Raw genomic sequence first — 72,089 nt, 5'->3', positions numbered from 1 at the left:
GTCAACTTCCTCCTCAGCGACAGGTACACCAATATCCTCCTCATCCTGGTGTACTTCTACAGTAACATCCTCTTTCTCAATATCAGCAACTGGTCTGGTGGTGCTCCTCCCAGCACTTGCAGAGGGCATGAAAATGGTGGTAGGAGCATCCTCTTCCCATACAGTCTTGGGAAGGTCAGGCCTAGACATCGCAACCGCGGACACACTTGGACTCTCCTTGGGGATTTGTGATATCTCTGAATGCACAGTTGGTTTTTTTCCTGTGCTTTAACAAGCTTTATTTTTTTTATTTTTCAAGAGGGAGAAGGGCTTCTATTTTTATGAAAAGCTGAACCACCAGTCATGAACATAGGCCAAGGCCTTAACCTCTCCTTGCCACTTTGTGTCATGAATGGCATATTGTCAATTTTATGTTTCTTATCAGAATTTTTTTTTTTTTGGTTCTTAATTTTTGCGTCTTGGATTTTACCTGCCCTCTATGACATTGGGCGTTGTCCATAGAAGACGATGTTGATGGAATTGCATTGTCAATGTTATGACTGGTGGAAGCTGCAGCTTCAGCACTAGTACTAGGAACTGGAAGTGGTTCCTGATTTTTCACTATTTTTTCCCTCCAAATGTTTGTTCTCCATTTCATAGGATAGCACTCCTTTATTATTACAGCATACAGAACAGTGCTTCTTTATTTTTACAGCACCCCTGAATTTTTACAGCATACAATACAGGGCCAGTGTACATTTATTTTCGCATCACCTCTGTAATTGTACAGCATACAAGACAGGGCCAGCATCCCTTTATATTCACAGCACCCCTATATTTTTACAGCATACAGGACAGGGCCAGTGTACATCTATTTTCACAGCACCCCTGTTTTTTACAGCATACAGGACAGGGCCAGTGTACATTTATTTTCACAGCACCCTTGTATTTTTACAGCATACAAGACAGTGACAGCACCCCTGTAGTTTCACATTACTCCTGTAATTTTACAGCATACAAGACAGGGCAGCACCCTATATTCACAGAAACCTTATTTTTTTGACAGCATACAGGACAGAGCCATTGTACATTTATTTTCACAGTACCCTTGTATTTTAACAGCATACAGGACAGGGCCAGTGTACATTTATTTTCACAGCACCCCTGTATTTTTACAGCATACAGGACAGAGGCAGCACCCCTGTATTTTTACAGCATAGAGGAAAGGGATAGTGTACATTTATTTTCACTGCACCCCTGAATTTTTACAGCATACAAGACAGGGCCAGTGTACATTTTATTTTCACATCACCCCTGAATTTTTACAGCTTACAAGACAGGGCCAGTGTTCATTTTTTTTCACTGTAATCCTGAATTTTTACAGCTTACAAGACAGGGCCAGTGTTCATTTTTTTTCACTGTAATCCTGAATTTTTACAGCATACAAGACAAGGCCAGTGTACAATTATTTTCACTGCACACCTGAATTTTTACAGCATACAAGACAGGGCCAGTGTACAATTATTTTCACTGCACACCTGAATTTTTACAGCATACAAGACAGGGCCAGTGTACATTTATTTTGACGGCAACCCTGAATTTTGACAGCATACTAGACAGGGCCAGTGTACTTTTATTTTCCCTGTACTACTGCAATTTTACAGCATACAAGACAGAGCCAATGTATATTTAATTTAACTGCACCACTGAATTTTTACAGCATACAAGACAGAGCCAGTGTACATTTATTTTTACTGCACCCCTGAATTTTTACAGCATACAAGACAGGGCCAGTGTACATTTATTTTTACTGCACCCCTGAATTTTTACAGCATACAAGACAGGGCCAGTGTACATTTATTTGCAATGCACCCCTGAATTTTTAAAGCATACAAGACTGGCCATCATCCCTGTATTTTCACAGCTTACAGGAGGGCAGTGCCCCTGTATAGCACAGCAGCCAGGAGACCAACACCCATGTACAGCTGCAGCACCACTAACAGCACATTTTGTCCTTGTAGAGTAACTCACAGCCAGCGCAGCTCCTGCAGCTGGCCGGGAGCTACTTGTCGCTGCCCAGCTCGCAGCGGCTGCGTGTGACATCACACAGCCGCTGCGGCCCACCCCCACATGGTCTGACCACGCCTGCGCTGGCCCGACTGCACCCACAAAACGGTGGCCAAATGCCACCGTGCCGCCCCTTCTGCCCAGCGACTGCCTCTGCCTGTCAATCAGGCCGAGGCAATCGCTAGGCAACGACAGCCATCGGCTGTCAGCCATGTGTTGGCGCATTGCAGCGCCGGCACATGTGCAGTTCTGACCTGAACACTGTGCTGCGAAGAACTGCAGCGAGCATTCAGGTCAGAATTACCCCCTCTGTTCCCAGCTCGGATTGTGAAGTTCAGGGGGAGAACCAAACCCTCTCCTCTCTATTGATAACAAAGGTGTTCATTGTATCCCTCCTGGAAAGGGTCATGTTGGGAGGTATGGAACTACGACATACACTGCACTTTGCATGATGCATATTATAGCTGGTTAAGCGATACTGTAATTACAGTATTCATGGACTGGCCACGCTAGCTCTACAATCAAGCATTTAGAACCCCCTTTTTCCACTGTAAATCCTGCCTTTGCCCCTGATAAAGGTATAGTTAATCATCATTCTCCTGAACTTTGCAAGATAGAAGTCCCGATGGATATCTATACCATACCCTTCAGGTAATGGCCAATATTTTAAGTTTGGGAAACATGGGTTCAAAGCTTGGAACATTTTGCAGTGCAAACAGCAGTAAAAAAAAGTCCTAAATAAATAATCTCAAATATAATTACTTAGGACCCTATTCAATGTCAGTTGCAGATTCTGCTAAAAAGCAGAATCTGCTACTGATTAAATTGCATGCTGAGGGCCTTCCCGGTGCGGGACAAGGCAGCCAAGCATACTAATCGGCGGCCAGCATTGCAATCACAAAACAATTGCAAATGCATCGCTGAGTCGTGAAGTAGAGTTGACCGCCTGCATACGCAGCTAGGCTGCATATGCATGTGGCCTACCACCATTTTTCCCAATGGAATCCACCATTACTGAAATCTCTGCACATTGGGGGTAATTCAGACCTGATCGCGTGTTTTTTGCAGCCCTGCGATCAGATAGTCGCCACCTACAGGGGGAGGGTATTTGCAGTGTGCTGATGTGTGATCGCATTTGTAGCAGAACTGCACAAACATCAGTTTATGCAGTTTCCTCTCAGCCCAGGACTTACTCAGCCACTGCGATGATCAGGGCCAGAGCTGACATCAGAATACCTCCCTCCAAATGCTTCGTCCCTCCTGCGTTTTCCCGGACACTCTTACAAAACGGTCAATTGCCACCCACAAATGGCCTCTTACTGTCAGTCACCTTGCGATCGCCCGAAGCGATCACTTTCTTCGCACCATCCTGTCGCTATGCACTGATGCCCGGTGCAGTCGTACGAAGCACTGGCGCATTGCAGTGCATACACATGCGCAGTACAGACCTGATCGCCTGCTGTGCAAAAATACACAGAAGCTATCAGGTCTGAATTACCCCCTCTGTTGTGTTTGGTGGCAAAGGTCTTTCTCATAGAATTTGTAGTTCATTTTAATGAACATAAGTTTTTCCACATTTTGAGGAAGTAGCTTCCTATGCTGATTGTTCACAAAGTTCCCAGCTATGCTACTCTTTATTTTCTGAGTACATATTGGAGGATGGGCAGCTTAAGTACAACAAAACGAGTTTATACAAGAGGCTCCTAATTGCCTTTTTTCCTCCCAGTATTCAAAGGGGACTGTGTGATATGCTAATTTATACATTGTCATTAAAATAGTCTGCTACCATTCTGTGTATGCTTAAGGGCCCCATACACTACAACGATATGTCTGAGGCTGAAGTCGGATGTAATTTCCCTTGAACTCCCCCGGGACCTTCCCGGGAGTAATTTCATACGATTTGGTACTTTTGTGCTATTTTTGCATAAGATATATCGCATGCAATTGATGAAGCTGCTATACATCGCATGCAATACAGTATATCGTACGGAATACAATTGTACCATGAGATATATCTAAAGGGCTGGATAGAGGGCTACGGTGGCTGGGAGTGTCCTGAGAATGCCAGTCAAACTTCCCTGTGATACATCACATGCAATATATCGCATGCACAAAAAACACTTTTTTCATCCGATTCCATCCAATTCTGATATATCATTAGTGCAGCACCAACAACCTAGGGGATCCTATCCGACAACCACGGGGACGCGCATCAGGTTGGACACGATCTAAAACTCATACGACTGTACACAATTTCATACAATATACCAGACGGATATATCGGAATTGTATGAAATAGTGTAAAATCGTCCTAGTGTGTGGGGCCCTTTAGTGTATTAGATTGAGTCATGCTGTCAATAATTGTAGTCAATTCTTTTAAACTTACCAGAAGACATAATGTTGTTTCACTGTGGTGCACTGAGTTGACTTGTCCTAATCATCAGTGGGTCTTCTGAAAAAGGTCAGTTGTTTTCATGACAGCAGCATTTACTGGAGAAACTGAAGAGGGAGATGTCATTGTGTCATGTGCCACTTAAGCTGACAAATTGCTTGCAAGGAGCTTTTGCATCTCTTAAGGTCCATGTCAGTTGGAAAGAAAGACATTATTCATGACTTAACCTATGCAAATTTTTTGGAAATAATGTTTTTGTTTTTTTTAAACACAGACAACACTGGCAATTGAATGCACTTGGAGGAACAGGTCTCCCTAAGAAGTGTTTTAGCAAGAAATGAAATGTACAATTGCACAAATACTGTTTGCCTGGTTACATAAATAACATTACTTCCCTTTTTCAGACAGAGATGAATTCCTCAAATACCATCCAGCAATGAGATAAATGAACTGAAAAAGATAATGGACGCAATAGTGCATACATCCAATTGAATAAAATAGAGTTTTATTTAAATTTTGCACTCACAATTGGTCATTCAAAGAGGGCATGTAATAGATTGCTGCTTTGAATGGATACGTCAATTCAGATGGATCTTTTGACATCTTTCTGAGCTTTACTAGAAATGTAAAGCAAAGCAATAGTGCAGACTCCCACTTATAGGGAAATTAATTTAATAAAAATACACTCACAAACAATGAAGTATTAAGGGCATATAAAAAATCTCTGGTGGTAGAGGAAAACGTATACTCATCAGGTGATCAGCTTCCAAGAGTCCCACAGAGTTCCGGATACTCCAAGGATTTTCCTCAAGGTAAGTCCCAGTACCGTTCCTCTATTTCTGTAACAAACTGTAACAGTTTCTGATGAAGAATCCAGAAGGGTTCGAAATGCATTAAGCGGTGTGGCTACTGTAACCTGGGAACCAGGGGAACACTTCTTCACATACAAGGTATTATGAGCAGAAGAGAGTAGCAAAAATGTTTCTAGTGTCAGTGAAACATGCCGGAACTAGACATTTTAGCACTGTGTGCAAGAAACAGCATCGGTACGCCCCCATATTTAAAATAGGGCCAGTGCGTGCAGTATGCGCGTGTAAAAAATATAGGGGTGTGGCCACAAAATAATACCAATTCATATTATGCTGCACAGTAGCACCACTTATACACATTCCACTAGGTAGAGTCCCATTTTACAAATTACATCAGGTAGAGTCTCCTTTTACACATTATGCAGGCAGAGCTTCCTTTTACATATTACGGCAGGTAGAGTCCCTTTTTACACATTACGGCAGGTAGAGCCCCTTTTACACATTACGGCAGGTAAAGACCCCTTTTACACATTACAGAACTCACCGATAACTGACATCCCATAGACGGACGCTGGCTCAGCCACTGCAGACACTTTTCTTCCCCGACCAGATGTGAAGCATCATGCACTGGAAAGACAAGCCAAGCAATTAGACAGTGGCACAGCAGCTCAGCGCTGATAGCATTTCAAATTTGGAGCCAGACTGGCAGCCAATCAGGAGTTGCCGCTGCGGCCGCACATGATTGGCTGCCGGTCTGCAAGGTCTAATTGGATGGTGGCCGGCTCCAAATTCGAAATACCATCAGAGCTGTTTCTGCATGGTTGCTTGCTGCATCAATCTACACTGTTGCCCCCCAGCCCCTCTGATGGAGGCAGGGCAGCGGTGGGAGACGGTGAGCAAGCAGCCGGCCATAATGGTGGTGCTGTCAGATGGTGTGCCTACAGTGCATATGCGCTGTGGGCAAGGCACCGCTGGCACAAACTTAGTTACAATCCGGTAGTGGAACCAATTATTGTATTTAATACATTTCGAATATGGCCACACAAGAAAATGAATAGCTGTCATTTTCTAGCTGCACTTACCATCAAGAGCAAAGGAAACAATAATGGGGGAATTCAATTGGCTGTGGGACTTACCGTAGACTTTTAGCTCTTGGGGTAGGAGCCAGGAGTTATAGAATTACTGTCCGCGGTAAGTCATGTGGGTGCACTTAACTGTCGTTCATTATTGATCTTGTCTGTATTGTATATATGTTGCCATGCCTTCTCCTGCCTATTACTACATATAAAATCATCTGTACATACCCATAATAGCCTATTTCAACTGCTCTGTATTCCTCTGGGTCTCATTCCGTCTTCCCCTCCTTCCCTGCATGCATTTTTTCTCCTTGCTGCAAGCTTTTTACACTATGTTCCTTGTAATGTAATGTATCGTGAGTCACCAGTCTCTCCACCTCACACCTAGCTCACCTTGTTTCCATATGTCTTCCTCAGTCGCACCCCTACACATGTCTCCCCTACTCCACAATCTGCTTTCCCTAGCAACCTTATCCACACCTCCCTGTTCTTCTCACTACCCTGATCTGTGCTTTTGGGAATACCAGATCCATATGCAATGAAATAGCAACCATACACAACCCCTTTTATCTCTAACCAATTTTACCTCTCTACCCACACTGAAACATTATTTCCTCCATCTGCACCTTCTGAGTCATACCATCTGAATCCTCCCTCTATTTCTACTTTCAGAAACCATTCTGTATGTCAATTCTTCCTATGTCCCCTACAGTCATCCAGCACTCCTCAAGCCCATTTATCCACTTCTTCAAAAACTTAACTGCCTTGCTTCAAACCTTCCTTTCCTCTATATGACTTTTCCTCCCTCAATCTTTGTGACTTCATCATTCCCATTAACAGATAAATTTCTGCCTAAAAAAACTACTCTCTCTAACATCCTCCTTTAGCTTGTCCCAATCATCATATTCCCACCTCATGGCCTCAATCACTCCCTTGATCCCAAATGACTGAACATAGATAGATTGTTTCTTTGTTGATATTGATGAGGTTTTTTTATGATACATTGTTTCTATGCTGACATTAAGGGAAGTTCTTTTGTAATAGGTCTGAGATTTTTAGTAGGCTATGCAATATATAGTAGATGGAACTGATACTAATATGATATGTGCAATATGTTTAATAGATGTTATGATTGACTAGTGTCCAAAATATTTATTGAACTTGAATATAAAGTTTTTATTTATTATGTTTTATTTATTGTTTTATTTATTAGAATTTCTACAAACAAATTGCTCTATACAATTATGCTGGCCTGATGGAAGTTTTTTTTTCAATAGGATATATCAGCACAATTATCATCACCTTTTTTACTGTTGCAACAAACAATAAAAGCAGAATATAAATTTACATGAGACAGCTTGATTGGTTACATATGTTCAGGCAGCTTACTGTAAAATCTCTTTTTACTTTGCTTTTATTTTAATGGGTTTCCAACTGTAGAATAAATCAAGTGCAAAACCTTGTTTTCATTTAAAATATACAAACACCTACAGTATGTTTCACCTATTATTTATGATGACAGAGCTTTCTACTTCACTTTAACTCTAAGACAAGAATACAAAACTACAAAATAACCAAAAGTACAAAATCTTGTACTGCATCACCTATTTTTATTATGGTATGACACTCATAGCCAGATTAAGGGGGGTTGCAGGGCATACTGTACACCGGGCCCCCATTGTCAGGGGCCCCCCAGCCAAAGCACACTGATATCACTAGCTTTCCCTCTTAATGTGAGAGCCAGAATGAGAGCAGGACAGTATGCTGTGCAGACAGAGACACAGGAATATCATGTTTCATGAGCTACCGACAGCTTTCTGACCAGAGGAGAGATAGGAGGTTGAAGAGAGCTGTAAGTAACACAGGGATCCCAGCTTCTCCTCCTCACTAGCTGGGTGTCTTGAGTCCTGTGTAAACTTTTATGCAACTAAACCATTTGGGTCTAGAGATAGACACACACACACACAGAGTCCTCCTGAGTCCTGTCCCAGTGTGTAAGTAGTACAGAGGCTATTCTTGCATGTGAAAATATATAGACTTGACTATACAAGAGAGCGCAAATAATAAAATATAAAAAAAACTATTTATTATCATAAAAAGACCAATTATTAATAAAACATTACTAATGTAATAATGAAACCACATCAAATGATTTAAACCATTTTATATACCAGTGCACTTATTTATAGTTCTTTTAGATGGTTATATGTACAATTTTATATATGCAATGTGCATTGGTTGGAAATATTTGTACTGTTGAACCATGGATATAATGAAAACCACACGTTTAAATTAAAATCCTTCATGCACACCTGCATATGATTTGATATGCAGGAAAATGGAGCACCTGACGATAATTAACATGCAGGAAGAATCAGCACCTATTGGTGGATAATTTCCTTAAATACTTGGGACTCCCAAGCATCAGGAATACCTTCTGAGGAAACCGACAGCTGTTTACGTCGGAGAAATGCGTAAAGGTGATAGCCACATCACCCATTGTTTGGCCAGCTCGATTTATCCTGGTACAGCCGCCATGCAGACTACCCATGCCGCAGATAGCCGCTCCGTTCCAGTTTTGGATTAATCATCTTGCAGATCACCTGTGCTGCTTCCAGGTGCTTTGTCCCAGCTAGGGACTTATAACAAGTTGCATCATCTACATAAATATCCTTTAACGTGGCTAATTCAGTGAGACACTAAATGGGTCCAGGACATTTATGCACACCCTTTTCATTTAGTAATTCTTGGACATTAGCCCATATGTTTAAACTGGGACTGTTTATGGATATCAGTGCACTGGTGTATACAATGGTTTAAGTCATTTGATGTGGTTTCATTATTACATTAGTAATGTTTTATTAATATACCAATCGGTCTTTTTATGTTAATAAATTGTTTTTTTATATTTTATTATTTACGCTCTCTTTTATAGTCAGGTCTATATATTTTCACAATATTTATCCTCTCAGTTATTTCAGAATACTGTGTGAGAGCTGCATAAAAGTTAAATTCATTAGTGTGGTTAATTTTATCAATATCGCCTGTATTGAATTTTCCGATCAGGATTATTTGATATATTTTTATTATTCTTGCATGTGACAAGATAAATTATTTAATTTTTCTATGTGTATTTTAAGGTTGTTTAAGTTGTCTTTGTTCCACTACAATACATTTTTATAAAATAGTTGTCTTTCAATTAGGAGGAGCTATAAACAGTACCCAGGCATTAAACTATTAGTTTAAAACTAATATACACCATTGGTTTAAATTTAATATACACAATCTATATCTTCCACCATGACCCATTCCTAGAGGGACAAAATGCTTTCTACCTGGACTTCCTTCTTAATTTATGATTGCAATAACCTGCAATTAAATAGTTCAACACAGGTGACATCAATCATATATTAAGAGGAAAGTCCAGGTAGATAGCATATTGTCCCTCCTGAAATGGAACATGTTGGGAGGTATGCACAATCTAATATACATCCCCCACCTTCCACCGGGGCCCCCCTGTCTTAAGTGCCTCGGGCGCCCCCCGAGGCTTAATCCGGCCCTGATGACACTGTTGCTGCAGAACACCTCTTAAGAGGATATTTACTAAGAATCCAACTGGCAAATAAAGTGATTTTCACCGCCAAAGAAATAGATATACTATTCAGACGTTGATTATATTTTAAACTGTGATGTGTGGTAGTTTTCAAATGACAAATCCACCAATAGGTTAGTCAAACTCAGAACAGCCACCTCACTAACTTCAGCATGCACTCACCACCACCAATCTGTCCTAGGAACACCAATCACCCCTCACCTTTACAGTGACAGTCTCAGACATCCTATACCTTCAACCTGCCTTCCGTAGGTAACACCATCTCTTTTCTTGTAGCCCAAGGCACCCCAACCTCCATCTTGACTAACCTATGCACACCTGACATCTGTTCTGACTGCCCATGCACCTTCCACTTCATGGGCATATCTATAATATGGGTCCATGGGGCCCACACCACACAACCTGCACCTATTCAAAATGCTTACCTCTCTATTAGTGCCACAGACATCACAAGGAACTCAGTGCAAGCGTTTCCTAAAGGTCTGCACTGCAGATATGACTGGATACATGACACAGGTGACTACAGATACAGATATACAGATTACTGTATATACACTACAGAAATCACTGGGGAAATGGCACCTGCAGCATTTACTGGAGACTGATGCATGCCTAGTAGACTCCTGGTGCTTGTCAGGAGTCTACTGTAGGAAATGCAATTGAGAGAGTTATGGTCCCAAATGGAATCTGCACACAGGCCCACCTCTTTCTTGGGTAGTGCTATGCTCAGTCTCTTGTGTGGTTTGTAGGGTTGATCAATACTTAGTGGTATATTGTGTAATCAACTCCTTGTAATCTGAGGTTACAAAAGTTGTTAATGTACTGTATAGGATATATGTTGCAAAATACAAAACAAACACAATATAGTAAACAACAAAACTGGAGTTATTAGTGAAAAAAGAAAGGCTTTTACTGTATTTTTAAAAGATGCCAGTAACAAGGTAAAATACTTTATGTACTAAACATCTCTTATACCCCACTGCTAGTGCGATCCTAAATAGCAGTCTGATGTTTATAAGGTCATCACATCAATAATAAAATGCTCAGAACTAAATTCTTCAATGCATCTACTTGTAAGCTGTGGAAAGGAGAACTCAAAACTTACAGACTGCGGTGTCCCACTAGTCTGTGTATGAGTTTCCATGGACTGGGTTACTGCTGGTAACAAATTGAAATACCTTCACAGTGTTCCTTTGGGGGTAGAGGTGCGAATCGGGTTAGCAGTCAGGGGGTGAGGTCTCCAGACTGATCACTTGGCCTTCACTTGCGTCAGGCCTCTCATACTTTGTGAAGTATTGAGGCTAGATATATGAGGACACATCTGTATAAATGCTAAACCACCTCAACTTTTCTATTAAATAAGAAAAAAATTTTTTTTTAAATACATCTACACACCCTTATTTGATGATGCCTTGAAAAATTCAGGTTCCATATCCACTAGCAAATGGTTTTCATTACCAATTTTGTGCATAATGCAACATAATGTTATTACAAGTTGTCAGTTTTAGGGATGAGTTTGGGGCGTGGAACCCGCCTTAGTTTACTTAGCACTTTGTAGCACTTTCAAATATTATTTTTACTAATACAATACTCTTTTGGCATTTTAATTAATACTTCTCACCTATGTAACACTATATAACACATAGCTTTTGCTTCTTTCTTATTAACACATACTAAAAATCACTTTGCTGCCCTGGGGTGGCTGGCCATTACTGGCTTGGTGTGGTCCCACACCCTGGACTTACACCTAGTGTTAGGGACAGACCATAGATGAGGTCATTATGATGCTGGTTGACAAACAGTGCATGGTACAGGCTGAGAGGACTTGTGAGACGGGCTTAGAGTACTGGTGAGATGAGCTGAGAGGACTGGTGACATGTTGAAGTGAACCGTAAGCGGAAGTGACACGTGCATGCATGTGTACGCACATACAGACCAGGAGCAAGGTGCCAGAGGAAAAGCCAATGAGAGCGGGGAGCCGGAGTGGGATGAAACTCATGATTGGACAGTTAATCTGGAGGGTTATATGCTGTTCAGGAGAGACAGATTAAATAAATGGGGTTGAGGGGTATGTCTTTATGTAAAGCCTTTTTTAAAACCTGATATAAAGGAGAACATTTACGATGGGAATGTAAATACTGTGAAGACTTTATGGGTAGAAATTGCATGCAGGGGAAAGGGAACTAAAAAGCTACTAATAGGGACATGCTACAAGCCACCAAAGATTAATTGGACAAAATATTCATGTGATACTGCTAGGAATAATAGGTTTTTAAACACACTAAATGATCACTACTTACTTCAACTAATCGAGGAACCAACAACAGTAGGTACAATTTAATCTTAGACCTGGTATTAACAAACAATGGGGAATTGATATAAAATATATAGTAGGGGAGCCCATGGGAAACAGCAACCACAATATGGTCACATTTAACATTAGTTTTCACAAGCAGCCCTATATAGGCTCAACTAAGACTCTAAACTTTAGTAAAGCCAACTTTGAAATGATGAAGCTTTAAGGTACATTGACTGGGAAATTTTGTTTCAAGGCAAAAATACTATAGAGAAATGGGATGTATTAAACACATTGCTTACTAGTTATACTTGTAAATTCATTCCCATGGGCAGCAAATGAAGGAGTAACAATTCCAAATCAATGTGGCTTAACAAAAATATTAAGGAACTAATGGGCAAAAAGAGGAGAGCATTCAAAAAGTATAAATTTGGATGGGAAGGCAGAGTCATTCCAGTACTACAAGGATTGTAACAAAATAAGCAAAAAGAAATCAGAGCATCTAAAATAGAAACAGAAAAGCTAATAGCAAAGGAAAGTAAATCAAACCCCAAAAAGTTTTTTTTTAATTACATCAGCAGCAAAATATTAAAGAAATAGAGTATAGGCCCTTTAAAAGACAAGTTGGGCATCCAAATCAAAGATGACAATGACATAGCGGAAAAATTAAACAAGTTTTTTTCATCTGTATTCACAAAAGAGGACCAGATGGCGGGATTGACACATAACCTCAGCAATGATAATGTCCCACTGCTAAATGCTTATTTAAGTGAGGAAGTAGTCTGAAACCAATGGAAAAAAAAATTAAGACGAATAAGTCACCTGGTCCCGACAGAATTCACCCAAGGGTTCTCATTGATCTAAACTCTGAATTAGCAAGACCCCTATATTTGAATTTCAAGGACTCACTTACATCAGACATGGTTCCCAAAGACTGGTGTATAGCGGAAGTAGTGCTGATATTTAAAAAGGGAAGTAAATCTGAACCGGGTAATTATAGCCCAGTAAGTCTTACATCTATAGTGGGGAAAGTACTGGAAAGTATTTTAAGGGAAAGAATACAGGAGTTCCTTGAAATCAGTAAGGTTATTAAAAGGAACCAACATGGATTTGTGAAGGAGAGATCATGTCAAACTAACTTAATAGGCTTTTATGAGACAGTGTGAACCTAGATCATGGTAAAGTGGTAAGGATGTAATCTTTTTAGAATTTGCTAAAGCTTTCTATACAGTACCTCACGTGAGACTTATCTACAAATGAAGAGAACTTGGCCTAGGGAGAACAAAATGCATTTGGGTTAGAAATTGATTGAATAAGAGGGAGCAGCGAGTGGTGGTAAATGGGCCACAATGGTCCGTACTTGGACAACTATTGTTCAGCATTTTCTTAAATGATCTAGAAGTTGGTTTAGAGTGTCAATTTTTACAGATGATATCAAACTGTGCAATGTTATAAATTCGGAGGGGGATGCTGATTCTCTTCAGAATGACTTATTTAAACTGGAAACATGGGCAACAAAATGGAGAATGAGGTTCAATATAGACAAATGTAAGGTAATGCACTTTGATAGCAAGAACAAAAATACTACCTACACACTAAATGGTGAAAAACTAGAGGAATCTGTACTGGAAAAAGATTTAGGTGTTCACATAGATAACAAACTTATCAGTATTAACTAAAATAGTAATTCAGCAAAAAAGGCAAACAAGGTATAAGCATGCATAAAGCGGGGAATTGATGCAAGGGATGAATGTGTTATAATCCCATTATATAAATCACTAGTGAGGCCACATCTCAAATACTGTGCACAATTATGGGCACTATACTACAAAAAGGGTATCTTGAAACTAGAAAAGGTTCAACAGAGATGGGTGACCAAAATGATTAAAGGGATGGAGACGCTAGAATATGAGGAAAGGCTTGCTAGGCTAGGCATGTTTACACTGGAATAAAAAGAGATTAAAAGGGGACATGACTTACTTTTATAACTACATAAGGGGTCAATACACAGAGCTAGCGGGGGATTTGTTTTTGGTAAGATCATCACAAAGGACACGTGAGCACCTATTTAGGTTAGAGGAGAAGTGATTTAGCACACAGAGACGGAAAGGTTTCTTTACAGTAAGGACAATACGTATTTGTAATTCCCTGACTGAGAGAGTAGTAATGGCGGATTTGGTCATTACTTTTAAGAAGGGTTAGATAAATTCCTAATGGATAAGGAGATTCAGGGTTATGGTGGGTAAATCATGCACTTTAATACAAAAAAAATTACATAACGTCTGAACATTCACCATATTTAAAATTAGTCTTACAAATATTACAGTTTAAGAGACCACTAACAGGTTGAACTCAAAGGACAAATTGTATTTTTCAACCTCAGAAATTATATTACTAATAAGTTACTATGTTATGTACTATAAAGTGTGCATCAGCATTATATTTTCTCTTTATTTGTGTCTCTGCATATACTCGGTGGTACACATGTGCTGTAGGGGTTTTCTGTAGTTTCCATGCATGCACAGTAGCAAAAAATAGCTCAAGTGCACAGTCATTTGCATTGGGTCCACCTTTGAATCAGGACCAGTAACTCTAAGGGCTTCAACAGCAACCAGCAGAGGTTTTAGCTATATACAGTACTTTATCACTACTGGGACCATTGTGATAACAGCATAAAAAGTACTGCTACTGTCAGTGCAAGTTATTTAGTCATATTGATATTTAAGCTTAAAGTTCCAGGTATGAATACAAATTTCTGTTTGTTATTGTGCATTTTTAGAAATGTTAAGGCCAATTAAAACCCTTTACAGTAGCTTTAGTGTTAGACACTAGTTGTTTCTCGGAAAAGAATTACTGTACACAATACATCTTTTATTGTTCTATTTATATTTGCAGTGTAAATAGAGCATCTACTGGTAATAAACACTGATGCTTGCTACTGATATTCCACCAAATAAAGTTGAAAGAATAATAATAATAATAATAATAATAATCTGTATGTTGTAAAATGGCTGATTTATTTATTTATTTGACGTGGGTTGGTGATAACAGTAGTGGTTACTCACAAAATAATATAGAAAGAGGAGAAACCCAGTGGCACAGAGAAAGGTAAAAATAAACAATGCAATATCACAATACGTCTTTCCTCTTATTGGAGATTCTTTTCCATATATGTAATTCTCTTTCGAGATTTTCCTCCAGAAGATGCACCTCAAACAGGAAAAGAAGGTAATCCTTAGTGCAACACCGTTTGGTAACTGAATATATCACACACCAATATAGCAGTAGCACACTCACATTTTGTGAATATTAATTTTGCTCATCATCCTCCACATAAGAGACTACCTCGTCCTCCACCAGGGAATATGTAACTCAAAGAGAGACAAATATAGTGCAACACTGTTTAAGACTTAAATATCACACCCTGGTGTATCAATGGCACACTCACATTTAATGAATAATAATTTTGCTCATCATCCACCGCATGTGAAATTTCCTCTTCCTCACTTGGAGAGCATGTAACTCAAAAAGAAACAGATATAGTGCAACACTGTTTCTTAAAATGACATAAATTTATTCACAGAAGTACACTCACATTTTATAAAACATATAAAGCACATAGAACCTCCCATGGGAATTGATGACTCTCGGGAAGAGGTAGAATGGAAACCAGCCGGTCCACAAATCATAAAATTCAAAGTCCCTGTGATGTTACCAGGAGGAGAAAAACGTCCAATATCAGCAAAGGATCCACCAGCTTTACTTATATGAAAGGTCAAGGCAATGTTAAACTCACCCGCACTGCAGTTGAGAATAGGGTTATAACACAAAAGGAATACAAATTCATTAACATTCAGAATCCGACTACTCCCACCATATAATTGCGTCCAGGGGGGTGCAACCAGTAATCTCTCAGCTGTTATAGACGGCTATTTACAACCTCTAGTCAAACAAACCAGAGCTTATCTCAGAGACACAAAGGAGGTTCTTAATAAGTTCAGAGATATAAATTGGGGAGATGATTATATTCTGTGTAGTGCTGATGTAAGCACATTATACACAATCATAGACTGTAACAAAGGATTGGAATCATTTGTTTTTTTTCTTAATCAAAGTAATATTGATGAGAATACAAAGAATTTTATATTGGGAAGTATAGAATTTATACTAAAGAATAATTACTTCTTCTTCGATGGATCCTACTATGTACAGTCTATTGGAACTGCTATGGGTACCAGGTTTGCCCCCAGTTATGCCAATCTCTTCATGTCCTACTGGGAGGAGCATGCCATATGGCATGATGGCTCTCTGGGGGCAGGCCTGGTATCCTGGCAAAGGTTCATAGACGATATACTCTTCGTCTGGAATGGAACAGATGAAGAGCTTCAAGTTTTTTGTAATTCTCTGAATATTAATGAGTTTAACATTGCCTTGACCTTTCATATAAGTAAAGCTGGTGGATCCTTTGCTGATATTGGACGTTTTTCTCCTCCTGGTAACATCACAGGGACTTTGACTTTTATGATTTGTGGACCGGCTGGTTTCCGTTCTTCATCTTCACGAGAGTCATCAATTCCCACGGGAGGTTCTATGTGCTTTATATGTTTTATAAAATGTGAGTGTACTTCTGTGAATAAATTTATGTCATTTTAAGAAACAGTGTTGCACTATATCTGTTTCTTTTTGAGTTACATGCTCTCCAAGTGAGGAAGAGGAAATTTCACATGCGGAGGATGATGAGCAAAATTATTATTCATTAAATGTGAGTGTGCCATTGCTACACCAGGGTGTGATATTTAAGTTATCAAACAGTGTTGCACTATATTTGTCTCTCTTTGAGTTACATATTCCCTGGTGGAGGACGAGACAGTCTCTTATGTGGAAGATGATGAGCAAAATTAATATTCACAAAATGTGAGTGTGCTATTGCTATATTGGTGTGTGATATATTCAGTTACCAAATGGTGTTGCACTAAGGATTACCTTCTTTTCCTGTTTGAGGTGCATCTTCTGGAGGAAAATCTCGAAAGAGAATTACATATATGGAAAAGAATCTCCAATAAGAGGAAAGACTTATTGTGATATTGCCTTGTTTATTTTTACCTTTCTCTGCACCACTGGGTTTCTCCTCTTTCTATATTGTAACTGTTTTCTATGGTTGGTGAACCATCGTGAATTGACTCGGGCTGCATGTTTAAGGCATATGCGCAACTGTTCTCTGGTGCTTTTCTTTCTACTCACAAAATAAAGAAGATCTTTATATTATGTAAGTAATGTTATTATACAGTATTTTTAACTACTGAAATAATAAAGAGTGAGTCATGCTACCTGCATAACACTTGTGGTGGTATAAATGTTTATAATGGGTGAGGTCTGATGCCCTCATTAAAGCATTTATTAGGAAAACATTTGTGTACTACAGGAAATATGCATTCCCTGCTGTAAATAATGATTGCTGTGCTGGGCGTACACGTACAGATAAAATGCCTGTCTGGCAGCCTCAGTCACTGCAGATATTGTGGCCATACACTAGGAGATCTGTGACAGTTTATTGGCCACAATATCTGTGCTCTGCCCCCCAGGGAGCAGACATTTCCCCTTTCCTTCCCATGAGAAGGAACAGGGGAAATGTCAGTCGGTCAGCCACGGTAGGGCTTACACTGCCTGAAGCAGCTGGTCATCCACGGTAGTGCTTACACTGCCTGAAGCAGCCGGTCAGCCACGGTAGGGCTTACACTGCCTGAAGCAGCCGGTCAGCCACGGTAGGGCTTACACTGCGTGAAGCAGCCGACTATCAGTTTAGAAAATAATGAGTCATACAGACTGATCAACATTTTAGGATTGGTCGCCAGTATATATGCTACAATTATTTGGGCCATCTGCCGATATCGTAGTGTGTGAAAAACCAATAGAAATTATCTCCAATTTCTGTGATTTATGAAGGCACTTGTCCTATACTGTAGTTCTCTGCTTTTGCCTTTGTCCACAGAACTCATCTGTGTATAAAGGTCCTGGTACATAACATGAGGTTCAATTTGATTAATGCTACTGTATGGCCTCAAGCCCACAGTCTCATAATAATGCTAATGTTGCCACTTAGGGGGACATGTTTGATCAGTGCTGTAAACTACTGTTATATGCACTAGATGCAGCACAATTTGACATTTATATTGGTCATCAACATCTATTAAAGCAGTAAACATAGAAAAAAGAGCATACTGAACATGTACCAATATTGCCATCACTTTACAGCTGTATGGCAATTGTATTGCAGCAGTTTTTATTTGAAGGTTTGCATCATTTCATTCACAGAACATGCCTACAACTTTGAATATTTTTTTTTATTGTGAAGCAAACCACAAATAGGACAAAATAACAGAAAACATCAGCGTGCATAACTATTCACCCCCCTAAAATCAGTACTTTGTAGAGCCACCTTTTGCAGTAATTACAGTTGTAAGTCACTTTGGATAAGTCTCTAGGAGCTTGCCACATCTTGCCACTGGGATTTGTGCACATTCCTCAAGGCAAATCTGCTCCTGCTCCTTCATGTTGGATGGTTTCCGCTTGTGAACAGCAATCTTCAAGTTGGACCACAGATTATCGAATGGATTGAGATCTTGGCTTTGACTAGGCCATTCCAACACATTTAAATGTTTCCCCTTAAACCACTCGAGTGTTGCTTTAGCGGTATGTTTCGGGTCATTGTCCTGCTGAAAGGTGAACCTCCATCTCAGTCTCATATCACAGGCAGACTGAAACAGGTTTTGCTTAAGAATATCCCTGTATTTAGCACCATCCATCTTTCACTCGACTCAAAACAGTTTACCAGTCCCTGCTGCTATAAAACATCCCCACAGCACAATGCTGCCACTACCATGTTTCACTGTGGGGATGGTGTTCTTGGGGTGATGGTATGTGTTGGGTTTGCACCAGACATAGCGTTTTCCTTGGTGGTCGAAAAGATCAATTTTAGTTTCATCTGATCAGAGCACGATCCTCCATACATTTGGGAAGTCATCCACATGCCTTTTTGCAAAATCAAATCGTGCCTTTTTACTTTTAACATTAAGTGATGGCTTTTTTCAGGCCACTCTTCCATAAAGTCCAGCTCTATGGAATGTACGGCTTATTGTGGTCACATACGCAGATACACCAGTCTCTGATGTGGAACTCTGCAGCTCTTTCAGGGTTACCTTTGGTCTCTGAGCTGCTTCTCTGATTAATGCCCTCCTTGCCCAGTCTATGAGTTTTGGTGGCCAGCCCTCTCTTGGCAGGTTTGTTGTGGTACCATGTTCTTTCCATTTGAAGATGATGGATTTGATTGTGCTCCGGGGGATCATCAAAGATTTGGATGTTTTTTTTATAACCCAACCCTGACTTGTACTTCTCATCAACTTTGTCCCTGACTTGTTTGGAGAGCTCCTTGGTCTTCATGGTGTGATGTCTCCTGCTTAGTGGTGTTGCAGCCTCTGGGGCTTTTCAGAAAAAGTGTGTTTATACTGACAGATTAAGTGACACTTAGATTGCACTTAGGTGGACTTCATTTCACTAATTATGTGACTTCTGAAGGTAATTGATTGCAACAGAACTTTTAAAGGGGCTTCATAGCAAAGGGGGTGAATATATATGCACATGCCAATTTTCATATTTTTATTTATAAAAATTATTTTTTATATACATTTTTCTCATTTCACTTCACCAACTGAGACTATTTTGTGCAGATCCATCACATAAATTCAGATTACAAAAATTATATTACAGGTTGTAATTTTAAAAAATAGGTAAAAAGCCTAGGGGGGTTAATACTTTAGCAAGGCACTGTGGGCAGGCATTTCATGGAATTAGGCCCTGCCCCCTATATACCTGTGAATTGCAGAATTAGTGACTGCTCTGCAGCCGGGACTCAGAGCTGGCCAGGTAGACAGGTAGCCTTCTACATCCTCTGTGTGGCTGCAGCCTGCAGGGGAGGGGGGGTACTATCAGTGGTGGTCATTCTCACATTGGGTGGGGGTTAAGGGGACGCGATGGACCTTAGAGGCACCCATGATTGGGTGCTCGGGCCCCATAGCAGTTGCACCCCTGCACCCACAGTAGTTACGCCACTGGTAGAAACACTGTCACTTTATTTATAAATGTCAATGCCATTATGATGATTATAGTCTTCTAAATATTGGTCATTTGGATAATCCTGAGAAAAGTTTCAGTAAACCAGATTGTAATTGGTACTTTATGCACATCCCTATTTATTAATTATTCATATCATTTAAGATTAATTTCTACAATAAACATTTTTTTTGTACTTAGCTAAATAATATAATGTACGCCATTGTTTCTAAAATGCATCCAGAATCCCATGTAATTGATTAGAATATTTTGAAAACATAATCACTTCATCAATCTCAACACAACCCATCAATTATTGGACAAAATGCAATAATAACTAATTTATAGTAGCATACATAAAAAAATATAACAAAAGCCATGTACCCTAAAAAAATCTCGAAAGTGTACAGTGCAACACAAAGGTTCCTAACCTGTGATACATCTGGGGACATACTGTAGGTGACTTGAGTCATTTTTTCACAACACACTAGTCTTGAAAATTCTAACAAATGAAAGTAGATGCATGATTAAATGTTATTATGCTTGAATTCTACAAGTGCTTAGAACTACTTTGTTTCATTTTCAATTATAACTGTTCCAATGCAAACCCTTTTGCATAACTTCAATTTGTTTTAATAGCTTTCGCATCACCCATAAATTCCTGTGACACATCCAGCCTGGTATAAATGTGCCCTGTCACACTGGTTGGGAATCACTGCTGTATGCAGCTATTTTTGTAATAATGAAAATTGAGATGCACTTTGAATGCATTTCAGCTTATATCACTCAGCTTTGCCTACAATATATACTCAATGATAATGATAATGTGCCCTTGAAGTCCTTCATGTTGTGCTTTTTTTTATTACCTCATTTTTATACAGTACTTGCAGAGGCAAGACACAAGCCATCCAAAATGGGATATATAAAAAGAAAGAAAGAAACATTCTTGGATAATCTAAACCAAATGTGCTTTTAATGTGAACCAAAATTCCCTAAGATTGCTATAATAGAAAGAAGAAAAAAAAAAATAACACTGAAAAAGTACTATCTGAGGAACAGATCTAATGTACTGTACAACATTTTTTAAATCCTAAATAATGGTAAAAATTGGTGTCCTGATGGGTGTACAAGTTCTCTCTTACATTATAATTGCTTTGATATCCTATTGCCCAACTGGTTTTTGTGTTATATCAAATTACTAGGTACAAATACGGTAATAATTTAAGGAAATATATTAATAATAAATGCAATGATTAAACTTAATGCAAAATTGCAGATAAACTTTGGCATAGGTCATGTAATTGGCCTCTATAAAAGAACTGTTGATCTGCAACTGTTAATAATAATAATAATAATAATAATAATAATAATAAAGAAAGATACTTCTGTTATAATAAATAACAAATATTTCAGTCTCATCCATGATAGAAAATACATAAAGAATGAGTTTTGGTTAATGATCTAAACAAGACTTAAGAGTTGTACTGATAAATTTACAACAACCCACTTTCTAAGTTTCTGAAGACACTAGGCTTAATTCAGGTTTGTTAGCAAACCAAAATACTGTAGTTAGCAACTCGGCTAAAAAATTGTGCACTGCAGGTGGGGCAGATATACTGTAACAAGTGCAGAGAGAGTTAGATTTGGGTGGGGTGAATTCAAACTGAAATTTAAATAGCAGTGAAAAAATATGCAGACAGTATTTGCCCTGCACAGAAACAATGTAACCCACCCAAATCTAACTCTCTCTGCACATGTTACATATGCCCCACCTGATGTGCAACATGGTTTTGCCCAGTTGCTAACTTTTTTGGTTTGCTAACCAATCTGAATAACCCCCAATCTCCAAGAATATGCTAAATTTCTTCCCATGAATTAAGCAGTTTATTCAGAGTTGTAAAGAGGTGAATGCGTAATAAATCCAAATGTAATTGTAATCTGCAAATATCTTCTGTGATATATTTATTTTAAAAATGATAATTTTTCCACTTCTAGTGTAGAAAAAACTTGTAGCCCATTTGGTTTACACAAATTACACTTTACCATCTGCTATGCATATCTGCTATGGCTCCCAGTATCTGCATTTCAGCTCGTACCTCTCGACAGTGGCAAGCTGAAATGTGCAAAAACTGACCCATTTGGGCACCCAAACAACACTTTTCACGATCCTGCCTTAGCTGCTTTCTGCAATGAAGCCTGACCTCTATGGGTGCAATCAGCGTGAAAACTACATGCAACTGAATATAGGTCCTCATTCTGAGTCGATCGCTTGCTAGCTACTTTAAGCAGCCATGCAAACGCATAGACGTCGCCCACGGGGGAGTGTATTTTCACTTTGCAAGTGTGCGAACGCGTGTGCAGCCGAGTGGTATGAAAACGTTTTTTGCAGTTTCAGAGTAGCTCTGGACTTACTCAGCCCTTGTGATCACTTCAGCCTATCCGGTCCCGAAATTGACGTCAGACACCCGCCCTGAAACCGTTTGGACATGCTTGCGTTTTTCCAAACACTCCCAGAAAACGGTCAGTTGACACACATAAAAGCCTTCTTCCTGTCATTCTCCTTGTGATCGGCTGCGTGAATTGAATTTTTGCTAAATCCATCGCCCAGCACCGATCCTCTCTCTGCACATGTTACATCTTCCCCACCTGAAGTGCCGCATGGTTTTGCCAAATTAAAAACTTTTTTGGTTTGCTAACAACCCTGAATAACCCCCATTATCCTGAACACCTTTCTCTATGTCTGGGAGGGTGGCTCTACTACACAGTATAATATATCTAACACTTCTTTTTTAATAGAGCTGAGGATGCGATAGAGTACATACATATGTCCATCGACACATAGTAATCTTCTGGGCAACAGCGACAATATTTAACATTATTAGCCAAATGGTCTAGTGAGGAGACAAGGAATTTAAGGGGGACATTTACTAAGCAGTGATAAGAGCAGAGAAGTGAGCCAATGGAGAAGTTGCCCCATCAACCAATCAGCAGCTCTGTAACATTTTATAGTATGCAAATTCTAGATGGTCCTTAAGTGCTGACTGGTTGCCATGGGCAACTTCTCCACTGGCTCACTTCCCTGCTCTTATCACTGCTTAGTAAATATCCCCCATTTGTGCAAAGAATAGTGCTGCGGGATCTAGGTACTGTATCAGGAATCTGACTTTCATGCTCATTTCATGAACTGATTCATCACATACCTGTCCCACTGGTCAGGTTTGTTTAGAAAGTGGTGGGTTGTAAAACCTGATACTTCTGGATGTGTTCATGCCTGAAATTTATAAGGACAATGATTTTATTAGTAAAACACGGCTAGTAAAAGTATTACCCTTTTTAATTTTGGGCATAAACATGATCAGAAGTATTGTATTTAACAACCCAACGCTTCTTAAACAAACCCTATAGGATCTATGAAGAAATGTAATATAAATTTATGGAGCCTGGCAGAACCAAGTGCCTTCATAATATGTTTGGTAGAGCTAAGAATAATATTAGTTTACAATAGGGAGAGAATGTTCTAGTGCCAAGTGGATCACAAAACAGAGGAATCCAAAATTAGGTGGGAGAAGATTAGAGTATACAGTAGATAATTAATTATGTACATACTCAAGCTACAAAAAGACCAGAATTATTCCAAGCCATCAGCCTGTGTTTTCTAGAATGTGGGGATGGCGATTTACTGAAGACATTGGGGGGTATTCAATTAGCCACAGGGTTTATCCCACGACTAATTGGCAGCAAAAATTCCCATGGTGCTGGGAAAAGCTATTCAATTGAGTAGCTTTTTTCACCTGCTGAAAATCAGGATTCAGGCGTGGAAACCCATTGATTCTGCAGAAACTGTGGAATCAATGTTTTTGTTTTTTCCCTGCGTGCGACCCAATTTTCTTTTTTTTTTCTGTGAACTTTTTGGAGCTGCAAGGTTCAGTCTGACTGTGGGGACTCGCATGCAGGTTAATCCTCACTAATTGAATACCTCCGGTGTGGTAATCTGTGTCTAATTGAATACCCTCTATAATTATGTACCTGCAAGTACGTATTGAAAAGGTATTTATAAAATGGGTATCTTTCATGTAGCTGTTGGAATGTATAAACAGTATCTCCAGGGTCAAATATATCCCATATAACTATAATACCTTTAGTTATCCAGATCAGGAAGATAGCATTGTCAACAGTTAGGCTGAAGTCAGAGTTACCCCATATACAGTAGGTAGAAATCTAGTATACTATCCATCCCTATTCATTTTTTACAAATCCCCCACAATGCTAAATAAGTAGGTTTTAAAGGTGCACCTCTGAATCAGGCCCTGTTTGAGGCAGAAAGAAACTTAGGGGCAGATTTATTAAGCCTGGTGAAGTGATAAAGTGCAAGGTGATAACGCACCAGCCAGTCAGCTCCTAACTGTCATTTTTCAAACCCAGCCTGCAGTTAGGTGCTGATTGGCTGGAGCATTATCACCTTCCACTTTATCACTTCACCAGGCTTAATAAATATGACCCATAGTGGCCATGCCCATCAGACCATCAATCAGATACCCCACACAATTACAGTGTGTGCCTTCACAGGGAGCCAACAGACCAGTTACCCTATCTTTCAGTACAGCCTTTCAGGCTAGTTCACCAATTACAACCGCTATCTGGAGCTTGTTCTGGTATGCGGGTGGTCTTCTGTATGCTGGCGGTCGGGTTCCCGGCGCTCAGTATACCGGCGCCGGGAGCCCGACAGCCGGCATACCGACACTTATTTTCCCTCGTGGGGGTCCACGACCCCCATAGAGGGAGAATAAAACAGTGTGGCGCGCGTAGCGCGCCACCATGCCCGTAGCGTGGCGAGCGCAGCGAGCCCGCAAGGGGCTCATTTGCGCTCGCCACGCTGTCGGTAAGCCGGCGGTCGGGCTCCCGGCGCCGGGATGCTAGTCGCCGGGAGCCCGACCGCCAGCCAGCCGTAGTGAACCCCTGGTATGCTGTATATGTAGACACCAATTTTAGCCCCATAGTTGCACACTTCATGCATAAAGCCATGATGTGCATAATGTGATTTTGTCCCCCTGCATCCATGCAGTGAACTTCTTATAAAAAGTCACCTTAGCCTTGACAGCACCTGACACCATCTATTTGTTTGTAAGAAAACATTGGAGTCTTCCTTTAAAGTGATTAATTTTGCTACCTAAAAAAGCTTAATATCAAAAAGTTTCTCCCTATCAGCTTTCCAGCACTTTCTTCACCAATGCTGAGACAGGGATCTTCTCTTTCAACACACACAAAAAAACACACACACACACACACACACACACACACACACACACACACACACACACACACACGCATACTGTACCTCCTAAAATTGTGGTGGGATGATACAGGGGTCTCATGCGCATGCCAAAGGAGTATACACCAAAAATTGGCATGACCTCATTATTCATGAGGCCATGCCCACTGTTGCACACATGTTTGGGGGGAAATGCACATTATGCCCCTGTTCTGATCACACTGGTAGCTTGCCCAGCACTTCACCTCTCCCCGCAAAGTGCAGATGACACCAGTGGCGGCTCTAGAGGTGGGACTGCAGCACACACAGTCCAACGTTCAAATAAGGGAGCCACACCAACTGCCAGTGAATCAATTTGGGAGGATAGTTGGTGGCTCTCCTATTTGAACTTTGGACTGCACTGCAGCTCCACCTCTGGAGCTGCCACTAGATGACACATACATGTACATATAATTTATTCACCGCTGCTCTAGACACACATACTATATGGCACTCCAAACTTAAAACAGAAGAAATACAGTACATGTACAAAAGAGCATTAATGTAAATGTACTAACAGAAGCCTCCAGAATAATGTAATATAAGGTGCTGGCTTGTCACTTACTGTAAATTCTGGACCCGGGTGCCATTAACCTGTATGCCTATTTATCATTAATAGGACAACAGCTGTTGGAAAATCCAGCTGTTTGCTGCATGCTGCACTGTCTTGTATAAAAGCTGGCTGCATAGTGTGCACATTCAGACCCCTACAAACTGTTAACTACAGTAGCACAGTATTGTAGAGGAACAGGGGACTTCTGGACATTAATGATCGATTGATATGTTGTGGCAGCCACTGACCTTATGCCTCTCACCGCTGCCACACAGAGCACTAGCAGTAAGGACCACTTCAGAGAACAGGAGCTAGGGGTGAAAAGACAGAATGGGCCTCCTCCTCTCCTCCAGGCGGACCTCTTTCTGCTCCTTCTTCATTATGGCCTGTGGCTAGATGACTACTAGTGTACATTAATGAGTTAGTTAGTTTATTAGTACCTGGCTGGCCTGCGAGTCCATTTATTGCAGCAGGCCACAGTGCAATGCACCGGCTGCGCCACCACTAGTTCTGCCCATGCCCGCATCCACGCCTGCTATGCCTGTACCTTGTAGTTCTATCACTCCTGCTGATCTAGGTCTGGATTTGGTTACTAGTGACCTCTTAACTAATCAGTTAATGTCCCAGATGTATACAGAATTTTTTCTGGGTTGTTGGTGGGAGTGGAAGTGCAATTATTGCTTAAAGAGATTATGGGTCTGGGCAGCTGCATAAACAACTTAGAAAGCAAGTGCAAGAATGTACAATATATCATCTCACAATGTTCTCCTCACAGCCTCCATGTAGATTTATTAATGCTGAAGGATAAACTGGCTCAATTGAAGGATAAATCACAATGGAATAATATTAAAGTCCCTGGCATACTCTGTCTCCAAGGAGCAGACTACCCCCTGGCCGAGTTTGCTTACAATAACGCCTGTCATTCATCCACCAAGGTGTCTCCGTTCTTCTTGGTCCTGGGCTTTCATCTTAGAGCCAGTTCCTTTCCTCCTAATTGTACATCTTCTTCCTTGGCCTTAACTTCCTGCCTTGGAGCTATTTGGAAGAAGGCACACCTTGCTCTTAAGAAAGCTGCCTTCCGGGAGAATTTTTTTTTCAGATAGGTTCCGTCGTCCATGCACCTTTAAGGTGGGAGACAAGGTGTGGTTGTCAACCTGTAATATCGAACTCCGACAACCTTCGGCTAAATTGGGACCTAGATTCATCGGGCCATTTCTTATTATCAAAATGGTCAATCCGGTTGCTTTTCGGCTTCAATTGACGAAATCACTTAAAATTTCCAACATCTTTCATTGTTCTCTGCTCAAGCCGTGTGTCCTTTCCAGGAAATTTCCTCAGAAAATTATCCAGGGAAGACCTCTTGTGGATGTTCAGGGGCAACAGGAATTCATGGTAGAGAAGGTTTTGGATTCTAAAATTTCCCATGGTCTGCTGTATTTTCTGGTCCATTGGAAGGGGTACAACCCAGAGGAGAGATCTTGGGTCCAGGACAAGGATTTGCATTCCCCTAAACTAAAAAAGATGTTTTTTCAGGTATTTCCTCATAAACCTGGGTTTAGGGGTTCCTTAACCCCTCCTCAAGGGGGGGTACTGTCAGCGGCGGCAGGACGCGCCAGATCCATGCAATTGCTAGGCAACGGGGCCAGTGCATCACTTCCGCCGCTGACTCCCTGTCCCTGGCCGGTTGTCTAGTACCTGGAGACGCCAGGCGGCCGCCCTGCACTGCCGTTCCGGCTGTTACTAAGCAGCTGGGATGCTGCACTCTGCGCACCAGCGGGCAGCTGCTTTAATCAGGATTCGGGTGACTGGGCTGCCTGCTGATTGGTCTGCAGGGGTTCTTAATGGAGCCAGAATAGGACAGCCACACTGGTGATAGCTTCCTGTGGAGCTTGTACCCTGCCTCTGGAGTGTTCCTGCTTTCAGCCAGTTCGTTCCTGCATCCCGTGTTTCGGTTACCGGAGCCTGGTCCCGGGAATCTGTTTCAGCCTTCCAGTCTAGTGATCCTGAATCTTCAGCCTTTGGGTCCTGTTGCTTCTACGTGCACCTTCTCCAGTGTCGTGAGTAGCGGCTCTGCCGCACCTTACGGCTGAAGCCGTATTATTCTAATCATCTTGCAGTTGTGTTTTCTGCGGAGGTTCTGCCACTGTTGTCCTTGCTGAACTATGACAGATATGTATTTGGCATTTGGGCAGTATTACTTTGGTTACGGTTTTTCTTGGCGGCCGCGCCACACATAAATTAGTTTAGTATTTTCTGTGGTTTCCCCTTTCGCTTTTGTGTCTGTCTTAGTTAGTTTTCCCCTTGTTCTCTCTCAGTCTCGGTTAATGCCTTGTCACCTACTAAGACCGGGGGGCATCGGAGTTCGGACAGACCTAATCCACTCGTTGAAACATGGCTGCCATGGGTCCAAGAAACCATAGTCTTGCAGGCGTTATCTGACCACTAGGGAAGGACAATGGAGACAGGGTTTTCCGTTAGGGGTTACTGCAAATCTCAGTTTGTACTGCAGCATCACATTTCTGTATTCGGCTTTTATTGAGTAACGCCATCCAAACATGGAGTTACTGTACCTACCAGAATACATCACATTCTGGAGCTTGGAACATATAGAAATGTAGTCAAATGCCATTTTTGGAGTTTTACCCACATTTTCAAGGTTAATACATCCCACTTTTAATGAGAGATAGAGATGACCAAATATGCATGTGATAATCCTTCTTTTACAGCCCTGCTTTCCTGTTGCAGTCTTCAGATGACAGTAAATAAAATGTCTGCTAAAAAAATTTTTAAGGCACCAGATAGTTAAAGAACCCAAAAGTAACCATCAGCTATCCACATTGCAGCAATTCTGCATTATTTGTTAATGACCACATACCACCACAGCTGGTAGTTATTAAGTAATTGTGTGCAGGATGTTTTAGGACCAGAATATCACTCAGCTTTGCTAACTGTAGTTCACTCTGTGGGGGTCATTCCGAGTGGATTGCTCGCTAGCAACTTTTTGCAGCACTGTGATCAGATAGTCGCCGCCTATGGGGGAGTGTATTTTCGCTCTGCAAGTGTGCGAATGCTTTTGCAGCCATCTGCACAAAAAAGTTTTTGCAGTTTCTGAGTAGCTCTGGACTTACTCAGCCACTGCGATCACTTCAGTCTTTTTGGTGCCAGAATTGACATCAGACACCCGCCCTGCAAACGCTTGGACACGCCTGCATTTTTCCAAACACTCCCAGAAAACGGTCAGTTGACACCCACAAATGCTCTCTTTCTGTCAATCACCTTGCGATCGGCTGTGCAAATGAATTCTTCGTTAAATCCACCGCTCAGCACCAATCCTCTTTGTACCCGTACGACGTGCCTGTGCATTGCGGTGCATGCGCCGTTTTGCAGAGATTTAACCTGATCGCAGCACTGCAAAAAGTTGCTAGAGAGCGATCAACACGGAATGACCCCCTGTATTTCTAGCTGGCAATTGCAAACCTTGACGGCCCCCAATAATTAAGTATCTGACTTGCTGTGAGTGCCAGAGCAATTCAATATTGCTACGGTGTGGAGACAACGGATGCAAAGATCAGCTGTCCCCGCCAATCATTTACTTTAGTAGTGGTGAAACTTACCGCTGCCATGTCTGTCTCAGCAGTGGTACTGTGAATGTGTACGGGATAATGCATATGCGACTTCTGGCAGAAGCAGCCAAGCAGTGGAGGAGCTTTGCAACTGGAACGCCTTTCGTTAGGAAAGGAGCAGGGTGCAAGAACAAATGATATCTGAAGATGGCAAAGGTTCACACAGTCAAGCTATAAAAATTTGTATTTTCAGAGCTTGATGAGTTTAGGTCCCCATACTAGTGTTTGGTAACAGTGGGGCCAGATGGGTGTGACAGGTAAGCAGGAGATATGTGTGCTATCTCCTGCATCATCTTTCTAATGAATGGCCCTGACACTTAATTTATACTGTCCAAAAATGGTCAAAATGTTAATTTTCACCTATTTTTGTATAAATTAAGTGACGATGAATAGAATGCCTAGTGTGGTAAAAAGCAACCATAAACTGTTAGTAACTCCTTAATCACAAGTACAGTTAAGTGTATTTGAGATATCTGGTCCCCACTGAAGAGACCTACAACAGGTATAAGTAAACTTAATTTCAACAGCTCATAAAGATCATTTATCTTCTTACAGTATGTATGTCCACCTTCCAAAAGACAATCTGTACATAATCTTAAAGGGATTACCATATCTTTTAACCAACAATAGTGATTTAATAGTGTACAGCATTCCTACACATAGATATAAGACATAGATATAAGATATAGTTATAAGACCACCAGACTGTGTTGGAGTTTTGCAAGTATAACTTTTTGTACGTACGGAGTATTTAAACAAAAAAAAAAAGGTAACTGAAACTTCTATCCAGGGCTGCCATCAGAAATTGTGGGGCCTGGGACTGACAAAATAGGCAGATCCTCCCCCCACCCTAAAAAATATATATATTTATAAAAAGTAAAAAAAATATATATATATTTAAAAACTAAATACATAATTCATGTGCACATACGGAGCAACACTACATTAATGCCACTTGCACCATATTAATGCCCCTTGTACCATCAGGCCCGGCGACAGGGGGGGTCAAAGGGGACAACCCTCCCGGGCCCCGAGCTTCAGGGGGGCCCCATCACTTGCTTGGTCTGGTTGGTCTTCGCTTTGTTGCCTTCATTATGCTTGCGGCATGCCTCTCTGCCGCCCCGTCCCTGTCTGACGATCTGCTGCCGCTGAAGAGCCGGGCAGCAGAGCAGCAAACACAGGCTACACTGACTGTGTGAGTCAGGGCTCCTTATAGCAGCTGCCCGCAGCACTACCTCTGTCCAACCCTGCTCCCTACGTGCCTGGATGGCACCCTCACAGCCCGTCATACTGTATACTATGTCAAGGTACTGCCATATTATTCTATATAAATGTGTGTATGGTGAGTTCTATGTGTGTGTGTGTGTGTGTGTGTGTGTGTGTGTGTGTGTGTGTGTGTGTGTGTGTATATATATATGCAAAAAATGTCCCTGGCACTCCGGACTTCCGTTCACCTTGCTCCGGTGCCCTCCCCTCAGATCTGCATCTGTGTATATGGTCCTTGTATGCCGCCCATACAAGGACCATATATATATATATATATATATATATATATATATATATATATGTGTGTGTGTGTATATATATATGTATAAATTATAATGTATATACTGTATATTTTATATATATATATATATATATATACAGTATATGTGTGTGTGTGTGTGTGTGTGTGTGTGTGTATATATATATATATATAAATAATTTTTTTACAGCGACTTTGTGCTTTATAAGGGGGGGGGGAGTCAAGGCAGGGTGGGGGGCCCCGGAGAAATTGGTGTACCGGGCCCCAAGATTTCTCTTGCCGGCCCTGTGTACCATATTAATGCCCCCAGTATCTTAAACTCAATTAATGCCCCCAGTAGCTTAAACTCAAACTGCCCCCTGTATCAATGCCGCTTATACATGTCTCCAATAGTAATGCCGCTTACACATAATGACCACACACACACAGATACACACACATTCTCTTACTCACTCGCCTTCATCTTACCTATCACAGGCTGGCAGGGGCTGTTGCACATCATTCTCCTGTGGTGTGGCAGCAGCCAGCCTGGTTCTGTGTAGCCCCGTCTTCTCCATTCCAGAAGCTCTGCCCCCTTTTCCTGCCCGAGTTCTGACACTGTCACAGGAGGAGGGAGAGGATGCTGTAAGCTTCAAATGAAAACGTCCCTCCAAAAATAGCCACCACCTCAGAGGAGACAGTTATTAAAGATACTAGAGGAGTCTCCTCTAGCATCTTTAATAACTGTCTCCTATGAGGTGGTGGCCATTTTGGGAGGGATGCTTACAATTGATGCTTGCAGCGTCCTCTCCCCCTCCTGTGACAGAGTCAGATCTCGGGAACAAAAAGGGGGTAGAGCAGAGTGACGAACAGATGGCAGCATGAGCGGCCCGGGCCCTCTCCTCTCTGTTAGAGAGGCCTGGCCTGGGACTACTGTGCCTGCAGCACCCCCTGCTGGCGGGTCTGCTTCTATTTGTATTTTATGCATCTTATGTGTTACAGTAGACATTGAGTGACAGCTGATATGTCACAGTATGCCATCTAGGAACGTGCATGGTGTGTGGAAAATTATTTCCAAAATTGTGGGACATGACAGAATGGCGGTCTTCCATGGCATTCATACAGTAGCAACTGGGTTCCAGGACATTTCCAGAGACCTGCACCATGGAATAATACTATCCTGTCTTGGGTGGAAATGTTCTGGTAAACAGGGTCTGTGGTGAATTATAATACACCATGAGCAATGTGTGAGCATGGAAAAGGTTTCAGTTACTTTTTATTTTATTTGAAACAAACTGTATATATGGCACTGACCTAGGTTGGGAGTGTTGAGTACTTGGGGGTTCTTCCGATAATAGGGAAGAGGAACCACAGCTGGGCCGGAGCAGGGATGGCCGGAAGTAGGTTTTCCTCATGCAGAACTTAGCCGTTGTAACCGACATGTAATGCTAAAGAATTAGTTGTGGCCAAGGCTTGGGGGCGATGCTGAAGTACACAGAAGAATGAAGAACTTGTGAGCGATGTTGAAGAAATGAATGGAGATTTGAGAACGATGTTGAAGCACAAAGAAGAATGAAGAACTTATGAGCGATGCTGAAGAGATGAATGGAGATTTGAGAACAATGTTGAAGCACACAGAAGAATGAAGAACTTGTGAGCGATGCTGAAGAGATGAATGAAGATTTGAGAATGATGTTGAAGCACACAGAAGAATGAAGAACTTGTGAGCGATGCTGAAGAAATGAATGAAGATTTGAGAACGATGTTGAAGCACACAGAAGAATGAAGAACTTGTGAGCGATGTTGAAGAAATGAATGAGGATTTGAGATTCAGTGTAACTCTGGAAGTTTGGGAGGCGTTCCACTTAGGGATACCCTGTAATACTGGAAGCACAGGAGGTGTCCCTCTGAGAGATACACTGTAATGCTGGTAACGCAGAGAATGTCCCACTGAGTGATACACTGTAACGCTGGTAGCACAGGGAAGGTTCCACTGAGTGATACACTGTAACGCTGGTAGCACGGGGAAGGTTCCACTGAGTGATACACTGTAACGCTGGTAGCACAGGGAATGTCCCACTGAGAGATACTCTGTAACGCTGGTAGCACAGGGAATGTCCCACTAAAAGATACTCTGTAATGCTGGTAGCACAGGGAATGTCCCACTGAAAGATACTCTGCAACGCTGGAACACAAGAGATGTTCAGCTTGAGAACACGCTGAACACTGCTAGCACTGGTGATCATTGGAAAGACGATACTCAGGCACCGCGGCTCTGTACAGCGTCTGCCTTTGAACCTCCAGCCCTCTCCCGATTGGTGTAAGGGGCCGATGATGTCACCTGCTCACCACGCTCTCGTGGATGCCGGGCGCAATGGCGGCGCCCACACCCCGGGATCCCGCCGGAGGCAGCGCCAGCAAGACGCGACGACCTGGAGCCCACCGGGGGTGATGACCGCCGGGAGACCCAGCGCACCCGGATCAGTAAGCGCAGCAGCCGCAGCGCCGCGAGCGTGACAGTACCCCCTCCTCTAGGAGTGGCCCCTGGACACTTTCCTGGTTTCGTTGGATGTTTAGAATGAAAGATCCAGACTAGTCGGGGAGCAGTGACTTCAGAAGCTTTGACCCAGCTCCTCTCCTCAGGAACATAACCTTTCCATTCTACCAGATACTGTAAATTCTTGTGAAGATAACGAGAGTCAAGAATAGTTTTGATTTCAAATTCTGTTCCAGCTTCAGTCTCTACCGAGGCTGGGCTAGGAGACTCCGAATGAAACCGATTTAAAATGAGGGGACGAAGGAGAGAATCATGGAAAGAATTTGGTACCCGAAAGTGGGAAGGCAATCCCAATTTGCAGACAACAGGGTTCAGGACTTGCAAAACGGGGTAAGAACCGATGAACCTCAGAGCAAACTTCATAGCAGGTACTCTTAAACGAAGATTGCGGGTAGAGAGCCATACCCTGTCACCAACTTTGTATTGAGGAGCTGCTCGCTGTTTTCTATCCACAAAGAATTTGTAGCGGCCAGAGATTAGCATGAACCCTACTCCAGATTTGACTGAAGTGCCGGAGAGTGGAAGCTGCAGCAGGAACATAATCCGAAGGAAAAATTGGTAATTCTGGGACTCGTGGATAGAATCCATAATTGATGAAGAATGGGGACTCACCAGTGGAAGAGTGGTACAGATGATTATGGGCAAACTCGGCCCAGGGTAACAGTTCCACCCAATCGTCCTGTGAAGGAGAGAGATAAACGTGGAGAAAAGTCTCTAAATCTTGATTGACACGTTCAGTTTGCCCATTGGTTTGTGGATGGTAAGCAGATGAGAACTTGAGTTTTATTTGTAAGGCTGAGCAGAGGGCCCTCCAAAATCTTGCAGTGAACTGTACCCCTCGATCAGAGACTATCTCCCGAGGTAACCCGTGCAGGCGGAAGTGTTCACGAATAAATAGTAAAGCCAACTTGGGAGCCGTTGGTAAACCAGTCAACGGAACAAAATGTGACATTTTTGATAAGCGGTTAATAATCACCCCGATGGTATTGTAACCCTTGGAGAGGGGTAATTCGGTAATAAAGTCCATAGAAATATGGGTCCAGGGTTTCTTAGGAATGGACAGTGGACGAAGCAACCCCGCAGGAGGCAGACTAAGAGTTTTGTGCTGAGCACATTGAGGACATGAATTGACATAATCTTGTATATCCTTCTTCATGGTGTCCCACCAATATGACCTTCGTAGAAATTCACACATTTTTTGAACTCCAGGATGACCGTAAAACTTGGAGATATGAGCCCACTGCAGTAACTTTGGTCGAAATTCAACTGGTACAGACATTCTCCCAGGAGGAGGACCCAGAGAGGTGGGAGCTGCTGAAATTGAGACTGGACTTAGAATTAAACTCTTTTCAAAGGAATTCTCCTCATCCGAGGCCGTTAAAGAATGAGACAGAGCATCAGCCTTAGCGTTAAGAGTCCCAGCCCGGTACTTAATAACGAACGAGAACCGAGTGAAGAAGAGCGCCCATCTAGCTTGACGGGGATTCAAGCACTGGGCCGTCTTGATATACAACAAGTTCTTGTGATTGGTGTAAATAGTAATTAAGTGTTTAGCACCTTCCAATAAGTACCTCCATTCTTCTAGGGCAGATTTTATTGCTAAAAGTTCCTGATCTCCAATGGTGTAGTTTCGTTCAGCAGGAGAGAACTTACGAGAATGGAAACCACATGGATGTAACTTCCCATCAGAAGAGTACTGTGAAAGCACGGCACCGATGCCTACTGAGGAAGCATCGACTTCCAAGAAGAATGGTTTTGAGAAATTCGGTTGTTGGAGTACCGGAGCAGACATAAAGGCTGATTTCAACCGGGCAAACGCTTCTACAGCTTCGGAAGACCAGAGATTTGGGTCAGACCCCTTTTTGGTTAGGGCAGTAATGGGTGCAACGATGGTAGAAAATCCCTTAATGAATTTCCGGTAGTAATTTGCAAAGCCCAGGAATCTTTGTACCGCTTTCAAGGAGAGAGGCTGAGTCCAGTGCCGAATGGCAGTGAGTTTTTCAGGATCCATGCGAAGCTCCGTACCCGAGATGACATAACCAAGGAACGGAATCGAAGGGACCTCAAAGATACATTTGGAAATCTTGCCGTAGAGACGATTCCTTCGTAAGCGAAGAAGTACTTCTTTGACCTGTACTCTGTGCTCTGCAAGATTCTTAGAAAATATCAGAATGTCATCCAAGTACACCACTACGCTCTGGTATAACATATCTCGGAAGATTTCATTTACAAATCCCTGAAAAACGGCAGGGGCATTGCTGAGGCCAAACGGCATTACCATATATTCGTATTGCCCGTCCTTGGTATTGAAGGCCGTCTTCCATTCGTCCCCCTGTCGGATACGTATCAGATTATAGGCTCCTCTTAAGTCGAGCTTAGTGAAGACGTGGGCTCCACGAACCATATCAAATAGCTCCATAATTAGCGGCAAAGGGTATTTGTTCTTAACGGTGATATCGTTTAAGCCACGATAATCAATACATGGTCTTAACCCCCCGTCCTTCTTCTTCACGAAAAAGAAACCTACTCCAGCCGGGGAGGTAGAGGGGCGAATTAATCCTTTCAGTAGATTAGATTTGATATAGTCCGACATAGCTTGGGTCTCGGGTAATGACAAGGGATATGTGCGTCCCCGGGGTGGCATTTTCCCTGGGATAAGCTCAATGGGAAAGTCCCAGGGTCTATGGGGTGGTAACTGATCGGCCGCCTGTTCCGAGAACACATCTGTGAACTCCCGATAGGCCTCTGGAATAAGCTCCTCATCCAACTTGGAAGATGCACGGAGTGGGTAAACAGGAGTGAGACAACTAGAGTGACAAAACGAACTCCAGGACAATATTTGTAACGACTTCCAGTCGACATGAGGGTTGTGAATTTTAAGCCAAGGTAGACCAAGAACAAGATCGTGAGGCATCTCCGGAATTACTAGAAACTCCAAATGTTCTTGATGCAGAGCTCCGACCTGCAGCTTGATTGGCTCTGTGCGACTTGTAATAAGACCATTAGATATTTTGGTACCATTGATGGCAGTCAATGTTATAGGTCGTTTGACAGACTGTAACTGTAAACCCAGACTCTGAACACAAGAAAGAGAAACAAAATTCCCTGAAGCCCCAGAGTCCAGCAGGGCCTTAACAGGTTTGGCTATAGACTCAGAAAACAGAGACACAGAGATTAAACAATCCACTGTCGGAGAAGATTTAAATGTAACCCCTTACTTGACTCCTCCGGAACAAGCTAGACCTGCCCGTTTCCCGGACGGGACTTGCAGAACTTGATAAAGTGATCCGCGGCTCCACAGTAGAGGCATAGTTTACCCTCATGACGGCACTGTCGTTCTTCCGGGGACAGCCGGGATCGGTGGATTTGCATGGGTTCATCCGGACTCGGGGTAACTGCTTTGGCGGGAGAAGCCGGAATCTGGATCGATCTGACCGACTACGTTCGCCACCTCGTTCCTGCATGCGAAGATCCACCTTGACACAGAGAGAGAACCACTCTTCTAAAGGATCCGGCAGATCCCTAGTGACCAGCTCGTCCTTCAGACGGTCAGAGAGCCCGTTCCAGAAAGCAGCCCTGAGAGCATCATTATTCCAGCGTAGTTCTGAGGCAATGGTCTGGAAGTGAACCACATACTGTCCCACAGAACGGGAGCCTTGACGGACTCGGAGCAGGTCCGAGGAAGCAGCAGTCGTTCTGCCGGGCTCATCAAAAATCCTTCGGAATGACGCGATGAAATTAGTGTAACTGGAAACCCAATCCAACGCTGAACCTTCAAGCAAGGAAATAATGTATGCCACTTTGGACCGATCCGTGGGGAAATTGTGTGAGAGAAGTTCAAAATGCACCTCGCATTGGTTGAGATAACCACGGCAATTCTTTGGATTCCCATTATAGCGAGAGGGAGTTGGAATCTGAAGGCGTGACCTGGTTCCAGATGAGGATTGAACATCACTGGAGACGACTACTGGAGCGGGTACTGGAGCAGGAGCCGGAACTACTGAAGCCAGGGAAGCCTGAAATTGATCCAGCCGGCCGGATAATTCCTGGAGATAATTTATCACCTGGCTCTGTGCCGCCTTCTGACTCTGAACTCGGGAAGCCAAGTTTTGGATGGCGCTTGACTCTGGGTTCCGATCCCCCGGGTTCATGTGGCATGAGTATACTGTTACTGACCTGGGTTGGGAGTGTTGAGAACTCGGGGGTTCTTCCGATGATAGGGAAGAGGAATCACAGCTGGGCCGGAGCAGGGATGGCCGGATGTAGGTTTTCCTCATGCAGAACTTAGCCGTTGTAACCGACGTGTAATGCTAAAGAATTAATTGTGGCCAAGGCTTGGGGGCAATGCTGAAGTACACAGAAGAATGAAGAACTTGTGAGCGATGTTGAAGAAATGAATGGAGATTTGAGAACGATGTTGAAGCACACAGAAGAATGAAGAACTTGTGAGCGATGTTGAAGAAATGAATGAGGATTTGAGATTCAGTGTATCTCTTGAAGTTTGGGAGGCGTTCCACTTAGAGATACCCTGTAATACTGGAAGCACAGGAGGTGTCCCTCTGAGAGATACACTGTAATGCTGGTAACGCAGAGAATGTCCCACTGAGTGATACACTGTAACGCTGGTAGCACAGGGAAGGTTCCACTGAATAATACACTGTAACGCTGGTAGCACGGGGAAGGTTCCACTGAGTGATACACTGTAACGCTGGTAGCACGGGGAATGTCCCACTGAGAGATACTCTGTAACGCTGGTAGCACAGGGAATGTCCCACTGAAAGATACTCTGTAATGCTGGTAGCACAGGGAATGTCCCACTGAAAGATACTCTGCAACGCTGGAACACAGGAGACGTTCAGCTTGAGAACACGCTGAACACTGCTAGCACTGGTGATCATTGGAAAGACGATACTCAGGCGCCGCGGCTCTGTACAGCGTCTGCCTTTGAACCTCCCGCTCTCTCCCGATTGGCGTAAGGGGCCGATGATGTCACCCGCTCACCACGCTCTGGTGGATGCCGGGCGCAATGGCGGCGCCCACACCCCGGGATCCCGCCGGAGGCAGCGCCAGCAAGACGCGACGACCTGGAGCCCACCGGGGGTGATGACCGCCGGGAGACCCAGCGCACCCGGATCAGTAAGCACGGCAGCCGCAGCGCCGCGAGTGTAACAGTACCCCCTCCTCTAGGAGTGGCCCCTGGACACTTTCCTGGTTTCGTTGGATGTTTAGAATGAAAGATCCAGACTAGTCGGGGAGCAGTGACTTCAGAAGCTTTGACCCAGCTCCTCTCCTCAGGAACATAACCTTTCCATTCTACCAGATACTGTAAATTCTTGTGAAGATAACGAGAGTCAAGAATAGTTTTGATTTCAAATTCTGTTCCAGCTTCAGTCTCTACCGAGGCTGGGCTAGGAGACTCCGAATGAAACCGATTTAAAATGAGGGGACGAAGGAGAGAATCATGGAAAGAATTTGGTACCCGAAAGTGGGAAGGCAATCCCAATTTGCAGACAACAGGGTTCAGGACTTGCAAAACGGGGTAAGAACCGATGAACCTCAGAGCAAACTTCATAGCAGGTACTCTTAAACGAAGATTGAGGGTAGAGAGCCATACCCTGTCACCAACTTTGTATTGAGGAGCTGCTCGCTGTTTTCTATCCACAAAGAATTTGTAGCGGCCAGAGATTAGCATGAACCCTACTCCAGATTTGACTGAAGTGCCGGAGAGTGGAAGCTGCAGCAGGAACTTAATCCGAAGGAAAAATTGGTAATTCTGGGACTCGTGGATAGAATCCATAATTGATGAAGAATGGGGACTCACCAGTGGAAGAGTGGTACAGATGATTATGGGCAAACTCGGCCCAGGGTAACAGTTCCACCCAATCGTCCTGTGAAGGAGAGAGATAAACGCGGAGAAAAGTCTCTAAATCTTGATTGACACGTTCAGTTTGCCCATTGGTTTGTGGATGGTAAGCAGATGAGAACTTGAGTTTTATTTGTAAGGCTGAGCAGAGGGCCCTCCAAAATCTTGCAGTGAACTGTACCCCTCGATCAGAGACTATCTCCCGAGGTAACCCGTGCAGGCGGAAGTGTTCACGAATAAATAGTAAAGCCAACTTGGGAGCCGTTGGTAAACCAGTCAACGGAACAAAATGTGCCATTTTTGATAAGCGGTCAATAATCACCCCGATGGTATTGTAACCCTTGGAGAGGGGTAATTCGGTAATAAAGTCCATAGAAATATGGGTCCAGGGTTTCTTAGGAATGGACAGTGGACGAAGCAACCCCGCAGGAGGCAGACTAAGAGTTTTGTGCTGAGCACATTGAGGACATGAATTGACATAATCTTGTATATCCTTCTTCATGGTGTCCCACCAATATGACCTTCGTAGAAATTCACACATTTTTTGAACTCCAGGATGACCAGAAAACTTGGAGATATGAGCCCACTGCAGTAACTTTGGTCGAAATTCAACTGGTACAGACATTCTCCCAGGAGGAGGACCCAGAGAGGTGGGAGCTGCTGAAATTGAGACTGGACTGAGAATTAAACTCTTTTCAAAGGAATTCTCCTCATCCGAGGCCGTTAAAGAATGAGACAGAGCATCAGCCTTAGCGTTAAGAGTCCCAGCCCGGTACTTAATAACGAACGAGAACCGAGTGAAGAAGAGCGCCCATCTAGCTTGACGGGGATTCAAGCACTGGGCCGTCTTGATATACAACAAGTTCTTGTGATCGGTGTAAATAGTAATTAAGTGTTTAGCACCTTCCAATAAGTACCTCCATTCTTCTAGGGCAGATTTTATTGCTAAAAGTTCCTGATCTCCAATGGTGTAGTTTCGTTCAGCAGGAGAGAACTTACGAGAATGGAAACCACATGGATGTAACTTCCCATCAGAAGAGTACTGTGAAAGCACGGCACCGATGCCTACTGAGGAAGCATCGACTTCCAAGAAGAATGGTTTTGAGAAATTCGGTTGTTGGAGTACCGGAGCAGACATAAAGGCTGATTTCAACCGGGCAAACGCTTCTACAGCTTCGGAAGACCAGAGACTTGGGTCAGACCCCTTTTTGGTTTGGGAAGTAATGGGTGCAACGATGGTAGAAAATCCCTTAATGAATTTCCGGTAGTAATTTGCAAAGCCCAGGAATCTTTGTACCACTTTCAAGGAGAGAGGCTGAGTCCAGTGCCGAATGGCAGTGAGTTTTTCCGGATCCATGCGAAGCTCCGTACCCGAGATGACATAACCAAGGAACGGAATCGAAGGGACCTCAAAGATACATTTGGAAATCCTGCCGTAGAGACGATTCCTTCGTAAGCGAAGAAGTACTTCTTTGACCTGTACTCTGTGCTCTGCAAGATTCTTAGAAAATATCAGAATGTCATCCAAGTACACCACTACGCTTTGGTATAACATATCTCGGAAGATTTCATTTACAAATCCCTGAAAAACGGCAGGGGCATTGCTGAGGCCAAACGGCATTACCAGATATTCGTATTGCCCGTCCTTGGTATTGAAGGCCGTCTTCCATTCGTCCCCCTGTCGGATACGTATCAGATTATAGGCTCCTCTTAAGTCGAGCTTAGTGAAGACGTGGGCTCCACGAACCATATCAAATAGCTCCATAATTAGCGGCAAAGGGTATTTGTTCTTAACGGTGATATCGTTTAAGCCACGATAATCAATACATGGTCTTAACCCCCCGTCCTTCTTCTTCACGAAAAAGAAACCTACTCCAGCCGGGGAGGTAGAGGGGCGAATTAATCCTTTCAGTAGATTAGATTTGATATAGTCCGACATAGCTTGGGTCTCGGGTAATGACAAGGGATATGTGCGTCCCCGGGGTGGCATTTTCCCTGGGATAAGCTCAATGGGAAAGTCCCAGGGTCTATGGGGTGGTAACTGATCGGCCGCCTGTTCCGAGAACACATCTGTGAACTCCCGATAGGCCTCTGGAATAAGCTCCTCATCCAACTTGGAAGATGCACGGAGCGGGTAAACAGGAGTGAGACAACTAGAGTGACAAAACGAACTCCAGGACAATATTTGTGACGACTTCCAGTCGACATGAGGGTTGTGAATTTTAAGCCAAGGTAGACCAAGAACAAGATCGTGAGGCATCTCCGGAATTACTAGAAACTCCAAATGTTCTTGATGCAGAGCTCCGACCTGCAGCTTGATTGGCTCTGTGTGACTTGTAATAAGACCATTAGATATTTTGGTACCATTGATGGCAGTCAATGTTATAGGTCGTTTGACAGACTGTAACTGTAAACCCAGACTCTGAACACAAGAAAGAGAAACAAAATTCCCTGCAGCCCCAGAGTCCAGCGGGGCCTTAACAGGTTTGGCTATAGACTCAGAAAACAGAGACACAGAGAGTAAACAATCCACTGTCGGAGAAGATTTAAATGTAACCCCTTACTTGACTCCTCCGGAACAAGCTAGACCTGCCCGTTTCCCGGACGGGACTTGCAGAACTTGATAAAGTGATCCGCGGCTCCACAGTAGAGGCATAGTTTACCCTCACGACGGCGCTGTCGTTCTTCCGGGGACAGCCGGGATCGGTTGATTTGCATGGGTTTGTCCGGACTCGGGGTAACTGCTTTGGCGGGAGAAGCCGGAATCTGGATCGATCTGACCGACTACGTTCGCCACCTCGTTCCTGCATGCGAAGATCCACCTTGACACAGAGTGAGAACAACTCTTCTAAAGGATCCGGCAGATCCCTAGTGACCAGCTCGTCCTTCAGACGGTCAGAGAGCCCGTTCCAGAAAGCAGCCCTGAGAGCATCATTATGCCAGCGTAGTTCTGAGGCAATGGTCTGGAAGTGAACCACATACTGTCCCACAGAAAGGGAGCCTTGACGGACTCGGAGCAGGTACGAGGAAGCAGCAGTCGTTCTGCCGGGCTCATCAAAAATCCTTCGGAATGACGCAAGGAAATTAGTGTAACTGGAAACCAATAGGTCAGATCGTTCCCACAACGGAGACACCCAATCCAACGCTGAACCTTCAAGCAAGGAAATAATGTATGCCACTTTGGACCGATCCGTGGGGAAATTGTGTGAGAGAAGTTCAAAATGCACCTCGCATTGGTTGAGATAACCACGGCAATTCTTTGGATTCCCATTATAGCGAGAGGGAGTGGGAATCTAAAGGCGTGACCTGGTTCCAGATGAGGATTGAACATTACTGGAGACGACTACTGGAGCGGGTACTGGAGCAGGAGCCGGAACTACTGAAGCCAGGGAGGCCTGAAATTGATCCAGCCGGCCGGATAATTCCTGGAGATACTTTATCACCTGGCTCTGTGCCGCTTTCTGACTCTGAACTCGGGAAGCCAAGTTTTGGATGGCGCTTGACTCTGGGTTCCGATCCCCCGGGTTCATGTGGCCTGAGTATACTGTTACTGACCTGGGTTGGGAGTGTTGAGAACTCGGGGGTTCTTCCGATGATAGGGAAGAGGAACCACAGCTGGGCCGGAGCAGGGATGGCCGGATGTAGGTTTTCCTCATGCAGAACATAGCCGTTGTAACCGACGTGTAATGCTAAAGAATTAGTTGTGGCCAAGGCTTGGGGGCGATGCTGAAGTACACAGAAGAATGAAGAACTTGTGAGCGATGTTGAAGAAATGAATGGAGATTTGAGAACGATGTTGAAGCACACAGAAGAATGAAGAACTTGTGAGCGATGCTGAAGAGATGAATGAAGATTTGAGAACTATGTTGAAGCACACAGAAGAATGAAGAACTTGTGAGCGATGCTGAAGAGATGAATTAAGATTTGAGAATGATGTTGAAGCACACAGAAGAATGAAGAACTTGTGAGCGATGCTGAAGAGATGAATGAAGATTTGAGAACGATGTTGAAGCACACAGAAGAATGAAGAACTTGTGAGCGATGTTGAAGAAATGAATGGAGATTTGAGAACGATGTTGAAGCACACAGAAGAATGAAGAACTTGTGAGCGATGCTGAAGAAATGAATGAAGATTTAAGAACGTTGTTGAAGCACACACAAGAATGCAGAACTTGTGAGCGATGTTGAAGAAATGAATGAGGATTTGAGATTCAGTGTAACTCTGGAAGTTTGGGAGGCGTTCCACTTAGGGATACCCTGTAATACTGGAAGCACAGGAGGTGTCCCTCTGAGAGATACACTGTAACGCAGAGAATGTCCCACTTAGTGATACACTGTAACGCTGGTAGCACAGGGAAGGTTCCACTGAGTGATACACTGTAATGCTGGTAGCACGGGGAAGGTTCCACTGAGTGATACACTGTAATGCTGGTAGCACAGGGAATGTCCCACTGAGAGATACTCTGTAACGCTGGTAGCACAGGGAATGTCCCACTGAAAGATACTCTGTAACGCTGCTAGCACAGGGAATGTCCCACTGAAAGATACTCTGCAACGCTGGAACATAGGAGACGTTCAGCTTGAGAACACGCTGAACGCTGCTAGCACTGGTGATCATTGGAAAGACGATACTCAGGCGCCGGGGCTCTTTACGGCCTCTGCCTTTGAACCTCCTGCCCTCTCCCGATTGGCGGAAGGGGCCGATGACATCACCCGCTCACCATGCTCTCATGGATGCCGGGCGCAATGGCGGCGCCCACACCCCGGGAACCCGCCGGAGGCAGCACCAGCAAGACGCAACGACCCGGAGCCCACCGGGGGCGACGACCGCCGGGAGACCCTGCGCACCCGGAGCGGTAAGCGCGGCAGCAACAGTGCAGCGAGTGTGACAATATAAACCTGCTGTTTGAGACTTCCGCTTCTGGCTCCCGCATGGTAGGCAGCAGAGCAGGAGAGTTCCGCCACCCCGCCAGCCCGTTTACCCTTTTACAAGGCTCTTAGCCTCCCGCAGTGTGCACCGGCCACCCGCTTACCTCCTGCTCCCGCCTACGCTGCATGGAAAAGTATTTTCCCATGATGCCCAGCAGCAGAGCGCGCACACAGAGGGAGGAGAGACGCCGCACACTAGCAAAGATGGCACGGGACGCCATCTCCCGCCACAGCCAGTCAGAGGATGCTCCCCTCCATATGGGTGATACAGCTTGTGGGACAGATCTGGATGGCTCCTCAGATGGGGACTCCCTCCCTGACTCCTTGCCTGCCTCTGATTCTCAGCAGACTTCTGCAGAACCGCAAGTATCTCACTCAGCAATGGTCAAAGCTATTACTGCAGCTATTGGCCCCCTGTTTAAACAGCAGACTGCAGATATCAATGCTGAACTGGCACAACTTACTCAGAGTGTGCTTAATGTAGAACAGAGGATGGGGGACACTTTTGCTGATGTGGCCAACCTTAAGAAATCCAACTCACACAATACCAAAGAAATACTTCATTTACACAACAAGATGCAAGATTTGGAAAATAGATCCAGAAGGGGAAATCTTCGGATTATAGGCTTACCAGAGTCAGTGAAAGGTCAAGCTCTATTTGATTTTATAAAACTGCCCCTGCCGGAATTGCTGCATCTTAGTGATAAATGTACAGATCTTATTATAGAACGGGCACATCGCCTTGGACCAGTGCGGCCACAGGAGGGAGCTAGACCTAGAGCTATCATGTTTAAACCTCTAAATTTCTTACATAAGGAACTGCTCTGGTCCGCGTCACACAAAGCCAAACATATAATCTGGGAAGAGCACAAGATTCTTCTGTTTCAGGACTATTCGGCAGAACTATTGAAAGCCAGACGAGACTTTGCGCCACTATGCTCCCGGCTTATGAAAGAAAATAAATAGTTTGCACTACTTTACCCAGCGCGGCTGCGCCTGTATAATGGATCGTCCTTCAAGGATTTCCTGTCCCCTGCTGATGCAGAGGCCTTTCTAAGGGAGTCCTCTCAGGAGGATCAAAACCAGTCCAGGATGTCTGACTGTGAATAAGCTCCTGTTCCCCACAACATGATTTTTTACATGGCTGCTACCATTTCTCTTAGTGTTATTAGACATATAAAGTGCTGCCTATTGATGTTTTCTGTTTTCATAAGTTTAAAATTAATTGACACTAGGCCACCAGCCTATCTCACAGCTTAATTTCTATTGTTAGTATATCTTCTGACGCGGCATTTTTTATGGTTTTAACCGAATCTCACCAGATGACGGTAACGAATGGTTTGACTATGTCTAGTCCGCGTTTGTACAGTTTGTTTTGAAGAATACCTTCAAGTATGTTCAAAACTGACATGTTCATATTAGCTTAACCTGATTACAGCTATGTTTTTTATTCTTGCAAGAAGTTATTGATGTTTGACCTCCTGTCCTTATACTTAGATATGTTTACACGGTCCCACTTGTTGTATTATAATTTAATTGATGGGTTGTTCCCTATTTCTCATAAATCCTTTACTAGGGTGATGGGTGGGCGGGCGATGAAATGTAATTTTTGCTATTTCTACCCTGAGTAACCCGTGGTTATTCAAAGATGTAGGAAGTGAACCCCACTCTCTGATCCGTTTTTTTTTCATGGTTTTCTTGTCTTTTCAGCTTTCCATTCCCTTTTTTATACCTCTTAAGTTATTTTCTTTTTTACATTTTTGTCCATACCTATTCAGAAAAACTATGCTACAAGATTTACCACTACTAATGCTATGGTTGCTTTTCCCGCGTACACTGTCTGTGATCAATATGTTCCATTCACCACAATTATGTTATGTCTGTAAGGTTTGGTAGCTGGAAACTGGGGGTGGGGTTCAATTCTCCTAAAAGCAAAAGTGTGTTCTGACATACCTACGCAAACTGCGTTTAGATATAGTTTGTTTACAAGAGACCCATCTTGTCCAGAGTGAGGACCTAAAACTTAATATCTTAGGATGGAAGTTCATCGCATCTGCATCATTTAATTCTAAAGCGAGGGGAGTAGTTATAATCATCACTAGACAGCAACTCCAAATTGATGTATCAAACATTCAGATAGACCCAATGGGGAGATATGTCTTCTGTCATTTGATTCTTGAAAAAACTAAATTCAGCTTTTTTCTATTTACGCCCCAAATGTTTACTCCCATACCTTTATGCTGAAGATTATTGCATTGCTACTTCCCCATCTTCACTTACCCATTATTTTAGGCTGTGATATAAATCTTATTTCCCTTTTACACTTGGATAGACAATCATTACCTAGTCCTAAACTGAAACTACCAAAATTAGAGGTTCCTGAACTTGCGAATAAACTTGATTTGATGGACACATGGTGCACGCTACCCCCCACTGATATAGAGCTCTCCTGTTTATCGGCAGCGAGAGGGACTATGTCAAGAATTGATCACATTTTAATATCTAACTTTTTGTTGCCTTAACTTGTTTCAGCAACCCTTGCACCTACATCTATCTCAGACCATGCCGTTGTGTGGATAGAGTTGCAGATGGTCAGTGTACAAGGGTCTTTTATTAGATGGCGTTGCCCCTCTTCTCTGGTGTCATCAAATTCCCTGAAAACTGTAGTTTTCCAAACATGGAGGGACTTTGAGTCTGACAACTCAGAGACAAGGCTGAATAATCCGGTCCTTTTTTGGCAAGCATTTAAGGCCACGATTCGTGGTGTACTTATTGCACATACCACAGCATATAAGAAGAAAGATCTCCTAACATACACTTTAGCTCAAGATCTCCTCACCTCCACGTTTAATGTATATAAATCTCACCCCACAACTCAGTCCTGCACTGCTTACAATCAAGCACGAAAACAATTTGAGGGTATATTCATTAAATTGGAGGCTTTTTACACATTTACTAAAAATTTAAAATCCTACAAATTTGCAAACAAATCTAGTAGACTACTATCTAATTTACTGAAGGGACATCACGCACCTTCTGTAGTGTTTCCTCTTACAAACACTGTGGGTTCTCTGGCCACGTCAAACTCTCAAACTGCGCAGGTTTTACGGAACTTCTATAGTTCATAGTATTCGGCTCAACCTTCCACCGCTAGTGACGACCAGTCCTTTTGGGATGACTTGCCTCTGCCACAATTATCAAGGGATGGGGGAAAGACTCTGGTCCGAGCTATTACGGTAGAGGAAGTTGCAACTGTCATATCTCAACTGAAGCAGGGAAAAGCCCCCGGTCCAGATGGGTTTACAACTGATTTTTATAGACTACTAGCACCAAAAATTATCCCTATTCTTGCTATAGTCTTCAATTCAATTTTGGAGACTGGAACACTTCCACTCCATTATAACACAGCCAATATTAGAGTGCTCCTCAAACCAGGAAAAAGTCCATCTAACCCAGGTTCATACCGACCTATCTCCCTTTTAAATATTGGGTACAAACTTCTTACCAAAATCCTACCAACTAGACTGAAGCCGATCATACCTTCCCTCATACATACAGATCAGCAAGGATTTGTTGCGGGCAGAAATCCTATGGCCAACATACGCCACCTTCTCATTGCAGTTGGGGAGTCCCAGTGCGCCATGTCGACAACTTCAAGAGCTATTCTATCCCTCGATGCGGAAAAGGCATTTGACATGGTGCACTGGGAACACTTATATTCTACCTTATCCCGGTTCGCCTTCCCGCAAATTTTTTTATATGTTTCCTTCGGACTCTCTACACTAACCCATCCTCTTACGTTTTATGTAATGGACTCCTTTCCGACCCCTTCCCGATTCTAAGAGGTACTAGACAGGGATGTCCGCTCTCTCCCTTACTATTCATCCTGTCTCTTGAGCCCCTGGCTATGGCTCTTATACAATCCTCGTTATTTCAAGGTATACTGATTGAAAGATGTCACTTGAGAGTGTCTTTGTTTGCAGATGATCTGCTTCTGCTCTTATCCAACCCGGAGCACTCAATTCCAACAATCTTAGACCTAATAAATAAATGTAGCGCTCTTTCTGGATACAAAATCAATATAACTAAATCAGAACTGCTCATCCTGAGTGGTGCACAACCGAATCTCTCCCAGGTGGAAAATGGGAGGGACATTGAGATTGTACCTTCTCATATCACATACCTTGGAATTAAAATCTCGAATGATCTAAATAATCTTTATAAACTAAATTATACCCCAATATTAGCTAACTTAGAACGGGCAATGGAACATTGGCATGATCTTCCGTTGTCCTCATGAGTAGAGTTGAAGTGTTTAAGACAGTTCTTTTGCCTAAATTGACTTATTTTATGCAATTGCTCTCCTTAAAGCTGAAATCCAAAGATATCAAATGTCTTACCAGCGCCTGCTCAAAATTTATTTGGCGATCTAGGAAAACTCATCTTGCTTTTTGGAAATTAAACTGCCTTAAGTCTGACGGGGGATTTGGCATCCCAGACCTGTCTCAATACTCTAGAGCACTTCTTTTTCGCATAGCCCTAGACTGGCTCATGGATCGTGACACATATATAGACTATAAACTAGAATGCACAGCTTTTGCTCCTTACTCCCCGGGGGCACTTATACAAACTCCAAAAGCCTTACTTCCTAAACATATTTACATTAATTTATTGTTTAGAGATGTATATGATGCATGGCATGCTATACACAAGAAATTACATAGCTCCTTTATCAGGAGGAAATGGCTGCCAATCTGGGGCAATCCTGTTTATACTCTGGGTATTGAAAATCCATCTTGCCAACGGCTCATTACTAAAGGCCTCAGGGCGATATTCCAGGTTTTTGATCCAGGGGGCGGAGTTAAGTCATTCCAAGCTTTACAATTAGAATTCCATTTGCAGAGTAGTAGTCTATTTGCACTCATGTAAGTTACCCACTATCCTAGTTCTCTCCCTGACAACACTGAAGTAGACTTGACCTCTGATGCTCTTCAACCTATCTTTGCAGCCTACATTAAGGGAATATATAAACCCAAGATCCTATAAACTAAACTGTTACAACCTTCCTCCCTGAAACTTCAACGGCAGGTGTCTGCAGCGTGGTCCAGTGAAATCCCACACATGTTTACCGAGTCTACTTTATTCAAGAGACATGATAAGGTTATGCGTACTGTACGGACTTCTGTTTTACAGTAACTACACATAAAAACAGTTCACAGAGCATACACATCACAGAGTCAACGTAAATATTATGTAGCTGACGAATCCGGCCATTGCCCAAAATGCTCTGCATCTTCAGCTTCTCTAATGCACAATCTTTGGTCCTGTGACATATTAAAAAATATTGGTACAATATTGTAAATGTCCTTAATTCTTCATTTAATCTGAACAAGTCCCTAAATCCGATACCCTTGCTCTTTGAAAACTTTGACCCTTGGCACTTAGATAACACTCAGAAACACTTGGTTCCGTTTTTTACTTTATATGTGACCGCTGCTAAAAAAGCAATATTGAACTCCTGGATCAGTAGACACACTCCGTCCATATGAGAAGTAGATGATTTATTGATGAGGTACATGTACTTTGATAGATACGACTTAACTTCTGGGCCCCAGCAAAGGGTAACACATTTTCTTGAGAGATGGGGTGCCTATATAGCAACAAAACCGACAGAGGTGCAGAATCAAATATATGCTATAATAGATACCCCTCGTCATTGAGAAGGTTTACTATCTCACTGACTCATATTCCCATTGTTGGGTATAACACACACCCTATCAGATTTGTCAGTCTTAGATGATTGGATCTTCAATTCAGCATCCTCCTGAGTGTATAATTACCATTAATGATGTTTTCTCAGCGATCCTACCCAGGGAATCTCGTACCCTCCATCCCCACGGCGCACTGATCTAGCTCTTTCTATTAATTATTATGTTATGTTGATTGAAATTAAGATTACAGACGGATACAGGTTGAGTATCCCATATCCAAATATTCCGAAATACGGAATATTCCGAAATACTGACTTTTTTGACTGAGAGTGAGATAGTGAAACCTTTGTTTTTTGATGGCTCAATGTACACAAACTTTGTTTAATACACAAAGTTATTAAAAATATTGTATTAAATGTCCTTCAGGCTGTGTGTATAAGGTGTATATGAAACATAAATTAATTGTGTGAATGTACACACACTTTGTTTAATGCACAAAGTTATAAAAAATATTGGCTAAAATTACCTTCAGGCTGTGTGTATAAGGTATATATGTAACATAAATACATTCTGTGCTTAGATTTAGGTCCCATCACCATGATATCTCATTATGGTATGCAATTATTCCAAAATACGGAAAAATCCCATATCCAAAATACCTCTGGTCCCAAGCATTTTGGATATGGGATACTCAACCTGTATAAGTTACTAGTACAATGTCTTATGAATGTTCCGTAGTGATAATACCTTGTAGTAAAGAGTACACACCAGGTAATTGACAAGTATTTACTGATATTTTTGTTTTCCCCCTCTGTTTTTTCTTTGATGTTTATTTGTGTATGTACTTTCTAGACCATTGTAGAATATATTTTGTAGTAATATCTATTTGGGAAGATTCACTGCAAGTACTCCTTTTCTCTATTTGACTGTATTACGAATGTATCCCTTTGTCACTACAAATGTCATATGTTTTTTGAACTATGCAATGTTCTTGTATGTCTACCAAGTATTTTTGTTCTGAAAACTTCAATAAAAACATTTATCAAAAAAAACCTTACTGTGTATATATATATATATATATATATATGGTGAAATGTAGTTGGCACTCGATGATCTTAGCACAATACCGGGGTGCCCTCCTTCTGAAATGCACAATCACATGGTAGGCGAAACTGGGAGACAGATGTCCACTGACCCCATATCACAAAACCAGGCGGCACTCCACGGATTTCAATATAGAAAAAAAAAATTTATGTGAGAAACAGCATGAGGGTCCAACGTTTCAACACCGCGACGGGTGTTTTTTTCAAGGACACATGGTGAAGCATGTGTCCTTGAAAAAAACACCCGTCGCGGTGTTGAAACGTTGGACCCTCATGCTGTTTCTCACATAAAAAATTTTTTTCTATATTGAAATCCGTGGAGTGCCGCCTGGTTTTGTGATATGGGGTCAGTGGACATCTGTCTCCCAGTTTCGCCTACCGTGTGATTGTATATATATATATATAATTGCTAAATCAACAATTAAACATACAAAGTAGCAGCTTTTTTGTGGAGAGTATACAATGTGAAAGTAAATATATACATTTAGTAATTTCAACAGTGCTCAGGATGCTGATGTATTACAGGGGTGTGGTTCATCAAATCGACAGTATCTAGGTCGACAATGTTTAGGTCGACCACTGTAGGTCGACAGTCACTAGGTCGACATGGATGGAAGGTTGACAGGGTTTCTAGGTCGACATGTGCTAGGTCGACAGGTCTAAAGGTCGACATGAGGATTTATTTTTTTTGGTGTCATTTTCTTCGTAGAGTAACCGGGATCCCAAATTAGTGCACCGCGTCCCCTCGCATGGCTCGCTTCGCTCGCCATGCTTCGGGCATGGTGCCTTCGCTTCGCTCGGCACAGATTGCCGTTCCAATCGTAGTCCACGTGAATCGTTAAGTATGAAAAAATTCAAAAACAGAAAAAGAATGTGAAAAACTCATGTCGACCTTTAGACCTGTCGGCCTAGCACATGTCGACCTAGAAACCCTGTCGACCTTCCATCCATGTCGACCTAGTGACTGTTGACCTATAGTGGTCGACCTAAACATTGTCGACCTAGATACTGTCGATCTTCAGACCGGATCCCGTATTACAGCTATATTGTAGCTGTTACAGTAACTCTTCATATCATTAAGCAGTGCAGAGAAGTAGAACTTTGTAAATAAAACTGCATCTTTGAACTAAAATAGTTTACTTGTCATTACAGACTAAAAAGAAAAGGACCCTATAAATGGGCAAAGGATAATGCTTCAGTGCAGAAAGAAGAAGAGAGCAGGCTAAAAAGCTGTTAAGAGATTAAACAGAATTTTTGCTTTCATTTGGCAGCATTTGGCAGCATAAAAAATACTGTATCACAGGAAACTCTTCTCAACATTGCACGTGCACCCCCTTTAGATAGGCTTGCTGTTCTCTCCTTCACTAAACTCTGCTTGATGAAATTCTAGGCATAAAGCATAACCACCTCTACTTTCCAATAATCCAATCAGATGTGATGGTCTGAAGAATTATGTTTATTATATAGCAGAGTGACAGATTTAAGAGTTAGAGTCTCCTACCATTGGATGCTATGCTGAGGAGAGCACATGTGTATCGATGTCTGGCTGGCCAAGTAAGAAGTGAAATGGCTGCATTCATTGACTTACCCAGAAGCTTACTAAGATGGCTTGTGAGAATCAAAATTAACCTACTTCTATGCTGACCACTAGATGGTGCTGATAACATGAATGACTATGAACACACAAATAAGATGATATAGCAAACATATGCTGAAAGGCAAGACACTTCTCATCTAGTATTACTGATACCATAATTTAAACTCTAAGAAGGAAATAGTAAGATAAGTACAGATACTAGTCTGAGAAATAACTTTGCCTGTTCTTGCTTACAGATCTTGACCTTGACCTTATGAACCTTCCCAACCTTGCTTGGAAGTGTTTTGATGATAAAACTTAGAGGCCAATCATTACATTGTGATTGGCAATTTCTGATGAGCACAATGTCACTAGGTTTTAAAGTTTGGCAACTTGTCACTTGCTCCTTGGTTGTACGGTAGAGATATAAAGACTTTTCAGAAGGTGTTTGCAAGTCTTTGGTGTTGAACTCTCCAGAAGGAGCATAGATAGCCCCACTCTTCTGAGTATTAAGAGTGGCAAGAAGCAGAAGTGGATCTTATGGGTCATTAAAAACTTAAGCCAAAGGCATTTCATTGACTATAGCTGAGATTTTGATATGGTATGCTCTTGATATGGTATGATTTTGGTATGGTATACTTGTGGATGGATATTGACATCTGAGTCTGCATCTACTAGCTCAAATGTGACACTGTCTGGATTGTACCAATCTGCTTTGTACAAGAATTCAGTATCTCTGAGCCATGAGATTTCTTTACTGAGACTGTCTGAGATGACTCTTGTGGTGTGGTGTGGTTTGCAGGACTGTAATCAGTAGATACATAGTGTCACTGTTTTGGATTAGTGGATTTCCTGATCCATAGATCCCGATTGCTGACATAAACATGGTCTCATTGCAAATGTAGCCTAACACTACTTTACTGTCTGTGTAGAATTCTGTTTCTGAGAGTTTAATTGGGATTTCAGATTTTAATGAGCTCAGCTAATTCTGCAGCTAATACTGCAGCACAAAGTTCTAGTCTGGGTACGGTGTACTCTGGATGTGATGATAATTTAATTTTGCCCATGACAAATCCAATATGACATTGTCCTTTGATGTCCAGAGTTTTAAGACATGCAACAACAGTGATTGCTAGGATTGAAGCATCAGAGAATACAAAATACAGTACTGTAGTCTCTAGTTTTGTACTTCTGTAGAAGGCATAGGAGCATATGGACGTGTAATATAAATGTTGGTAAAGGCAGATAGAGAATTTTTTCACTCTTCCCACAAATCCCTTTTCTGTGGAGGCAATGTGACATCCCAATCAGATGCCTCACAGGTAAGGTCTCTGAGCAGGGCTTTACTTTGGATAATGACAGGAGCTGCAAATCCTAAGGGGTCAAACAAGCTGTTTATAGTAGACAAGATACCTCAGTGAGTGAAGGGATTTTCTTCACTGTTCACTTGGAAGGTAAATGAGACAGATTGTAAGTGCAATAAAGTGCAAGGCTATGTTGAGCTGGTGGAGAATTTGGGCCTAATTCAGATCTGATCGCAGCAGCAAATTTGTTAGCTAATGGGCAAAACCACGTGCACTGCAGGAGAGGCAGATATAACATGTGCAGAGAGATTTAGATTTGGATGGGTTATATTGCTTCTGTGCAGTGTAAATACCGTCCGCTTTATTTTTACACTGCAATTTAGATTTCAGAATGAACACACCACACCCAAATCTAACTCTCTCTGCACATGTTATATCTGCCCCCCCCCCTGCAGTGCACATGGTTTTACCCAACTGCTAACAAATTTGCTGCTGTGATCAACTCTGACTTACCCCTATGGTTTTGCCCAACTGCTAACAAATTTGCTGCTGCAATCAGATCTCAATTAGGCCCTTAGTTCCTAAATCCAAGTTCATTAAATCACTGGTATGATCTTTGGTAAAGCTTCCAGCACTATTTTGCTGCTGGAAGCTATTTTGTGAAGCCTGAGATTAAAACAGGCAAGCATTCCCTGAGCTTTCTTGTGGAGGTTGATTGTAGTCTCACCTGTTTGTGTAGATTTTAAACACATAGGGGTATATTTACTAAAATTCGTATTTAGCCGACTGAGGTTAAAGATCTAACACGAATGACATCGAAAGTGTGATTTTGCAACTTTTTGTTTTTATTACGACTAATTTACTAAGCTGTCGTATTTTTCTACTTCGTGTTTTGCCATGTCGATGTCATTCGTAGTTTTGTTTGGTAGAATGCGGCCGATTTAGTGGTTTTGCTGCCGTGTTATGTGTTTTTTTACGGCTGCGTCACATTTTAGTCACGGCAGTGTTTGTCCGTTCACGGTCACTTTTTTTTCTTAAGTTTCGTTTTTGTCACTCTCGTCCATGATTGGTTTGATTCGTGATGGAGGAGTGTCTGTGCACATTACTATAAAAACGCCCCAAACTGTCCGCACCTTGTGGGTTTAGCTAGTGGAGAGGAGAGAGGAAGGTGTTTTAGGAGTTGGTGACTTTTGTGGAGTTTTTGGAGGATTTGGTGCGGATTTTTGCGATTGTTGAGTGCTGTACTGTGTGTGTAAGTAGTCTTGTCATACTTGTTGTGTAGTTTTTTCAAAGTTTGTCTACTTTTTTGTCCTTGTTTTTTTTTCAAGTCTATTGTAATTGTTTGTGAGTGTGTGTGTGTGAGTGTGTGTGTGTGAGTGTGTGTGTGTGTGTGTGTGTGTGTGTGTGTTGGGTGTGTGGTGTGTAGTGGTAGTGGAGGAGTGTGTTTTCTGTTTTTTTTTCTCTGTGTTATTTGTAGTTTGTCGGGATTATGTCCCAGTCAGAGGTCAGTGTGTTGGAGGAGGTGAGTGAGAGGGAGGAGGTGAGTGAGGTGGAGGAGGTTAGTGAGAGGGAGGAGGTGAGTGAGGTGGAGGGGGTTAGTGAGAGAGAGGAGGTGAGTGAGGTGGAGGAGGTTAGTGAGGAGGAGGGGGTCCCTGTTGCTGCGTTCTCCAGTGATAGTGACGGTGTTGTGGCTCCACAGCCACGCACCACTACAAAGACTGGGCGCAATGTGAAATTAAGCTATGCTGAAAACATGGCTTTGGTGCGGGAGCTGATGAGCATCATCGGCAGTTGTTTGGCCATGATGCTGCCAAGGTGTCCACACGTAGGAAGTCTGTACTGTGGGGGAAAGTCATTGCGGTAGTGAATAGTGAGGGTGTGGTGAGGCGGACTGAGGACACGTGTCGCAAGTGCTTTTATGATATAAAGCGCTGTGTCAAGGCAAAGATGGCCAAGGAGGCCAAATCAGCCCGCCAAACCGGGGGTGGACACCCCTTCCGTGCTTCTTATCGGGATTGGGAGGAGCCTGTGCGTTCCCTTATTCCACCCGAAGTGGTTGGTGCGCTTCATGTCCGGGATTCTGACCGGCCTAGGCAGGATGGTGAGTATTTGTTTAAATTTTAAAAGTGTTAACATCTGTGTGTTGTCATTTGTTGTTTGTAATTTAATGCTGCTAATTCTGATTGTCACTTTGTTAATTGTTACATTGTGTTGGTGATGTCGTGCAGGCCTGGGCAACCTGTGGCTCTACAGGTGTTGGCAAACTACAAGTCCCATCATGCATTGCCTCATTTTTGATAATAGTGAATGCTACATCTGTTGCAGTGCATGCTGGTATGTGTAGTTTTACTACATATTCAGAGGTCCAGCTTGTCCATAACTGTTTTTTTTATTTTATTTACACAAAATAAATGCTTTCTTTGCATTTCTGTTTATTGTGTGTTGTTGTGTGTTGTCCTTTTTAAAAAAAAAAAAATTAGGCATATTTTTTAGACAAATACATTTTTATGCAGATATTTGAGGCTAGTGTTGTATTTGTTGTTAAAAATTTGTAAGCTTAGCGTGCAATATTGTTGTTGAGTCAAGCTATGTTTTTTAATTAAAAAAACATTATAATATTGTGCATTATTTGGCTTTGTGTATGGATTAATTAGTGTAATTGAATCTTATTTAAAGGATACACACCCAATGAAGTCATCCAGAAAAGATTAAACATAAAATTGTTTAATTATCATTAGGTTCCAGATGTTTACATCACAATAAGGAAATTCAGATAACAATGAGTGTTCTAAGTATGTTCATAAGGTTTTTTCACATTTTTCAACAGTACGCCAGAGAAGCACCACAGCCAGGCCACAGCCAACACTGCCAAGTGATGCAGATGGTGGGAATGCAGGTAAGAATTCACTGTAATCACATATTCAGCAAACACATTGAAGATCAAAATATTAATGTTTCTCTTATCACATAGGTTCTTCTTCTGCAAACCGCCCTCCACTAAGGCGACCATCACAGGGCTCGGTGAGTGTGCCTAGGAGGCCAACCAAGAGACGTCGTCTTGAGGCTGAGTCTGCTGCTCCATCATCACCACCCCGGCGGCGCATCTCCGCAGTGTTGCCCCTGCCACCACAGGCAATTTTGGCGAGTCCACAAAGTGAGGAGCCACAATCACCTCAGCTGTCTGGTGAGTAAACATAAAAGATAATTGTTACAAAAATTTAAAACAGTGTGGTCTATGAATTAACCTGGATAAGGCATAATGAATTGAAAAACCACTGATATGTGCAAGGTGTTCTATGCAGAAAAAGTGTAAAATAAAACATTAAAAATTCTGATCTTCCCTGTTTGGCTTGTGCCTTTATCACCTTGCACATATCATTGGCTTTTCAAATCCTTAGGTCTTCTCCATGTTAATTCATCTGCACCACTGTTTGTGTAGTGTCAAAATAATTATATTTGTTTAATTTCTTATTCCAGGCAATAATCACAAACAACAAGCACATGGTATTTTTGACATTTTTTAGTTTACATTTTCAGATGTGATGTTGGCCATAGCAACCATTAAAAAAAAAAAAAAAACATAAATGTAATCTTTAATACAAATGTTTGCCATGGCCAACATCTCCATTTCGAAACATAGGGCACCTTAAGACATTTACATGTTTTTTTTGGTTTAAAAAAGTGTTTGTTGTTAGAATATAAAGTTACACACACACAACACTGACTGGCTTTATCAATTTATGAGTGTGTAACAAACCACATTTAATGCATTGTGTGTGTTTCACAAAAGGAAGGGGCATACACAATCTGGAAATGCATTAATGTAAAATGGCGAAAGTTCTTCGTGTTTGCAAATTCATTATGGCTTAGAGTCCGAGAACAAACAATTTTTTTTAACAATTGAGTTTTGTAAATTAGAAGGCACATATGTGTTTCAAAAGGTAAGATTCCTAGGTAATTTGAGCACACAAACTCTGAAACATTTTCAACATGAGTATTATTAAATAAGCCATGTTTTGGTCAAGCAAAGAAATATTATTTATGCTAAATAGTGGCTGTTATCAACCCCATACAGAACCACCCATCATGGTCGAGGACGCACAGCAGGAAAGTGACCAGCAGCCTACCTACACACTACACCTGCAGCCCATCGATCCTACCCAGCCAACCCCGCAGCAGGACATAACACAAACACCACAAACATCCGTTAGCCCCCAATTGATGCCAACAACACCCCAGCAACAAATGTCCCCTGACTTTTGGAAAAGTTGGGCCACACAACAGGCACAAAACTATGCCTGCCTGAACACCCACACCCAACACCTTGCCAGTCTGCCCCATCATCTTCCTCGCATCAGTCGGAACTCAGGCTGACTGATAGTTCAGGTTGGCAGAATAGCAAATTCAATGGAACAAATGAGGGCAGACAACAGTCAAATGCTTGCCAATTTAACACGAATCATCGATGAACAACAGCGGCAGCAACAAGCCCTAATCCAAATAATACAACACAACCAAGTGGTCCACGAAAATGTATCAAGAATTATTGCCAGCAACACTGCCACAAATAACCAACTGAATGCAAATATACACAACCTCAGCCAAAGCATTAATGTGTTGGCATCCCAACAAATCAGCTCAAGCTCCGGAACTACAACACCAAGCCAGACCCCAGTTACCTCCCCTGTTAGACGCTCCAGCAGAACACGGGCCACCGAACCTGGTCAATCCTCTGCACCCAGCATACAAAAAAATAAAAATAAGGAAGGATGCATCAAATGTTTGTAACAAAATAAATGTATTGGTATTGTTTACCCAAAAATGCCTGTGTCCGTGCAAATCATTTTAAAAGACGCAATGTGTATGGTTTAATGGGGTAATGAGTGACACTGTAAGTTAGTCAAATTACAGTATAAATGTACATACCAGTATAAAAAAAAAAAACTAACGCAACAAAAAAAACATTCACACCTACAATACATTTAATAAAAGTGGTTAGTCAAGGTTATTTGAAACTAAACAATACTTACCGGTAAAATAACGCAGAATAAGTTCTTGCCTTACCTGCCTCCCTACATCTGTACTCACACTGTCACCAGATGTTTCTAACTCACCTACTTGCTGACTGTTTTCTTCATCAACATGTGGCAGATGTTGGGTCAAACACAGATAATGAAGAAAACAGCAGCAGAACACAATCCTAGTCACCTTTGAGGGACTATACAACAAAAGCCCAGCAGATTTACCCAGACACCGAAACCTAGATTTCAGCACCCCAAAATATCTTTCTATCACATTCCGCGTAGACTTATGTGCATGATTGTAATTGTGTTCAGCAGGAGAATCAGGTTGGGACAATGGAGTAAGTAGCCAAGAGTAGCAGCCATAACCACCATCACCTGAAATACAGATATAGCCAACATTAGTACATGTGTATTATGAAAAAACACCTAAAAAAAAACAGGAGTTTTAAGTTACCACACATACACACAACACACTTGGAACATACCCAGCAGCCAGCCATCAGGCATTTGTCCGTCCTCAAATTTATCAAAGAGGGATGACTGACTGAGGATGAAGGAGTCATGGCAGCTGCCAGGGTAACCTGCAACCACACTCATAATTTTTAGATTTGCATCACAAACCACCTGGACATTAGTTGATTGGCTAGAATGCCGATTGGTAAAGACATATTGCCTGCCCCTAGGTGGTCTCAGCTGAACGTGTGTGCAATCTATGGCACCCAGCACATTGGGCATGCCAGCAAGCTCATAGAAAGCTACCCTGACTGTATGCCACTGCGACTCCTGGGTAGGGAAGCAGATAGAGGCATCTATATTGGGTTCCAAGACATCCAAAACCTGAGTGGACATTAATAAATATAAGGTGAGTGTCATGATCTGTAATCAATACAATACTGTGTTCTAAGACCTAACAGAAGCAACACTTAGACATAAACGTGTATGTATATTTCAACTCACCTGATTCAAATATTTGGAAAAGGTGGGCTGGGAGATACCAATGATGTCGCCTGTCACAGCCTGGAAGCTCCCAGTAGCCATAAAGTGCAACACAGCCAGGAGTTTGTGCAGGCCTGAGACAGAGCGAGAGCATGCTGTCTCAGGGTCTAGGTCCAGTTTGACAAGGTCATACAGACGGAAAATTTTGTTTCTATTTAGCCGAAACATCTGTATGACCCTATCATCAGACAATGCGTTTAAGTTTAAACGCCCCCTAAAAAAACGAGGCCGGCGCAGCCTCCGCGGCACCTGTACAACCTGCTGACCATGTTCACTTACCTGGCCCTGATTTCTTGAATACTCATGGAGCAGTCTCAGGTATCCCCCAGCAACCAGAAAATCAGTAGCACACACAGCAGCAGCCATTTCAGAATGAGAGTTATTCAAAATGTGCCTGGTACTCTTTTATAGGGCCAAACATTCAGGTGTGACGAATGGATAATTGAATACACATGTAAACACGCTTATCAAAAGCAGGTCTACTTTTTTTTAGGACTTTTTTACGATTTGTATTTTTTTCATGACCACAAATGCATTTTCACGGCACACATTACAAATACGAATGGTTAGTAAATGACCGTGATTCATACCTAAACAGCCGCGTTTGACCGAAGGTGTATTCATTCGTATTTTTTTACTAGAACTTCCAAATAAATACGAATGCTCTCATCACTGCCGTGATTTTTGCTTAGTAAATTCCCGAGATGACACTTTAAAGAAAAAACGTCATCTCGGTCAAAATCGGGACCTTAGTAAATATACCCCATAGAATCTTTATTCTATGAATTGTCTAACATCAGAACCATACTCTTGAGCTGAACGTCTGAGTCCATAGATGGAAACTGCAGGTGAAGGGCTGTTACAAAGATGTGTACACTCACGCAGTACTCTGCAATATCATTAGAAGGGTCATTGTCTCTGAATCAAAGGAATATTAGGAAATTCCTGTCTTTTTATCTCACAAGGAAGCAATGGAACATTTGTTAAATGTCAGCAGTGAAGGCAATAGAGTCTTTTTGGAACTGGATGAGTACTCAGAGGAGCTTGTTTCTGGTGCTGTCAGGAGAACATCGTTTATGGAGATGCCTTCAAACTTGCCACTTGAATCAAACATGACTCTAATCTGGTTTCTTTGGGTGTTATACTCCAAACATTGGCAGGCACCAGCATTCTTTGTCTTTAGAATGGTTGCTATCTCAGCATGACGGTTCTCAAATATTTTACCCATGAAAGAGAAGAAGTGATATTTCATCTCTGGTTTCCTGTGAAAGTTGCATGTAAGTGAAAAGTAGCATTTAAGTGCCTGTTTTCTGTTGTTAGGTACAGTAAGTGTTATCTGTGTGTCCTAAAGGGCAGAGGTGCAACCAAACTGTTGGCATCATCTTTAACTAGTCCATTCTCTATTATTTCCAAGAATAGTTTGTCCTCTGTGGACATTGCCATCTGGTCATTCTTTTTTTGTTCTTTGGAAGACTGTATACCCCAGATGATCTTGGTAGTTGTCACAGATATGGTTGTCACTAAGACAGTCTGTGACAGTACAGTGTGGAAATTCCTTTATGAAGACGTGATTGTGACAAAGAAGGAAAGGATGCAAGCAAAAATAAAATATTAGTGGTTTTGAACTATTGGCATACAGGGGAGATAACTTACAAAAAATATATATTTTTAGAAAACAGTTTAGCAACCAGTGTTGGACCAGTTCATATGGAATGACCCAAAGGGGAGCTTATGTAGAAATGTATGTTTATGTTTTATATGTTCCTATTTTCAAATATTGTTTTAATTGTTCTTGCTATGTATGCGAGATAAGTGAAAGGGTACTTAGCTTTGCACAATTGAGGTTTGTTTGTGCTATTGGAGTTTATTAAAGAAAACCACAGACATTGCTGGTTTCCATTAAAATAAACTGATAAACTTATGAGTGTGAATTACTTGTAAGTATACATAGCTTGTACAGTACTATTGTGAAATAATGAGAAGTTGCACCTGTAACTGTAATGGAATATAGAGAAAGTTATTTAAGACATTAATAGTAGTTCATTCACATTTATTGTAATACTCCTTATCTCTGTCTTAACAAGAGGATCAGAAGATCTTGAGCAAAGGTGAATAAATCGACTAGGCATAATAAAGTATAACACCATTCCCTAAGCACTCTCTAATGGGTATCACAGGTGACTATTTTATGACTACTGTACTTTAAACCCCTCTGCCACCTACACTCCCATTACGATCTTCCTACTAGTGAACTATTTTCATATAATTGTTTTAGACACTTGGAGGCCTAGCTTGGTACAGGTGTGCGGCCCACTCCATATGTGTGTGGCCCACTTCATCAGCCTACAACTAAATATCTAAGGGGATAGCACTGTTGACAAGACCAAAACTAAACTTTTTTTGGGAGGCTAACTTTCAAAACACTTGCATACACCAGCGGTGGGAATTAGGGCCGTAGCTAGATGTGTGCTGATGGTGCTTAGCACACAGCGAATTTGCACTGTGGACACACCATCCACATCCACCCCGATTGGCCACCGCCAGCTGAATTGCTAACCACAATAGTATATAATAGTTGCGTTGTGCCCGGCTTCTTCTCTGCCAGACACATCCCTGCTGATATACATTATAGCCGGCAGCTCTAGGCAGTCTATCTCTGTCTCTCCTTGTGCGGCGCCCTGCTCAACACCTGCAGAAGTGCCAGCACAGTGTCTGCACACCATACTGTGCAGACTGGGGACTTATCTCTTCCTGGCAGGGAGCCACGCAAGGGATGCCGGGAGCCAAGAGGATGGAGTTTGAATAGACTGGCTGCAGCTCCAGCAGCAGCAGCTCAGAGTCCATAGTGTACCACCGTCACCCACACAGGGACATGTCCCGCTGCTGCCACCTTCACTCACAGGAAGAGGGTGAGTGCTCTGCTGCCAGTACGGCTCAGCACATAGGTACCTGTATGTGTCTGTCCCCCATGTGCTCTGTTCCCTCCTGCAGAGGGACTTCCAGGCACTGGAGCTGGGTGCTACAGCCTGCTGCTGCTAAAGTAAATTAAGCCACAACATCTTTATCCCCCTCCCCTCTCACCATTCTCTCTCTCTCTGTCTCTCTTTCTCTCCCACCCCTCTTTCCCCCTTCCCCTCTCACCCTTCTCCCTCCCCCCTCTTACCACTTTCTTTCTCCCCCTTCCCAACCCTTTCTCTTTCTCTCCTTCCTACCTTCTCTCTCCCTCCCTCCCTCCCTCCCAACTCTCTCTCACACCCCTTCCTCTCTACCTCCCATCCCTCTCTTACCCCTCTCTCTCTCCCACCTCCTCACTCTCCCTCCCATCCCACTCTCTCTTCCCCCTCCCATCTCTCTCTTTCTCTCCTTCCTCCCATCCCTCTCTGTATGCCTGCTTTCACCCCCCCTCTCTCTCTCCCTCCTGCATCACACATGGCCGCTGTGACAGGCAGGGACGTGCAGTTAGGGAGGCAGTGCCTCTCCTGTCATTAATGACTAAAATAATATAAAGAAGATACTTATGACACACATTCTGTGTCATAAGTATCTCCTTTATATTAATGTAATTATTATCCCTGTCTAAATGGGGTTGGGAGGCACCGAACGTGGTGCCTCCTGGTGTCAATGGGAAAGGTATGGGAGAGGGGGACGGGCGCAGGCGGGGCCTAGCAATAGGCATTAAAAGCCCATTGAAAATGCATTGGAAAGCGGCACCATTAGAAGTGCCACTTTCATACAGAGATGTGCTTTCAATCCATGAAAGCATGCCTCTGCCAGTGAGGCCACAGTGATTGGCCAGTGGATCCATCACTGGATCCGCTGTCAATCACTGTGTGGGCGCGGTGGAGGTGTGGGCGGCGGAGGTGCAGGCGGTGGGAGGCGGCGGAGGTGAGGGCGGTGGTGGTGGTGGGATGCGGCGGAGGTGAGAGTATTAGCAGAGTTTGGCAGCGGAGCCACCAATTTCAAAAATGGCGCCTCAGCATCATTTTTGAAATTCAAGATGGCCGCCGCAAGCAAATCACAGCTTGCTTCGTCATTGCCCCGTCCCCACCGGCTGACTTATATAAGTCAGCGCGAGGCAGCGGTGCGTCAGTCCGACGGCTGAGTAGGAGCAGTGAAGAGCTCCTGAAGACAGAAGACGGCGGAAGTCCTGGATGGGCGGCGGTTATGCAAAAGAGCTTAACAGCCGCCGCCCACCAGGTGAAGACGTAAGAAGCCCTGGGGAAGGCAGCAGCCATGCAAAAGAGCTTAAAGGCCGCCGCCCCCAGGTGAAGACCCTGACAAATAAACTAATTTTTTAAAGATAGTGTGGTGTTTTTATTTAATATTTTCTTTACAGGTGGACTACAGGTGCCAGCAGGCCCATTATGTTCGGGCATGCTGGCACTTGTGGTTTTCCAAGTGCCAGCATGCTGGGGCAGGATTGCTTGGACATGTAGGCCACCTGTAAAGAACAATATTAACAATGAACCCCGCACCCACCGCCACCAGGGGTGCGGGGCATAGCACTGGGCTATTACCAGTGCTGGTTATTGCTCGGGAGGGGGACCCCATTTTTATTTTTTGGGGTCCCCACTTCCGAGGAATTCCAGCCCTGGGCTGACTGGCTTAGGGGGTGATTAATGTTATTGCAGGGGGACCCCATACCGAGTGTCTCCCCTGCTATGGCATTATACCCCATGGCTGGTTCTGCCTGGTGCTGGTTTTAGCAATGTATGGGGGACTACACTTTTTTCCCCCCCATTGTATGTAGGGGATGGGGAGATGGTTAGCTGCCAGTGCCTCCCCAGCCACTGACCTCACCGCACACCAATGGTGACAGGTAAGATGTCAGACCTGCCTCTGCCTTCACAGCCAGGCTACACAGGCAGGGAAGCATCCCTTATTTTTCAGGGACAACATTGCAATCGCAATTGAATTGCAATTGCATTGCTGGTGGCCATTTGCTTGCTGGGTGGCCTTACCCTGTGCTGGGCGGTCCCCAGCATGCAATCACAAGCAGTTGCAGTTTTGCTAATTTAGCAAAATTGCAACTGATGATGAATAAGGTCCCTAGTGTATTAAATGTCAGGAACCCTTATTTACCTGACATGGTACCCCAGGCACGTAACCTGGTAACTATTTTCATTTGGCTTCTCTAATGCCTTTTATACTTCATTAGCAAATTAGAATTTTTTTTACCCATAACTACTACTATACTAGTGAATAGCATTGATGTATAAAACAGCAATAGTAAAATTGCACTCAGTTGTTTTTTTTTTTATTTAAGATTTTTAGAAAGATGCAAAATAAGTGCAAGATGAGGAGACAACAGTGCAGCAATGTTATACCATCACAAAAGTTAAGAAAGAGAGCCGTCTCAGGGTTCAAGTGTAGTAGTGGCCACAGACAGTATTAAATTAGCAGTGCTATCTTGAGACTGACCCATACAGTATGCGGAAATAAAGGATGAGGAATGGCACAATTTAGAGATAACAGCTAACATCCAGATTGTTGAACTATGTCGAATTTAATAGCACCTGAACATATGCCAAACATGATCAATAACTAAACCACAAATAACCGAGTTCATAGTCAAGCATTTGTACTAAATGTTCTCACTGCTGTTTTAGATTATGTATTCAATACAATCTCCAGAGTTGTTTTACTAATGCCCTATTCATTTATTCAGAAGGAATATGAAATGTGGTCCAAAGAGAAACCATTTTCAAAATGTTTTGAGAAAACTGAGGACAAAAACTATTTTTTAAAGTCTCCAGGTAATTGTAAAAATTACTTGGTACAATGTGGGATAAAACGTACTAATTTAATAAGTAATACTGTATATAATGGATCATTTATATGGCCTTCGTACACTAAATGAGAAGCCATAGAGTTTTGATTTATTAATACAAAATGTATAATGCTATGCAAATGAGACAAATGGCTGGTTTGCAAATGAAAGGGATATTGAAATATTGAACAAAGACTTCCCATGTTTCTGAAATGCTTCTCAACTCACCACAGGAATGAAATGGTTTGGCAGGCAACTAAACATCTAAAATAACTACATCCAAGGATTACTGTATGCTCTGTGAATTTCTGTACAATTCAAGTGGGACAAATATGAGTTTTTTGCTTAGGTCAACATTACTAAATGAAAACAATGCTTTGCTGAGAGGTGGCTCATGTGTACAGTTAGTATGAGATTAAGCTTGGCTGAGATGTTGCTGAGTGCAGGAGTAAAACAACACTGAGCAGACTGTTGAATTTGGCTCAAGTTGTAGTAGCCTGCACTATACTAAGATATAACATAGAATAAAAATGTTTGGCTTAATGATCTAGTTCAGCTAAGCTTAAAAACAGAACAGTGTGTATTCATTGACAAGCTATTTTTGTTTTTTATATGGACGCTTTGGGCCTGATTTACAATTGTAAGGTAATGCAGCTGCAGATGCGATTAGCAAAAATATGCTAATGTAACAGCCGCCAGCTGAGGCTGAACTAGCGTCGGTGTAGTCAGTGCATTGTATGGGGGCACAATACAATTAAGGGGCTGAGATGGTGGCATTAAAATGAGTCAGACTGACTCATTATATGCTGCCTCCTGCTGCAATGTGGTCCGCTACGTAGATGCTGGAGGTGAGCTGTGTCGGCACTTTTAGTTGCAAGTGTGAAGGGTGGTGAGGTGAGTCATCACCCTTGAAATCAGCGCCTCTGTAGCTGCTGGAGAGCATGGCATGCTGGGAGGCTGGGAGGGAGTTTACCGGCCTGTGTGTGTACGGACAAACTGGAGCTGCTGATTTGTGAATCCATACTACTGTCTGGACGATAGTTAATATGACATCACAAGCAGGGCCCTCAACCCTCATGTGCTTGTCCTTCTCTTACTTAAATATCCTTAACGGCACCTAATCCCACGATTTCTGCCACCCTGATACTTATGTCAGTGTCATCTGCTAATGCAGCTATGTTTATTTACCCTGTACTTGTCCTATATTGTTTTCTACTGTAAGTCACTACTGTCCCATTTTGAAATTTCATTTATGTTCTCTGTAAGTGGGCATTGCGGAACTCTTGTGGCGCAATATAAATAAAGGATAATAATAATAATACTTTTTATGAGACTGAGCAATTTAATTAGGAGCTTTGTATTATATCACTAATGCTGTCTAGTATATGAAGGTGAGGTCATGCCCTTTATTTGGGCACACATGTGTAAAGAGGTCCTGGTTTAGGGCGGGGCAGGTGGGAACCATATTGTCGCTCCTGGGCCCACCACTCACTAGTTCCACCACTGGCTACTGGGATTTTTATAGCGATGCCCTCTGGAGCCTTTGCAGCTGCACACAACTGCGTATTCATTCGCATTATCTATGCAGATCCGGGGAACATTGACTTCCTGAATGAGTCTATGGCTACTCACAAAGGACAATAAAACTGAGATTGTGGAGACGTGTCTCCTACATACAGTATTAGTCAGTGGCTAATGCAAAATATCAAAAATAATCCTGACACTCCTACGTTTTTACCACCATAACTACCCTTTATCTGTCATAAAACATCCGCTCCACTTGAAAATGAATCCTCACTGTGAGCTTAATCACAATTCAATTGTAGCGTGCATGCACTGCAGTAATGCCTGCACAGACCACCATTGATTGATCAATTGCAAAAACATCGGCATAGCATAAAATGATGAATCAGGCCCGGGCCGAACCCAGGTACCGGGAGGGTGTGTGGCTAATGCAGGAAGGCCAGACACCCTCCTTAGGAAATATTAAATATGTGCCACACTGGGGAGGGGGGGGGGGGGAAAGAGTAGCCACTCTGACTCCCACTCAGACCTACTGAGAGGGATCATTCATCCAAGAGGCCTGTCATGATTCCAGAGTCTATGTGCTGCTGGAGAGGAGGGTCCTGCGATGGCGGGTGCACGTGGGCTCTCTCCTCTCTTAAAACACCCCTATCTATTGCATATATGACATATGGGGGAATTTAGTAGCAGACGCTACTGAGATGCAATTTCATCTCCCCATCTGTCCTCACAGTGCCCACACACAGGACCTGCACTGTACGTGCGCGGGCCAGGGAGATGCAAACGCTTCTGCCTGATTAACAGGCTACTCTTGTTTTGCGAGGGTGCTTGCCCTGAGCTGTGTGGCCCCAAGCATGCAATTTTTTTCATTAGCAACTGCTAATGAAGCTGAATAAGGTCCATAAGCCCATACAGCCTGACTCTGCGTTGGACAAAGTGGAGTGAATATTTTCTTTCATATGCATCTAAGTCGCACTGTGCATATGTCCAGATAGTGTGCACACAGAGTGGGGGTTTAGATTGAGGCTCAAGGGAGATGCCTGGGGGCTCCTGGGCAGTGACAGGGAGGTGGCTTAGTGGCAGCTTGGTGATAGTCTGAGTTGTGTGTGTGTTATAAGAGTGTTGTGAGCATATTGATAAAAGCTGTTTCATGCAGAGACACTGGCTATACTCAGGCAGAGAAACTACCTCTAACCATAGGGCAAGTACAAGTTGCAATAGTGAACCCGATGGTGTGTCTAGAGACGCACAACGCATTATTTCTGCATGTACAGATGCTGTAATTGGACTCAGTACTTGCACATGTGGACGCTCGCATGTAAACTAGGGAAGGGCTGAGTAGGGGCATTTGCATAGAGGCGCAGACATGCGACTCACAAAAGATGCATATATGGACATACTGAAAGCAGAATGATAGAGACATTTTCAAAGAGAAACATTTCCAGCCAAAAACTTTAAAACCTGAAACTATCACTGGGAATTAAGGACACTGAGCGACTATGTTTGTACACTGCCATTTACGGTCATTTCACGCATTGTTGCTTCATGCAATTATTTATTTTTTGTTTATTTGCTTGTTTATTTATTGAAAAATATAATTGGCATATAAGGCTTTACACTTGTTTTACACAGTTCAGAGCCACAATAACACTTCTTGTTATGTTTAAAAATATTGCTGAGAAAACTATTTATTTTAAATACAGACTATGATGTGTTTTCTTTAACTTATAACCTTAATTATTTCAGTTTGCATTGCAGTTATACAACATGTCATGGTCTTTATAAACACTGAGGAAACCTTTTCTGACAAGAGGTTGCTTCAGACCAAACTTTGAGTGATTAAAGGTGGCATGTAAATGTAGCAATATCAAAACTAATGTACAGTATAAGGGTAATGTTTCATAAACCCAATCATTAATTTGAAGAGAAAATATTTGCACATAACATATTTCAGTACTTTTGATGTGTGGAAACACTTAAGTGAATATGAGTATGAAATAATTGTATTTGATATTACATGATTAATATTATATGCTATTAGTACAGACATATACAGAAATACATTTAATACAATAAATATACTGTAAAAGATTTGGGATGTGATGTAATATCGCCGAGTTTGGCGGTCGTACAGGAAATGCCGGCTGAACTTGGACGGTTTTTTAAAAGGGCGATAGCTTACAAGGCAAAAGCATGCCTTGTAAGTAATTGCCTCTTTAAAAAAATATCCACGTTCAGTCGGCATTCTCGCATGACAGATGAACTTGGCCGACATTACGTCCCGTACATTGTTTCTGTTTGCAACACCATACAATGGGTAAATATAAAATCATAACAGAATTACAGGGCGTAAGTATAGAACACAACAGTAATGCTTGTAGTGAGTACAATACAGATGAAAACAGTACAGTAATATCGCATGGCAGGTAAAAGTACATGACAATTACAAATAGGCAGAATTACATTGAATGCATGCGATTTCAACTAAATAGCTAAGAAACTGGCATATGACAAAGAAGGCAGGCACGATACTGTAGATATGAATATAACAGTTTTACATAAGATGAAATGATGTAGCTTAAGCAAAACACCAATTTAGCATACAACAGAGACAGGGACATGTGAGAAAGGAGATGAATGGACAGAAATGAGACATGAGGTAAAGGACTCTGCCCGTGGGAACTTTCATTCTAAAGGTAGGGGGTAAAAAAGACCATGGGAACCAATGGAATGATAGGAAGAAGTGGAATGGGGCAGCCATTTTGGTTGCAGTGATAGAGTAAATTATGAAATTCAATGGCAAAAAGGCTGCAATAATGGAGAGATCAAATGTGTATCAAATGAGATAATATACATTTGTTGCAATACACCAGGGCATATGTAACCCACTCTTCATATAACCAGGCTAATGAGTTACAAATTTAACAAATGAGCTACCTTTAAAACAAAGTGACTCCACTCAAGTATTTATATATCATGGGGCCTACTTGGGAAACCCCACCGATGAATATTGTTTATATTAATGCCAAGATACTATGTATATTACATTTAATATATATTGTTACATATATAACCACTTGCAATCTCTCTTGTATATTCATGAATAGATTTGTTAATGTCCTTTGGTTAAGACTCCCCTGTTTCACAGTACCCACATAAAACCCTCAGTAAGTGAAAGATAGATACAGCTTTCAACACAATGTGGGTACAATCCATTAAATTTGGGTAGGACTGAGGAAACAAGGCAATAGAATTATATTACACAACAGCGACCTACATTTATATATCCAGGGGTCAACCTCAGTAACTCAGTGCTATCCAATGTGGTTAAACCAGTTTAAAGTATATATCTACGTACAACTATTGCATGACTTTACTGCTATGTCTAGTTTACAACAAGTACCATTTTTCCCTTACACGTTTACAACATTAACACGACACATCTTCAGTTAATACCTATCACGTCCCTTGTAGGAGAAATCATACTAAATTTCTTTCAGTCATGGAGACATACTGTAAGTGGTTACATTCCTTACCACATGTCAAGCTCATTTTTTACTTGGTCAGTTACTTATGTTTGGACTGGTAATTATCATGCCGAATGTACTTGGTTCTCAGATATGAAGTTAGTAGATCATACATATGCATATATATTATTTGTATATTTAATGAGCTCTCCACTCCCTTTCCTGACTGAAATCGGTTCCTCGTTAGATGGACTGTCGTCGTATGGCTCCTGATATAGTTTAATGTAGTCCCACGGATTTGTCTTTGGAAATAAGATGTATCTAATAAAGTTGCTGTGAAGCACCTAGTATACTGTAAGTTATTTGCTTCACTTCAGGTGATAACTAGATCAGCTGTTTCCCCTTCTTTTTCATATCACTGTAAGGTGCAGCTCTATCTATGCCTAAGTTTGCAGAGCCCTCTGTCCTGTGTTATAGGTGGCTAGAAGCCCTTTTACTCAGTCAGTGGAGGGCTATATTACATTCAGGTTTTGCAGCAGAGTATGGATGTTTAATAAAGAGATAAATTGATTAAACCTCCTAATGATAATGTGTGGACCCCCTTATTCAAAAGTAAAGCATTCAGTACCTTTAATACCAAGAAATAATGACACGGAGACTTTAATTTGGCAGAAAATTGTTAGCTAATTATTGTACCCTAACCATTAGAAAACCTGTAAAATGAAAATTTTAGTTAACATGCCGATTCAGCCGGCATATGGTGGCAGAAAAAAGAACGGCTATATTCAACTGACGATAACCTCAAAACATTAAATTTCCAAACTATCCTAATCTTAACACAATCTATAAAATAGGTAATAGGTGCCCGACTCAGACCCCCACGGTGACTACCCACCCTGATGGGTGATGACGCTGCCCCCGGACGGGTGGTCAAGCAGC

This window comes from Pseudophryne corroboree, chromosome 2, assembly GCF_028390025.1.
Source record: "Pseudophryne corroboree isolate aPseCor3 chromosome 2, aPseCor3.hap2, whole genome shotgun sequence".
Classification (NCBI taxonomy): domain Eukaryota; kingdom Metazoa; phylum Chordata; class Amphibia; order Anura; family Myobatrachidae; genus Pseudophryne; species Pseudophryne corroboree.
Note: the sequence above shows the minus strand (reverse complement) of the source record.